Raw genomic sequence first — 72,089 nt, forward strand, 5'->3', positions numbered from 1 at the left:
CTGGGTGGCTCAGTCAGTTAAGTGTCCGATTTCAGCTGAGGTCATGATCTCAAGATTCGTGGGTTTGAGCCTGGCATTGTGCTCTGTGCTGACAGCTCAGAGCCTGGAGCCTGCTTCGGATTCTGTGTCTCCCTCTCTTTCTGCCTTTGCCCGCTCATACTCTATTTCTCTCTCTCTCAAAAATAAATAAACATTAAAAAAATTAATGAAAGTTTACCAATAAACGTTGGGCCTAGTACGGGAAAAAGTGAGATCAATAATTAAATCTTTTTTATTAAAAAAATTTTTAATGCTTATTTATTTTTGAATGGCAGAGAAAAAGCATCAGTGGGGGAGGGCAGAGAGAGGGAGACCCAGAATCCGAAGCAGGTTCCAGGCTGTGAGCTGTTAGCACATAGCCCAATGCGGGGCTAGCCCTCATGAACCATGAGAACATGACCTCAGCTGAAGTTGGACCTTCAACCAGCTTAGCCACCCAGGCACCCCAATAATTTAATTATTTAAACCATTTGATTGAGGTAAAGTTGACTTGCAAAAAGCTGTATTTAATGTATACAACTTGATGAGTTTGGAGATACACGCCCATAAAACTATCACCAGAATCAATGCCATAAACATACTCATCACAGTAAAAAAGGTTCTGATAAATCGTGTAGTAAATGCACCAGTTTAATCTCTTCTCCAAAGTTATAAGCACAAGATTTCTCTAAACAGTTGGATCACAGAAGTATTTAAAAAATACATGTATATATATGTATATAAGTTGGGTATTTCATGAAACAACTTGAGGAATTTTGAATTAGTGAGTCAGAAGTGTGTACAAATACCTGTGAAATCCTTGAGACGTTAAAACCCCAGAGTTCTGAAAAATCTCTGAGTTATGGACAAGAGTAATTAAAAAGCAAGGATAGGATCGCTTCATGATATCATTACCTACCTTTTGAAAAGAGAGAGTTTGTAATTAAATCACTTACCTTTTAACATTAATCTACGTATAACAGTTTGGAGGGAAATTTATTACTGATTAAAAGACCGTTTGGGGGGGCGCCTGGGTGGCGCAGTCGGTTAAGCGTCCTACTTCAGCCAGGTCACGATCTCGCGGTCCGTGAGTTCGAGCCCCGCGTCAGGCTCTGGGCTGATGGCTCAGAGCCTGGAGCCTGTTTCCGATTCTGTGTCTCCCTCTCTCTCTGCCCCTCCCCCGTTCATGCTCTGTCTCTCTCTGTCCCAAAAATAAATAAACGTTGAAAAAAAAAAAAAGGCATTAAAAGACCGTTTGGGAATATTCTATGAATTTCACTTCTTCACTTTGTATCTATTTTCCAGTCAGCTGGGAAATAATCTGTAAAATACAGAATATGAGGGTGGGTGGGGGGAAGAATTCTGAGACAAATGACAAGAAATGTGTAAAAGACTGGAGGTGTTTTCATTCAAACTGGACTTCAGTTATGAGTACATTGGTATGTAGAACATTCACATACTTTGGTTACATTTGAGCATAAAAAGTGTGGGGATGTAACTCTTGGGAACAGATGAAAAACATGGCTATTGAGTAGTAAAAATAGCAGGTCTACCTCTTTCTGTATTTATCCACACTCTGTAGTAGACTCTAGGTCCTAAGACTCTAATTCTTATTAATATATTTGCCAAGAGGCACTGGTTATCAATGGCCTATTGTGGCTCTAGAATGCTCTAGAATAGAAGCTGATGGAACTATATTGGTTATTCTTATATAAATATCTAAATGTACACACAAATACACAATTCCCTTCTCTGTTTCTTATCTTCCTCTAATGCTATTGAATTTTAACTTATGCTCTTTTTTTTTTTTTAATTTTTTTTTTCCAACGTTTATTTATTTTTAAGACAGAGAGAGACAGAGCATGAACGGGGGAGGGGCAGAGAGAGAGGGAGACACAGAATCGTAAACAGGCTCCAGGCTCTGAGCCATCAGCCCAGAGCCCGACGCGGGGCTCGAACTCCCGGACCGCGAGATCGTGACCTGGCTGAAGTCGGACGCTTAACCGACTGCGCCACCCAGGCGCCCCTAACTTATGCTCTTTTTAAAAGTCCTATGATCTTGCTATTGGAGGTGATTATTTGTCTGACATAGTTGCATTTTTCGGAGTTGAATTTCATTTTCTTCTGTTGATTACTATATTCATAGTCTGTGTGGTTCGATTTATTTCTCTGTTTATTCTCCTCTTTAGTACACCTGCCAGTTTATTATCGTTCACACCTCCCACAAATGTGCAGTTTGCTTCCCTTTTTACCTCATTAATTTAATACTAAAGAACATTACAACTTAAGCCAGCCCTTCTAGGCATTCTCTCGACACTCACCACATCCCAATTCAATGACAGGTGTGATTACCCTCTCTTTATAAATTTAGAGCCCTTTGTCAGTCTACATAATTGTTCTTCTCCAAACCCATTCAAGCTAATTTTGCAAATATTATTTTAAGACGTGATGTCAAATAATTCATAAACAGATAGGATTTTACAGGATAATACACACAATATCTTGTATATGTCATTCATTGTCTCAGGAGATAATCTACAAATCTGTATTTTTAAGTTGCTGACCATTACATCAATTTTGAAACCTCAAATAGGGATATAATTGGTTCCTTATAAATTCAGTCAGTGTTATCATATCAATCTATATTTATCTGTCTATCCATCTATCAATGCATGTATCTCCATAAGCAAATAGAGACACACACTCACATACACACACACTTACTTTAAGTTCTTTTATTTAATTTCTCACTTGAAATGTAGTATTAAACATAATTAGTTTGGGGGCTCCTGGGTGACTCAGTTGGTTAAGTGTTGGACTCTTGATGTTGGCTCAGATCAGGATCTCACGGTTAGTGAGTTCAAGCTCTGCATCAGGCACCATGCTGACAGCGTGGAGCCTTCTTAGGATTCTCTTTCTCCTTCTCTCTCTGCCCCCCCCCTCAAAATAAATAAATAAACATTAAAAATAATTAGTTAGATTCCCTTTGCCGCCCCAAAGTTGTCCTCAGTCAGAAAGAATACAGTTGAGTCCATTCTTGGTTTTTCAGATTGTAGTTGTGGCCAGTATACATTTGCCAGTTCCTTTCGGTTCACTTATATTCTGTAAAGCACCCTTCATAATGATTTTTTAATAGCTTCTACCATAAATACTGTATCTCCACAAAACATGTGGTTAGCATAGTAACTGTTAGCGCTCGTTTTGGTAAATAAACCAAGTCTGTGTATTAGCACAAGTGTGAACAAGTTAGGTTGGTGAATAATCTCAACCTTTTATCCATTTGGTATGTATTTTATTTAGCACCAATTACTTTTTCATGCAGTCTTGTGGACTCTGAAGATATCATAGAAAACATCATTTTAAAAAACAAAATTTTAAGGATATGATAGTCTGCCTGAAAAATATTTCTGGGCACTCAGGATGAGAGCAAATGGGAACCACATAAATGTACATTGTAACTTCGTTATGCTAGTTTTGTTTTCATAGTACACTTCAGTCATTTTTCTGACATTCAATTAGGGTAGGTCATGGTCATATATATATATATATATATATATATATATATATATATATATTTAAATACTGTAATTAGCAAAACTGTGAGAAATCATATGGGTATTTTCATTGCCTGGAAATAATTCTATTTTATCACTTTAGTCTTCATTTTATTTATCTTTTAATTCATTTTCTGAAGCCATATATTGTTTGGTATTTTTAAATTTATGACTTAAGCCATATATTTTTTCCCTAACAGTGGGAATTTGCCTCTATCTGCCTTTTTCTATTCAATTCTTACTAAAGGTAGAATCTTCCTAGTCTATATAAAATCCTTCTCCACTGGAATATAAAATCTATATTTTTTTTTAGGAAATCACAAGATTTCTCATTTTCCATTGGCCAACCACAGCAAATTTTTTTTGAGGTAACTATCCTGAGATTATTTATTATTAGAAATTCAGATATTTCCCTGATGACTGTTTAAATCCATAGCAATTTCTGGTTTTCTGTGTCACACTTATGCTTCCAGTTTTCTTTTTTTTCTCCTGCCCTCATATGCCATACAGGAAATAAGTGGATTTCAATTCACTCCATTTTACCACTTCTTATTACTTCTAGGGAGGGAGGTACTTTGAAGACAGATATTTTTGTTAAAATCAAGTTTTGGTATAACTTCTAAGTAGCCTCCAGTTTCAATTTTTTTTCTATTAAAATAGAAATTATTTCAAAGAAAAAGCTTTTTGGGGCACCTGGGTGGCTCAGTCGGTTGAGCTTCTGACTTCGGCTCAGGTCATGATCTCAGGGTTTGTGAGTTCAGGCCCCACGTGGGGCTCTGTGCTGACAGCTTAGAGCCTGGAGCCTGCTTCGGATTCTGTGTCTCTCTCTCTCTCCTCCCCTGCTCGTGCTTTGTCTCTCTCTTTCTCTCTCAAAAATAAACATTAAAAATTTAAAAAAAAAGCTTTTCCTATTGAACTGGGGGCCAACTTTTCCTTTAACTACAGTGCTGGGGGGCTCATTACTTTTAGGGACCCACAAAAATGCTTTGACTTAGTTTAAAATCACAAGAAAAGAATGAGCTCTTAGGTCAAATAATACATATTGAATATAATATTAATATATTCATGTTTATATTCATGTACTTACAAAACAGAACTTTGAATATTTTTGTGTGTGTTTTCATGCAGAAGGGACAAAGGAAGGCAAAATTGCCTACGACCCACAGAAGTCATAATACAATCCTAGTTGATCCTGTTTCTCTTTATTGAAACATGGGAAGCTGTGGAATTATTGATAAATCTAATCAATGAATATATGTGGAAGATTCTGCTATATACATGCATCCATGCATGCTATTATGTGTATAGTTAATGAGTAAAAGCCATTTACAAGAATTTTGTATACTCTTCTAATTCTCACTAGTTCCTTACATTAAAGAATTAATTGTGGGGGCACCTGGGTGGCTGTCGGTTGAGCGTCCGACTTCGGCTCAGGTCATGATCTCACAGTCTGTGAGTTCGAGCCCTGCATTGGGTTCTGTGCTGATGGCTCAGAGCCTGGAGCCTGCTTCTGATTCTGTGTCTCCCTCTCTCTCTGCCCCTTCCCTGCTCATGCTCTGTTTCTCTCTGTCTCAAAAATAAATTTAAAAAATTAAGAAAAAAAATTAATTGTGAGGGAAATGCAGTTGAAGGGGCAAGTTGATTTTGTGTAGAGAACTCCAAGTGAACCCTAAAGCATGCAACTTTAGTATTAAAATTAACCAAATATATAGATTAATTTCATAATCAATATTCTCTCTGGTAGTGGGAGTCTCACATTTTTATAAAGTCTTGCTCTGAATTGTCTTCTTTGTAGTTTGGAGATAATTAAGTACAGAGGTCTTTCAAAACTAACTCAGAAATCACTAGTAAGTGCCCTGATTGGTCTTTAAAGTTAAAAAAGAAAAAAAAAATAGGAAGAAAATTGCTTCTAATTGTTTTGTTTTGTTTTGTTTTGTTGGTGGAATACTTAGGGTTTTCTATGTATAGTATCTTGTCTGCAAATAGTGACAGTTTAATTTCTTCTTTACCAATATTTAGATGCCTTTTATTTATTTTTCTTGTCTGATTGCTCTGGCTAGGACTTCCAGGACCATGTTGAATAAGAGTAGCAAGAGTGGACATCCTTGTCTTGTTCCTAATAATAGAGGGAAATCTCTGTTTTTCACCATTCAGTATGATGTTAGCTGTGGGGCTTTCTTTCATATGTGGCCTTTATTTTGTTGAGGTATGCTCCCTCTAAATCCACTTTGCTGAGACTTTTTATCATAAACAGATTTTTTGATCAAATGCATACTTTGCATTTATTGACATGGTCCTATGATTTTTATCCTTAGATGTGTTGATATGGTATGTCACATTGATTTGCGAATAGTGAGCCATGGTTGCATTCATGGAATAAATCCCATTTGATTGTGGTGAATGATCCTTTTTAATTTATATTGAATGCAGTTTTCTAATAATTTTTGAGAATTTTTCTTCAGGGATATTGACCTATAGTTTTCTTTTTTTGTGATGTCTTTGTTTTAGTTTAATATCAGGATGATGCTGGACTCTAAGGATGTATTTACATTCCATACTAAACAAATAATAATAATCAGATTAAAAATGATTATGGGACCTGAATAGATTTTTTTCCACGGAAGACCTACAGCTGGCCAATAGATACATGAAAAGATCCTCAATATCACTCATCATCAGAGAAATGGAAATCAAAACCACAGTGAGATATCACCTTAAACCTGTCAGAGTAGCTAAAATCTAAAATATAAGAAATAACAAGTGTTGGAGAAGAAGCGGAGAAAAAGGAACCCTTGTCCACTCTTTGTAGGAGTGGAAATTGTGGAAAACAGTATTAAGGTTCCTCAACATATTAAAAAGAGAAACACAGTATGATCCAGTGTTCCATTATTGAGTATTAAAAAAAAAAATCAAATAATGTCATTACTCTGATCAAACTCTCCAAAGGCACTTCAACCCTTTATGACAAAATCTTTGTGACAAAATCTTTTTAAAGAAAAACAAAAATGCTAATTTGAAAAGATAAATGTACCTCTTGGTTTAATGCAACATTTTTACAGTAGTGAAGATATGGAAGCACCCTAAGTGACCATTGACAGGCAAATAGATAAAGAAGATCTCGTGTGTGTGTGTGTGTGTGTGTGTGTATGTGCGTATGTGATAGAATATTCCTCAGCCATAAGAACAGATGCGCTCATGCCATTCATAACACCATGGAAAGACCTAGAGGTTCTTATGCTAAGTGAAATGAATCAGGTTGAAAGACAAATACTATATGACTTCACTTACATATGGAATCTAAGAAACAAATAAAGGAAAAAGCAGAGTCAGACCTATAAAACAGAGAACGAGTTGATGGTTGTCAAATGGATGGGCTTGTGGGGAGGAGCCAAAGGGTGCAGGGAAGTGGTACAGGCTTCCAGGTGAAAAGTGAACAAATCAGGGAAATTTGCCTTTTAGGTATAGGTGATATAGTCCGCGTTATTAATAGCACTGTTAATACATTGTTACCAATAGCAGCCTAGAGTCGCGGATGGTACCTACACTTGAAGTGAGTATAACAATATTTAAAGAAGTTGAATCACTATGTTGTATACCTGAAACTAATGTAACATTGCATGACAGTTATACTCAATAAATAAATTAATTAATAAATTAATTAATTAATAAAATTGCTAATTACTATATAATAATGCAAAGATCACTGTACTGTAATTTACATCACTGTCTCATTGTTTGTATTGTTGTTTATGTGTGACCATCATTATTAAAAATATCTTCATTAATTAATAATGTGGCCTCCTGTTCTTATTCTTAATTCCGTTATTAATCTTTCCTTCAGATTTAGTTTTAAGAATACTTATATGCAAAATATAATTAAACTGTCTAATTGAAATGCATACAGTTTAATCTCACTGAAGATGATGTGGAAGCATTCATACCCATGTTGCTTTTGTAATTTTCTGAATCTAGGAAGCAAAAATATATCAGAAATTGAATTTTAGGTTTTAAAGTTTGTATATTTCTCTACTATCAAAAAAATGTATAATTGTCTTGTTATGTGGTATTAATTTACTTAAACTGTGATTTTTGGGGGCGCCTGGGTAGCTCAGTCGGTTAAGTGTCCGACTTCAGCTCAGGTCATGATCTGTTGGTTTGTGAGTTGAAGCCCCGCATTGGGCTCTGTGCTGACAGCTCAGAGCCTGGAGCCTGCTTCAGATCCTGTGTCTCCTTCTCTCTCTTCCCTCCTCTGTTTTCACTCTGTCTCACTCTCTCAAAAATAAATAAACATAAGAAAAAAAAATTAAACTGTGATTTTCGGGTGGGGGGCATTCTAGGCAAGATTAAAATTCATTAGGATGATCACATTAACTTTTATTAAAAACATTTCAAAGATGTTCACTACTAAAATAATACCATGGAAAATAAATGGATATTATTTAATGATCTGGTTAATTTCATCATTTCGGGCAATCAACATGTGTTATTTTTTTAAATTAGTTTCTTTTTTTAATTTTTTTTAACGTTTATTTATTTTTGAGACAGAGAGAGACAGAGCATGAACGGGGGAGGAGCAGAGAGAGAGGGAGACACAGTATCAGAAGCAGGCTCCAGGCTCTGAGCCATCAGCCCAGAGCCCCATGCGGGGCTCAAACTCACGGACCGCGAGATTGTGACCTGAGCTGAAGTCGGATGCTTAACCGACTGAGCCACCCAGGCACCCCTAAATTAGTTTCTTTAGATGATATACAATGTCACATTAATTTCAGATGTACAACATAGTGATTCAACATGTTTATACATTATGTTATACTCACCATAGGTTATTTGATCCCTACCTTGTACACAGAAAGAAGACACTGGGACTGAGGTATATATAAAGTAATTTTCCCAATACATTTGTCCTGTATTTGTTTGCCAAGCTGCCCGGACTCGGTTTTGCCCAGTAAATCTTTTGTCAGATCTGTCACAAGGTTTCTGGGAAAATGTTTCTTCCTGAATAAAAAGAGTATGTCTAAAGAGGGGCACTCTTTCTGCTGTATTCCTTTGATTATCTTTTTTCCCTATGGTGGATGTAATCTTTAGGGCATTGGCATATATAGGACATATGTAGGACAACATTTAAGAATAAAACGCATGTATATTGCAAATAGAGCAGAAAGGCAGAGTGCTGGATCCTTGATCTTTTTGATGAGCTGTACCAAACCCAAAAAAACCTACTTCTACATCAAAGTGTTGTCTTATAAACCACTCTTTTCTTTTTTAAGTGTATTTATTTATTTTGAGAGAGAGAGAGAGAGAGAGAGCGAGCGCTAGTACATGCATGTGTGCATGGTGTGGGAGAGGAGCAGAGACCGAGGGGCAGACAGAGAATTCCAAGTAGGCTCTGCGCTGTCAGCATGGAGTCCAACCTGATGCCAGGAAATCATGACTTGAGCCGAAATCAAGAGTCGGACACCTAACTGACAGAGACACCTAGGCATCCCCTTATAAACAGTTCTTATTTGTGCCTCCATTTTATCACAGCCTAAGGAATAAAATAATTTCTGTTAAACTCATTCTATAACTTCTTATTTATATTCCTTTCTTGGAGTACCTTTGGAAGCAATCTTCCACTTACTTGATTGGCATATTTAGCTACTATGAAAATAATTAAGAATTTTGTTGTTGCACAGGTATGCTCAGACTTGGATTTATGTAAGTTTTCATAGTTTTGATATTGCTACAGTTATTTATTCATGCCAAACTAATGGTGATGAGAGGTTTAATTTGCAGTTCCCTGATTACCAATGTGATGAAACTTCCCTTCATATGTGTGTTGGCCTATTGTGTTTCTTTTCCAGTGAATTGCCCTTCATATTCTTTGCTCATTTTTTATTTACTTGTTATTTTGTTCTCACAGATTTCTTTGTATTCTTTACAGTTTATAAATACATACATCAAACTTGTTAATATTTTACTCTTAAAATGCCCTTGCTTTTTGGTGCCTCATCAATAAAAATCTTTCTTCATTAACATGATTAAAATATTTTCTTCTTTTGGGAAAACATGGATGGAACTTGAAGGCATTGTGTTATGAAATAAGTCAGACAAGAAAGACAAATACTGTATGATCTTAAGACACACACACACACACAGCCAAACTCATAGAAACAGAGAGTTTCTAGGGTTGGGGGTGTGTGGTGAGTGGGGTAGAGGTATGAGATGGGTAGAGGCAGAGAGAGAAGGAGACAGAGACTCTGAAGCAGGCTCCTCACTGTCAGAACAAAGCTTGAAGTGGGGCTTAAACACGAACTGTGAGATCATGACCTGAGCTGAGGTCGGATGCTCAACTGACTGAGCCACCCAGGTGACCTGACAATATTATATTTTATACTTGACAAAAGAGTAGATCTTGAATGTTCTCACCCCACCAAAACATTTTTTCATGGCAGGTGATGGATGTGCTAAGTTTTTGAGATAATCATTTTGCAATGTGTGTGTATATCAAATCATCCTATTGTATATCTTAAAGTTACACAGTGTTATATGTCCGTTATATGTCACCAAAGCTGGAAAAGATGAAGATCATATGGTCGCTATTGGATCCTCTTTCCTTCATGTTGAACTTATTTGGTACAACTAAATGTCATATTGCAGAGACATAATGAATAGTTTCGGTGATGATGGAAATAAGACACAAATATGGCAGAATGAATTTATCCCACGTGGGAAAAGATTCAGGTAATATATTACAGATTGAAAACTTAAATCCATGCCATTGTTAAAAGTAAACTGGAGGAATAATGGAAGTAGAAAATTTTTCACAAGAAAGACTAATTACTATTGCTTGCTTGATTGATTTGGAAAAATGTTATTTTGTCGCATCAAATATTAGCAAGCAGGTCATTTGACTATACTTTAACGAGATGTTCTTTATAAATTTGGACATATGATATTTCTCTTTGGGACTTTGACATTGCCAATAGCTCCTGCTTACACAGGGTTCTTTTATCATCTCTCTTGTTCTCGGGTTTCAGTATGAGACACTGTGCAATGGTTTCGCCATGTGGCTGATCATGTTGCATACCAATTCACAGCTTTTTAAAGGCAGATAAACTTCAGCAATGATTACTAGTTTATTTCATTGCTCGGATTACTTGAAGGATCTGGTTTGTTGTCCTTTTAAAGATCAAATATTCTGTCTAAATCCCAATGGCATTAGTGACTTATTTTCTAAATGTTACATACTGTGTTGTGTATAAATACAACTTCACTTTAAAAGCCATTAACCTGAATTTTAAAATTCCTACTGTAGGACAGGAATAAAGCACCAGTATAAAGTAGAATGTGTTTTCAGGTAGCTTGTTTCTCTACAGCCATCTCATTTTATTGCCTATAATTATTCCATGCTCATTGAAACCCACTGTTGGGTTTTTTCCATGCTTTTAACATGAGACCACAGCCCAGCCCTGGATATTTAGCATCAGATACTATAAGAGCACATGCACATAAACTCCATTCATACAAAATAGCTTATCTCTGAATATCCTTGTCTTTCTCTTCTCAATCATGGTAGTAGAACTCGGCCTCTAAAGCCACTTACTTTTGGACAGAGTTTTTCTTTGTTGAAGTAGAATGTGTTTATATTTTGTCTATATTTGCAACATGTGTTTGCTATGTAGTCAAACACTAATATTAGCTGTTAAATTATAAAAGGAATCCATGAAGAGACATGGGATAGCGTAATTCCACTTGACCCTCAAACAACAAAAGGGTTGGAATATCAATCCCCTGCACAGTTGAAAATCTGTGTCTAACTTTTGACTCCCCCCAAATTTCACTACTAATAACCTGTTGACCAGAAATCTTGCCAGTAACATAAACAGTCAATTAACACATATTTTATGTAAGTATTATATACTGTGTTCTTATAAGATTGTAAGCAAGAGCAAAGAAAATGTTAAGAAGTCATAAGGAAGAGAAAATGCATTTATAGTACTCTACTGTATTTATTGGAAAATAATCCACGTGTCATTGGACCCTCATTTCAAACCTATGTTGTTCAAGGGTCAACTGTAATAGTATATGTGACTGTGGATTTGCAAAAATATGAAAAGCATTCTTGAAATAGATATTTTCTAAAGTGTCAAGGGCATAAATATATTTATTTATATAAATATATTTGTATAGTATTTAATAATAAATATATTTATTTATTTATTTATATACTTTTATTTATAAAAATCATACTTTTAGGGATATTATTTCACAAGGATCAAAGAATAAATCATGCAGGTATTTGGTTTTCTTTTTACTTAACTGTGGAATTTTTAGAGTTGAAAGGTGCGCTTCTACAAACAAGTTGTCTCCAAACTTGGAATCTCTTCTAAATCTCTTATGAGACTGCAGATAAATAGATTTTTGTTGTTTTCCAAAAGATTATGATTTTATATGTCTAGGATATAGGAATTCATATTTTTGCTTTTCCTTTTTACTATTATTATTATTTTTAATTTAGAGAGAGAGTGAGAGTGTGAACAGTGAAGAGGGGCAGAGGGAGAAAGAGAAAGAGAGAGAGAGAGAGAGAGAGAGAGAGAGAGAGTAATTGTTAAGCAGTCTCCATGTTGAGCATGGAGCCCAAGGCAGGGCTTGATTCCACAACCGTGGGGTCATGACCTGAGCTGAAATCAAGAGCTTGGAGGCTCACTGACTGAGCCACCCAGGTGCCCCAAGAGTTCATATTTTTAATAAGCTTTCATTTGCAAACACCACTTTAGATTCCTTCTTTATCTCTCTCTAATACAAAAGTCTAAAGTGAGCTTTCAGAAAGCATTAAATTACAGCCATTTGATATGGAGGCAGAACACAGGAGTGACTCTTTCTGATGAAGGCTGTCATTTATTTTTTCCTTCAGAGAGAAGCTTTATACACTGAGTTTTTGGACATGTATTCATTGCAGCTTTGTAGTAAAGTAACAAAAAGGATGAAAAATCACCCCTTGATCAGGAATGTAATAAGAGTTGATAACAGCAGTCTGTTGCCTAGGTTATAAATGAATATCACTGTACCCATTATAGAAAATAGATATTACATGATAATTATCTTCTAGTTCCCACTCTACCCCTGAATTCAGAAAGGTTTGGCTAGCTTGGTAATGATAGACAGTATAAGATAATAAAAAAGAACTGAACTCAAATAATATATAATAATAATAAGATTAATGATATTAACTAATAATAATAGTTATTACTCTTATGGTACAATTGATGCTAGTTTGTCCTAAGAATTGACAGCATGGATAAGAATGAGGTGTTTTGTTGATTACATACTGGTATGTGATATTTAAACATGAAAGATGGAGGGACTGCTGTAAATGCCAAAATGTAATACTATTTATTATGTGTTGTTTTCTCAGTGATAGAATATATATCCATCAGAAATAGAATCATTGGACCTAACACATGCTTGCTTCTTCTGAAAGATCTTTTGAGAAACATGCATTCTGAGAAACATTTTTTAGAGAAATATATTCCAACAGTTCCCACAGGTAAAGTTGGCCTCAAGTTTTAAGGTATCAAGGAAATTAACAGATCTGTAGTATAAAAGTCTTCAGTATACATATTTTTTTTCATGAGAGTTGACCACACTCTGAGTTCATAGTTCATCTTGTTTCATGTTAAGTGTCAGTCAAGGTTAAAATAAATGGCAAATTTGAGGCTAAGATACTATCTAGTTTTTTTCTGTATTATTATTTGAGATTTGTATTAAGATATTTCCAAGTAAATAGAGTTAAAGAATCCCAGTAACTATCTCAGTAAATATAGTTAAAGTTAAAGAATCCAAGGAAGATCTACAATATGTAAAGTGTTTGTAGCGGTAAATGTTTACTGACCTTCTAAGGTAAAAGCAGCTCTGATCTGTAGCATCTGCCAATTTGAGTGGTGTAAATACACTAACAGTGGCTGATGTCAACTTACTAGTTTTATGCCACTGAACCTGAGGTTGGGAAGGGATACAGGATTAGCTCCACAACAGGTATCTTCCCAACTTCAGGAGTGGTGGTTATTACGGTGTTCCTTCTTGCATCTATCTCTTGGTGATAGAATGGAGATGGTAGTAGTAAGAAGCAGATGTCCCCTCCTCTTGCTTGACTGACTGTACCAAATTTGCTGAGCTCTTTCAGTTTGTTGTCATTTCTTCCCCATTTAGTGTTAACTAGAAGGTGGTTTCTTGTGGCAGCAGTCACTGAAGTGTTGATTCTTTTGAGATTATTTGTTTGTTCTTCTGGAACCTTCCTTGTTGCCAGAGATCTGTCTAACCTTTCTTCAAAGCTCTTCAAGTCACCTTACTACCTCTGTCCTTTGCTACTGGTGATCCTTTGCATAAGCTGACTTTTGCTCTATAACAAACCACTCTAAAAGTTAGTGACCTTATTGTTGTTTATAGTTATTGTTATGTGGTTCTTCTCTATGGACAAATTTATCTAATCTCTGCTTGGCTAACTCTTGTATCTGTAGTCACCTGGCCAATGAGATAATCTGAAACAACATTGCTCATGAGTTTTGATGTTGATTAGTGAAGAACCAGAGATCTTATCCATGTGTTGTTGTTATTGTTTCATTTTCCAGAAAGTTAGATCAGGCTTGTTCACATGGTCATTTAAATTTTTCAAGAACTGTATGTACAAGAACTTTCCAGACTAATGCTTCTTTAGGAAGATGCTACTTAGATATCTCATACTTCTTTCCATATAAGTAAGCTCAAGAGAGGCATTTTTGGCAATGCAAAGGAACAGATAATGTTCTAGTTCTTACAATTTGGTAGTTTCTTCTGTGTTCACTCTTCCTCTTTAAATTCCTTAAATTTGTTGTATAATTTGTTGTATATATGTTATTTTGTTGTCGTAGACTCTAAGTCTAAAATTCTCTTTTGGCCAGCAAAAGAGTGGGATGCAGGATTAAAATGTGAGAGATGGTTAATGTCTGGGAAAAGACAAGAGCCCTGAATAAGGGTTTTTGCCCCGTATTTATTAAGATCAGAAGGCTCACAAATGTGATGGGTGTGCACAAAGAGACAAAGAAACTGGGAACATTAACTTGGGGACTTGAGGGCAAAGGGGGTTTTGAAGACATATGGTGTTTGGGGTTTGGGTCAGTATAAAACAAAATCCTGGCACCGGGCAGATGGGTAGATGGTTGTTAATGGCAGACAGGAGGCGCCTTGTCTGTTTATCTTAGATAAACTAGAGGATAAGGCAATAGGGGAAATAGCCTCAGGGTTAACAAGGCACCTTTTCTTTTGTTAATCATCTCCACTCTGGGCTCCTTCACCTGCAGTGCAGGGGTCTATAGCCCAATTTACCTGTTTACCTAACTTGGTCTATCCTGTGAAAGCAGCTTTCTGCTATAATACTAAATTGGGGGACACTTTTGCCCTGAATACCTAATCTTGTTTATTTCATATACCTATGTATTGAGTGCCTTTGCACCCCTCTCTATTCTGGGGTGCCTTATCTTGTTTACCCAAACTCAGGTGGGAGCATCCTATGGCTTTGTAATTCTTTATGTCTTGTTAACCCATTGGTGTAAGCCCAGGAAATTGCTAAGCTTATTCCCCACATTTTGTAAGATATATTTTAATATACACATTTTTTAAAAACATTGGTAACAGAAGAATTTTGCAGACCTATAAATTAAACAGACCGACTCATTTGGCACCTAGCACTCGTTAACGTTAGCAGTATGAGAATTAATCAGTTACTCACTGAAAAATAATTGAAGACAAATAAGAGTGAAACAATAGATATAAGAAAGTTGGACTCCTTTACAGAGAAAGTGCATGACTAAAATTAAAGCTAGTAATATTTACCTTCCCAAATTCCTATTTTGTGTCTGATTGAATGAAATTAAACTGGAAATATACAAAAGAAAGATATCTAGGAAATTTCCCCCCAATTTAAAATGAAATGGTACACTTATGAATTGCATATGGGTCCACAAGTATAGAGCAAATGTTTTGAATCAAATCCATAGAATGTCCTTATTAGAAATATTAATCCTTTGTGTGGTTGCAAATAACTTTCTATTCAGGGCTTGTATTTTCACTGTGTGATATTTTTAATTTTAGTATAGTCTTCTCAGTCCTCTCACTTATGATCTGTGCTTTTGTGTCTTGATTAAACTATTTCCCTTTGTCCTAAAGTTTAGTAGACACTTCTAACCCAATTTTTAAAAATTTATTTATTTATTTATTTATTTATTTATTTATTTATTTATTTATTTTGAGAGAAAAGCATGGAAGAGGGGCGGAGATAGGAAAAGAGAGCGAACCCCAAGCAGGCTCCATGCTGTCAGCGCAGAGCCCAACGTGGGCCTCAAACTCATGAACCATGAGATCATGACTTGAGCCAAAACTAAGAGTCGGATGCTTAATTGACTGGGCCACCCAGGCACCCCAAAGCCAAAGAATTTCTTATATTATTTCTAAGCCTCCTCCTTCTATATTACTCTCCATCTCAAATGATAGAAATGCTATCCTTTTAGTTGGTCAACCTCCAAATTGTGGATTTATCTATGGCAACTCTCTTCCACTCACATTTCCCACTCAACGTATCAGGAAATCCAGTCAACCTTCTCTCCAAAATATTTCCCAAGTTTGACATCTGTTATCTCCACTGTCATAACCTTGGTCTTGTTATCACACTGAGACTAATACTATACCATCTCAACTTTTCTCCTGCTTCTCATCCCATTTATGTCAATATCTTCTCAACATAGCACACAGGGTGATAATTTAAATGCAAGTCACTCGTGTCACTCTTTTTTTTTTTAAACTGTGTCTCCGGTTTTCACTGTTGAAAAATTTTAACTATGTATTAAATTCTTTAAAATCTCCTGGGTAAATTCATTTTTTAAAACTATTCTTGGCATAAAAACAGAGAGATCAAATGGAACTGAATGAGGAGCCCAGAAATAAACCCACACATATATGGTCAATTAATTTATGACAGGGAAGCCAAGAATAGTCAGTGGGGAAAGGACAGTCTCTTCAATAAATGGTGCTGGGAAAACTGGATAACTAAATGCAAAAGAATAAAATTGGACCACTACTTACAGTATAGACAAAATGAACTCAAAATTGATTAAAGACTTGAAACTATAAAACTACTAGAAGAAAATGTAGGCTGTTCCCACTTTGGCACAGGTCTTGGCAATGACTTTTTTGGATCTGACGGCAAAAGCAAAGGTAACAAAAGCAAAAACAAACAATTGGGAATATATTAAACTACAATGCTTTTTACAGGAAAGAAAACAATTTTAAAAATGAGAAATTAACCTATGGAATGGGAGAAAATATTTGTAATCCATTCATTTGAGAGTGGATTAATATCCAAAATATGTAAGGAACTCATACAGCTCAATTGCACAAAACCAGACAGCTCAATTAAAACTGGGCAAAGGACATGAAAAGTCATTTTTTCAAAGGCATACAGATGGCCAGCATACATATGAAAAGCTGCCCAGCATCAATCATCATTAGGGAAATGCAAATCAAAACCACAATGAGATAGCACTTCATACCTATTAGGGTGTCTGTTATCAAAAAACCAAGAAATAACAAATATGTTGAAGATATGCACTGTTGATGGGAATGTTAATTGGTTCAGCCACGATGGAAAACAGTATGAAATTTCCTTAAGAATTTAAAAATACAACTATCATGTGATCCAGACATCACACTTCCTGGTATATTTCCAAAGGAAACAAAATGATCTTGAAGAGATATATGCATTCCTATGTTTATTACAGTGTTATTCACAATAGCCAAGGTAGAGAAACAAACTGAATGTCCATTGTTCACTGACAGATGAATGGATAAAGAAAATGTGGTATATGTATTTGCATTTATATATTTAAAACATGTACTCAGTGGAGTATTATTCATTTGTACAAAATAAGGAAATTGTGTCATTTGATACTGCATGGATGAATTTGGAAGGCATTATGCTAAGTGAAATAAGCCAGACAGAGAAAGACAAATACTGCATGGTATGAAATATTTGTGAAATCTTAAAAAAAAAAAAAAAAAAAAAAAAAAAAGGTCAAACTCACAAACAGAGAGCAGAGAATTAGAGAAATAGTTTGCCAGTGGGTAGAATAAATAGAGAAGTTAGTAACAAGAGAAAGTCATTATTTTTCAGTCCTATTGATAATTTTTCAAGGTATTTCTCCATTTGCATAGATTATAAGTTTAGTGGCATAAAAATTTCTATAATATTCATTATGATCATTTCATTGCCTGTGGCACTTGTGAAAATTACTGTTACCTTCTTTTTTTGTGATCAATTATAAGACAGGTTTTTAAAAATATGTATTATTTTTTAATAGAAATAATTTGTTTTGTTCATACTCTATGTTGCATTAATTTCTCTGTTATTTTTGCTGTCCTTTTTCTATTTTCTATTTTAGCTTTTAATTTTTTCCTTTGTTATTCCAATAGAAGCATTGGAATCTTTGATTTTTCCTTTAAAACACTCTTTTAATGGCATTCCACAACTTTTATTGTGTCATATTGTTGTTAAAATTAAGTCCCAAATACTGTCTTACTATGTTAGTAATTTTCTTTTGGCCCAATAATTGTTTATAAATAGACTTATTAATTTACAGAAACACAGGAATGTTCTAGTTATATTTTAGCTGTTAATTTTTTTAATTAATTGCACTGTAGGCACAGGAAATTTTCTGTAACTTCTGTATTTGAAATTTATCGAGATTTGGTATGAATCAGTATACAGTATTTATAAATGTTTCATGAAGGCTTTAAAAAATGTGTGTGTGGCATAAGTCTAGAGTATAGTGTTCTGTACATTTCTATTAAGATGTTTGTTAATTACAGTCTTCAATACTTGTATATACTTAATGCACGTGGCCTTTTTATTTTGTAAGTTACTGAGAGATGTATTAAACATCTCCCAGTATAATTGTTGATTTTTTTATATATTTATGTAATTTGTTTTCTTTTCTATATTTCATTTCTGGGTTATAGACAATTTTTATATTTTTGGTAACTATATGTGTCTATTTATGAGACACTCATTTATATCTCAAACTTTTATCTAAAATCTGTTGTATCTATAGTAATATAGCTACATCAACTCTTTTTAATCAATTTGCATACCATATCATTACTATCTTTCCACCTTTTATATTTCTATATTCTTTTTATTCTTTGTTTGTTTGTTTGTTTGTTTGAAGTAAGCTTTAAGGCCAATGTGGGGCTTGAACTCATGACCTTGAAATCAAAAGTGACATCCTCTACTGATTGAGCCAGCTGGACATCCCTATGTTTTACACTCTTTTCTTGATATTTGATGTATTCTTCATGAATCAGTGATATTAATGTGTGCATTCATTTAATTAGCTCTGTAACCTGTCTCATTGTTCTATTTGCCTGCTTTTTGCCAAGCTCTCACTCTTACATTTGTAAGTCTTTAAATTTGGCAGCTGTTATGTCCTCCAGTAGTGTTATTTTTCTTCAAGATTGACTTAGCAGAGCTTCTCCTCTGCCTGGGATGTAGAAAGCTGAAAAAGAAACTCACTCAGTTTTAATGAATGAGTAAAAGTTGGATGGTCTACAAAACCATAACTTTTATTGAGTCCATCAAAGTTGAAGGCAATCAAGGGAACTGAATTCCAAAAAATGACATAATCCTGTGAAGAAAGACAAGACATGAACCATTTCACCTTTGACAAATTATGGAAGGAAAAATTGGCTGCCATAGTTAGAGGGAAGAATAAATGATCTCAAACTTCAATAAATTTCTAAAATTGAGTTTGGGCTACGACATCAGTTTAGAACAACTGGGCTTCCAGATACAAGGGTAGCTTGTAGACACACGTGCTTTTCTGCAAAGACCTCCAGTAATTGTTCCAGAAAGAAAAATCTCTTGTTCCTGGGACCTTGTATCAATATAAAGAAGAGAGTTGGTACAGATGTGGGCAGAGAAAGGAAATTTATTCCTGCCCAATCCACTAGGCTTGAAAAACACAGAATGGTGGTCATGTACTAGAAAGGATTAGGAATGCTGGGACATTCCTCCCACCAACCACCACCACCATTCCCAAGTGCAGAGAACTTCCTAAGACTATGATCTGACAAAGAAACTGGGAATATTCTTTTGGCTTAAACAGAGTTATCCATGAATAGTACACAACTGCAATTTGCTACTGGGGGATGGGCGAGAAGATTGTGAAGGCAGGAGCTCTCTGTAATGCAGGCAAGCTTGCAAAATATGCTGGAAGAAAATAAAGAAAAGTTAAATAAATCATGTGGATGGATGAAAAAGGTCAATTTTGTTAAGATGCAATTGTCCTAAACATTTACAGGCCCAACAAATGACATCAAATTATATAAAGTAGTAACTGAAAGAACTGAAAGGAAAAACTGACCCACAGTTATACCTGAAATATAAGTATAAGGTACAGAGTGCTCCTCTCTCTGTAACTGACAGAGCACATAGACAAAAAATTAATAAGGATGTATGGGACATGAACAACAAAATGAAATAATTTTACCTTTTTAGCTTTTAGCGGACTACCCAGCAATTCAAGGGCACCCGCTGTTTTTAAGTAAACCTGGACATTGACAAGGATCATATTACTGAGGTTATTGAAATATACAATGTATATTTTCTGACCCCAGTAGAATTGAACTATAAATCAACAGCAAAAAAATACCTGGAAAATCTCCTTTAATTTAAATACACAGTACATGGATTCAAAAAAATTACAAATGATATTAGCAAATATTTATATTGAATGAAAAGGGAAACACAAAACACTTGAAAGATGCAGTGAAAGCAATGCTTAGGAGGAAATGCATAGCATTATATTCTTACAGTAGAAAATTAGAGCTATCCCAAATGTCTACCTTACATAGAAAGAAAGAGCGAATGTAATGCAAAGCAAGAAGAAAGGTGATGATGAAGAGCAGAAAACAGTGAAATACACACAAACATACTCCTGCCAACACAAAAAATACATACTCAAACACACACAAAGACATACACACACAGAAAATCAAGAAAACCAAAAGCTGATTCTTTCTAAAAAATTAATAAAAGTGATAAAACTCTAGCAAGATTAATAGATAAAATTAAAACAATGTCATGAATGAAGGGGGAAGCATACATTTTACAGTAAAATTATAATAAGTAAACAGCTTGAACAACTTTATACCAAAATTTTGATGATGTAAATAACACAGAAAAATTCCTTTGGGCTAAAACTAACAACTTATTCAAGAAGAAGTAGATACTTTGTATAATCTTAGCCATTATATAAATTGGGTTCATTGTTAAATATCATCCTATAAAGAAAACTCCTGGTCCACATAAATTTGTTACTGAATTCTACCCAACATTTAAGCAAACAAATACAATTTATACACAAACTTTTCCCATAAATAAGAGGGAACATGTCTGAATTTATTTTATAAAGACAGCATTTATAAGGACCCTGATACAAAACCAGTCAAAAGCATTATAAGAAATGTATCTATAGACCATTATCCCTCATGAATAAAGACACAATATTTTAAAAATTATAGAAAATAGAATTCAACAATATATAAAAATGACAATATATTATGACCAAATTTTTCAGAAATGGAAGTTTGTGCCAGTGTGCCAGTGTTTAAAAACCAATCAATATAATGCGCTATATCACAGTACTGTGATGAAGTAAAATGATTATCTCAATACATGGAGAAAGAGCATTAGTCAAACTTTAATTCATGATTTAAAAGAAATTTCTGGTGAGTGTAGATAGAAGGAATCTATGGTCCTCCATCGAACACAAAACATCCACTAGGAAACTGATCCTGAAATATTAAGTACTTTCCCAACACTCCCTTCCCTATGAAGACCACAAAGAAAGGATATCTACTCTTACAAGATTTTTTTCAACATTTGATTGGCAGACCTAATCAGGACCAGAAAAGAAAAAAATATAAAAAGCACAGAGATTGTAAAGAAAGAAACTGTCTTTATTCATTTAGGACATATTTTCCTATGTAGAAAATCCCGAAGAAACTACAATAAAGGTAGTACAACAAATAAGTGAGCTGAGTAGTGTTAGAAAATACAAGAGCAAAATACAAAAATAGATTATATATCTCTACAATGACCAGGAAGAGTTGGAAATTGAGATTATGATAATGGCATATATTTTAATAACATGAAAGTATGAAATACTTAGGGATTAATAAAACAAAATATATACAAGATTTGTATGCTTAAATAAATAAAACATTGATGAAAGAAACTAAGAATTCAGTATATGAAGTAATACACTGTTCATGCAGTTACTCAATATTATTAAGATGTCAGCAGTCTCCCAAATTTCACTGTACATTACATGTGCTCTCAATCAAAATCGTAGATTTTTTTTAGAAGTTGACAATCTAACTTGAAAATTTATAATGAAAAGCAAAGAAAGCCAAAATAGTTTTAAAAATATTAAAGTCGTTGGACTCTACTGTCTGATTCCAAGACTTACCCTAAAACTAAGATAATCAAGACAGTATGGTATTGGAATAAAAATAAACATATGAATCATTGGGACAGAATAGAGTCTAGGAATAGACCCTCATATTCATAGTGCCAAGGTAATATAATAAAAAGAGTAATTTCAACAAATAATGCTGGAATACTTCAAAGATAATGAAAACAAATAAACCTTGTCCCTTCTTACAGCCATATACAAAAATCAAATTAAATGTGGTCAAAGATCTAAATGCAAAGAGAATACTTATGATAGAAAAAATAGAAGAAAATTAGTGACCTTGATGGACAAAAATCAAAATCATGAATGATAATTATATATTGAACATCCTTCACATTAAAAGTTTTTTGCTTTTTGCAAATTACTATACCAAAATACAAAATCAAGCCAATACTTTGAGAAAATATTTGTATACACATATCTAACAAATGACTGGAGTCCAAGTTATCTGCAAAACTCTCATAAATAAGACAATGTAATAAAAATGGGCAAAAATATGAGCACTTAACCAAAGAATATTTTTGAATGAAAATGTGTACATGGCAAGATATTCAATGTCATTAGTCATTAAGGAAATGACAGTTAAAACTAAAGCCAATACCACGAGTACATCTTCACAGGAATGACTAAATGAAAAACAGAAAGGCAGTTAGTAGGGTGGGCTCAATTGTGGACCAAGTAGAATTCTCATACTTGGTGGTGGAATGCATAGCACCTGAAAAGGTGTTAGCTCTTGGAGAGATTTTTCCAACTCGTTGGCCATAGTTTTTCCAGAAATACAAGAATCCTAGAATAATAATTTACTACCGTACGCATACTTTCCACTCTCATAGACCTCACAAAGCATAATTTACATATTCATTATACATATTTTTTAAAATAATGAGATTGGTACCATTACGTTATTACTTCTAAGTCAATTATAAAAATTAGGAAGCAAATTATCTACTTATATTCTAGAGAAAGATTATCATTTGCTCATAAAAATTTGTCATGAAACCAGACTGGAGTGAATACTGCATAGGCAAGTATATTTGCATCCATTCAAATTTTCATTTTTAAATTACATATTTGTTCTACAGGTTTTGTTAGATAAGTTGAACCATGTACAGAAATGGTGAAGAAAAGGGTACTTGTGCTATTGTGTGAACCCAACTTGGTGAATATCATACCCACAGGTTTAACCAAGGATTCTTTTCAGTCATACTCGGTCCCTGGAGAATATTGACCCATATGCTTTGCTTCATTTCATTATATTTGCTGTGGCCTTTCAGTATTCCCGTACTTTGTAAGGGTCTAAGAGAGATTGGTGGTGACCATCCATCTACCCTTTCACCCGGTTGGTTTTATGTGAATACTATTAGCTTCTTTCTCCTGTTTATTGAAAGAAAGATGTACAAAGAGTAGGAGAATACCTGTTACACACTTATTGAATTTACATGCTCTTGTACAAGGGTGAGATTATGCTCATTAATATTGCAATTTCCTGGCTATTTCATGTCATGTTTTCTAAAAATCTTTTCTTTTTTTTTTCTTGTTGTTCCTTTAAGTCACAAAGTATTTGAAGACTGGAAAACTTTGTAATAATTTCTGGGCACTTGGATAAAATTTACAACAATGCTGCGTTATACGTGCCAAAACAGTTCGTTTCACTCAATGACAAAAGAAAAATCTGTATAAGCATGGGATCCCTTTATAAACATGTTTTAAATGAGTAAATTATGAAACTTTCTATTTGCCTCTATAAAGCAATTTGTCAGCCTATGTGCTTGGCATGGTTATGAAATATTTGTCCATAATGTTTATAAGAACGAGACATTCTGCTTCAGCTCTCACAACTGTGGAGGCAAGATAATTGTCTCCATAATTGATAGCAGTTTTGTCTGACTAATCATCAAACTTTGTAGACTGTGCAGAAGCAACCCTTGCTGCTTTGGATAATTACATCTTGATATTCATCAGTGTCTTCATAGGGCATCAAGTGAGTGGGTAAAAGTTCTAAGTGATTCTATTCAAATTATCAACACTTTATTTTAAGGTCACTTCAGATGTGCTGCTCAGATATGATGTAGATGATGGTTAATGTACAATTAATATTAAAAGAGTTAAAATTTACATACAGATGACTCTTTAAATTTTTTTTTCAACGTTTATTTATTTTTATTTTTGGGACAGAGAGAGACAGAGCATGAACGGGGGAGGGGCAGAGAGAGAGGGAGACACAGAATCGGAAACAGGCTCCAGGCTCTGAGCCATCAGCCCAGAGCCTGACGTGGGGCTCGAACTCACGGACCGCGAGATCGTGACCTGGCTGAAGTCGACGCTTAACCGACTGCGCCACCCAGGCGCCCCGAGATGACTCTTTAGAGCATAAAATAAGTCCATGTAAGGAAGCAAAATAGTTTACTAATTTAAAGCATTTCTAATTTAAAGATCTGTGGTAAATAATTTCTAGAAGCATGAGGTATTTCAAATTTCTCAAGAGATTTAATATGTACCCAGAACAAGGCATTGCTATGAGAGGATGCAGGGCATTGTCAATTTACAAAACATGTTTTACTGCCCAAGATTCACATTTACTACCATGAAGTCAGATGTAATTCATGGATGCAGAATTAAAATATTCTAGAAATCTCTACAGCCCGAACTCAAGGCTGTGTAACTTCAAACTCCCGTGATTTTTTGCCCTGTTCCACTGCAGTCTAGAGCCTCTGTATTAAGGAACTCAGCTCTACTGAGGATCCCTGACATATATGCTTTTTGCTTGAGAGAAATGTGTAAACCAGGAGCGCCTGGGTGGCTCAGCCAGTTAAGCGTCTGACTCTTAATTTTGGCTCAGGTCATGATCTCATGGTTCATTAGATCAAGTCCCAGGTCAGTCTCTGTGCTGACTGCGCAGAACCTGCTTGGGATTCTCTCTCTCCCTCTCTCTCTCTCTGCCCGTCCCCTGCTCATGTTCACTCACTTTCTAAATAAATAAACTTAAAAACAGAGAAATATATAAACCAGTAGTGGTTGCAATCATCTGGCACATTCTTGACTTTCTGTGTATCACATTCTGCTGTTTCTTTCGTTGGGGTCTGACAGCTAGGTAATTGTAAAAGCATCAACTTCCGTGCAGTCTAAAATTGAGGGTGCATAAAATTCTGCATTTCAGAGAGTGGAGACTTCTGTGGCATGGACCCCTGACTGCAGGAAAGTGTGAAATAATAAATATGGATTGTTTTAAGTCACCAAGTTTGTGATAATTGGTGACACAGCAATCCAATAGTAGTACAGTAACTGCTCAACAAATATTTGTTAAACATTTTATTTCAAAATGTTAACTGAACCCTGGACACTGGCCTTTGCCTTGATTGTCGATCCACCGTTAAGCCAGCAGGCATAATTTAACTTCGATCATGAATGATAACAAGCAGTGGGATGTTTCTGGTGTATATCACGTGAACACAATCTTACACATAAAGCTTTTCTGACATCTAGATTGATGTGCATTTAGCAAGATAGTTTTGAAAGTCTAATGTTTTTGATTCTGTACGTTGATAGTGTGATCAATAAGCACTTTTGCTTGCTTAATTTCCTGTCAGTTGTTTGTTGATTATTTAAGAGTTTTGCAGTGATGTGCTTCCAAGGTAGAGTCTGGTATTCAACTGTGAGCTTTGGTTTGGCAGGAAATGTATGTAATTAAGCGTTGCGTGCTCACCACCTCGCTCCCAAGAGATAATTTGACTTATAAATATTTATTTTTGTTTGTGTTTATTATGAATAATTTTTTTCCTCAGTGTTATATTTTTTTCTTATTTTCCCAAATTGTCTACTCTTTGTCATAGTTACCCTGTTTAACATTATTGTACTTTGACATTTTCACGTATCCTATTTTGTTTGAGCTTTTTAGTTATATTTGCTAACTTTAAACTGCAATTAAAGAGATGTTATTCTCTAATGGTTAAAGCGTTCTTTACCTAGCTAATTGAAATAATCTCGGAACATAATTTTTCCTAATATATTTAAGTCCATTAAAATGTTTTAATAGCATGCTAAAAATCTTAGCAGATTGTTAATAGTTATAGTTTACATCCTGAGTATTTTGAGAGGTGCTTTGTAAGCTCATAGTAACTTTAACAAATTAATGCCATGAAACTGACTCATGTTTACTGTGTAAAAGTCTCAACTGACTTTTGAGACATTCTCTGTGCCGTTCAAAATTGTGTTGAAAACCCTTGTTTTGATTGCAGAGTTCCCCTAGAAATTATAATCATTATTTTTTTTTCAACGTTTATTTATTTTTGGGACAGAGAGAGACAGAGCATGAACGGGGGAGGGGCAGAGAGAGAGGGAGACACAGAATCGGAAACAGGCTCCAGGCTCCGAGCCATCAGCCCAGAGCCTGACGCGGGGCTCGAACTCACGGACCGCGAGATCGTGACCCAGCTGAAGTCGACGCTTAACCGACTGTGCCACCCAGGCGCCCCTATAATCATTATTATCCCAAGTATCTGCCATACATTTTACCTGGTCCAAATATAGAGTAGATCATTGTGTTTATGAATATTTATAGAGAAGAACAATCTTAAAGTCATTTGCAGCTTATGAAATGATGCTCTAATGGGTTTCCTTTAACTTTATATTAACGTTTATAAGAAAGTGGTCTAGAAAAAGTATTTTAATCTTTCTATTCTTCTTTTATTGAAGTGTTATTACCTATACTCTGATAAGTTATAAAATATCAGACTAACTCTGACTGTTCTAGTTTGCCTTCTTTGTTTTCTCTCTTTGTTTTTTGGCTTATGACTTACTGTCTCTGCTAAAAATATCAAGAATATCAATTTCAAATTTCTCTAAAAAATGCTAAACTAACATTGAAAAATTAAGCTAGTAACTAAAATCTAGTTTTTCTGGCATATGTCTTCAGTAACTTTTGTGTAAAAATTAAAGAGTTGCAATCACAAGTAATGTTTATGTGTTTAGAGATAGTAATTCTCATGTTGTTTGGTATAGACTGAATTGTGTTCCTCCCAAATTCATATGCTGAACCCAACTCCCCAAATGACTGTATTTGAGATAAGGTGTTTAGGAAGTAATTTAGGTAAGCCAAGGTCATAAGGGTAGTATCTTATTCCTACAGGATGTGTGGCCTTACCACATGAGGAAGAGAGAGGCTCCTGGGTGTCTGAGTCAGTTAGGTGTCTGATTCTTGATTTCAGCTCAGGTCATTATCTCAAGGTCATGAGATCAAGCTTTGAGTCAGGGTCTGCGCTGGTGTGGAGCCTGCTTAAGATTTTCTCTCTTTTCCTCTGCCCCTCCCCTGCCCTTGTGCACCAGCATGGGCTCTTTCTCTGAAAAAATAAAAAATAAAGGAAATTTTAAAAATTGAAAAAGAAGAAGAGAGAGTGATGACTCTCCACTCTCATGCACCAAGGAAAGGCTATGTGAGCACACAGTGAGAAGACTGCCATCTGCAAGCCAGGAAAAGAGATCTCATCAGAACATGACCATATTAGCACTGTGATCTCAGACTTTAAGGCTCCAAAACTCTTAAGAAATTAAGTTTCTATTGTTGAAGCCACCTGGTCTATGGTATTTTGTTATGGCAACAAATATAGTGCTTTAAAGTTTAGTTCTGTGTAGATTTTAATTAAATGGCTTAAAATTGTGAAGCCTTATTCCCCAATCTGGTTCTTCGAGGAATGATTTCACAAAATTTTCCTGGAGGAAAGCTTCTGGGATTAAATAAATTGGGCCAGGCTGCATAATGTAGGACCCTCTTGGAAATTCACAGTATGCATTCATGCATCATACGTGGGCTGCTGTCATCCCACTGTTTACTGCTGTGTAGCCCAGATAAAGCTAAAATTTCTTCAGATAAAATTTTTAATTCAAATTTCATCTCAGCATAAAGAAATAAGTAAATAAAACCCATTCAAAACATTGAAAAGCAGTATGTTCTTTCCCTGAAAATTTATTGAAGACATGGAAGAGAGGAGTCACAGAAGTCATTACACAGTAACACTGACTAAAATTCTGGTTAGCAATGTAGCACTCAAAATTCCACACCAACTGTAGTCAACACCTCTTTCACCTTTCCCTCTAAAAAGTTCCTTGAAAAGTCCTATTTCCATGCCTGTTTTGATTTTCTTCTCTTCTTCCATATTTAGATCTCCCAATGGTGAGTTTACTTCCTTAATATACAGAGATTTATTTTATTTATTTTATTTTATTTTATTTTATTTTATTTTATTTCATTTCATTTCATTTCATTTCATTTCATTTATTTACACAGGACATTTTAGACCTGCTCTCACTTCTCTCATGTATTCCCATAGTTTTTGATAAGTAACAAAGATCTCTGCTTATAAGACCATGTTTTGACATTTTGTTGTTTCACACAGTTGCTTACTCTCTACTCCATACACTTTATGTTATAACACACCTATCAATATCATAAGGAATGAGTATTTTATTGGATGCAAACTAGGAATATGTGTTATGAGCATAGTTTTGTGTCCACATGGGTTGAAACTTCAGTTATTCCTACCACTGTACCTTCCAAATAGCAGGTGGATAATAAATGCACATTTAAAAAGTAATTGAATGTTGACATGTCAGCATTAAAAGAAGCACACCAAGCTTAAATGTTCACTTCTGGGGCAAAATATAATCACATTGAGATTCTGATGGCCTACAAATACTTAACTAGTGTGGGAAAAATGAAACAGAGTCAAAACCAATTCCCCTTTTCTAGATTTATTAATAATCCTGGTCCTTTTTAACAGTGTGCACGTGGGGTGGTAATCTTATGCATGCACATGTCTGAAACATAGTGAAGTACCTTCTTTAATATCCTAATTATAATCCATTTCGAAGCAATTACAATACCAGTTTTCCGAAGAGCTTAATGTCCCTTTCTGCAAGGCGTCATAGTTCATAGCCAGAAATTTTAGTTTAAAATACACAGCACAGTTCTACTCATGAAGGATTGACTGCCAAAAAAACCAGTTCTCTCTCGGTAAACAACTAGAAAACTGAAAGAAGACATAAAACAAGTTTTTACACACTGGATAACAGGCCCCATAAGTCAGATCCCTGAGAAAAGAATTTCACCAGCTTGCTACCCGGAGAGTTTCCAGGCCATATCCAAGGAAGATGAGAGTGAATGATCTCAGTGAGTTAAGTTGGTGTATTTGAAGGGCAGGGAGGTCAAGAAACCAAAAATTTGTGAAGATTATCAGAGAGCTACAAAGAGAACAAGCTTTGGTGATGGGTATAGCCTGTGGCTGAACGCCAATCTATGCATCAGTGAGAGAAAAACTCCCTGAGGCTGTTAGGGAGCACCATGAGAAATCAGTAGGCTGAAAAATTCCCAAGGCTCACACAAGCCTAGGAGTAGTTAATTCCCATCAGCCATAGATAAGAGATGTCACATTACTTGCAGCATTGAATGGATTCCCCAGAAAGGTGTAACCTTTGTAGTGGTGAAAAATTAGTTCCAACAAAAAGGCTGCTTGGGGTTCACCATGGCAAAGCTTAATAAAGTAATCACTAATGGGCCAAATTGGTTTAAAATTTATTTGACTACACATCTCTTGCTAAAACCAAAGACAGAATTTTAAAAGCAGCAAGAGGAAATAAGTCTTCACATCCAAGGAAATCCCCTTTAGGCTATCAGATTTCTCAGGAGAGCCACAAATGTCTGCAGCCATACCACCCTGAATGCACCCAATCTCAGAAGCTAAACAGTGTCTGGCCTGGTTAGAACTTGGATGGGAGATTTCTCAGGAGAAATCTTGCTGGCCAGCAAAGAGTGGGGGGATATATTTAAAGTGCCAAAAGGAAAAAAAAAAAAAGCCAATCAAGGACACTTTACCTGGAAAGGTGCCTTTCAGATTGAAGGAGAAATAAAGATATTCTCAGACAAAAAAAAAAAAAAGAAAGAAAGAAAGAAAAAAAGCTGAAGATGTTCATCACATCACCTTTAGACCTGTATTATAGGAAAGAAATGCTAAAGGGAGTTTTAAGGACTGTAACTAATAATATGAAATTCCATGAAAGTATATAACTCACTGGTAAAGTTAAGTGGTAAGTATGCAGTCAAGTTCAGAATGCCCTAACACTAGAATGTGGCAGTGTGCTATTACTTAAGTCTAGTAGAAAGGTTAAAAGACAAAAGTATTACAAATGACTATAGCTACAATAATTTATTAATAGATGCACAGACAAAAAGAGGTAAATTATAACATGAAAACATAAAATGTAAAGAGGGAGGTGAAAGAGGGGTGTGTGTGTGTGTGTGTGTGTGTGTGTGTGTGTGTTTTAATGTTTATTTTTGAGACAGAGTATGAGTAGGGGAGAGGCAGAGAGCAAAGGGGACAGAGGACCCAAAGCGGGCTCTGTGCTGATAGCAGAGAGCCCTATGCAGGGCTCGATCTAATGAACCGTGAGATCATGACCTGAGCCAATGTCAGACCCTTAACTGACTGAGTCACCCAGGCACCTCAAGAGTAGCAGTTTTTTATATAACTTTATCATATTAAAGAATTTATAACTCTAGACTGTTACAACTATATGATATTTTATGTATGCTTCATGATAACCATAAAGCTTAAAAAACTACACTAAATATGCAAAAGATGAAGATAGGGAATCAAAGAGTGGCTCTACGGAAAATTATAAATTCTCAAGGGAAAACAGTAAGAGAGTAGGAAAGAACAGAACTATAAACCAGCAAAGAAACAGCAAGATGGTATTGGTAAGTCCTTACAGATTACTCTAAATAGATTAAATTTTCTAATCAAAACACATAGAATGAATGACTGAATGGATTTAAAAAAAAAAAAACAAAAAACAAAAACAAAAAGACCAAACTGTATAATGCCTATAAGAGACATACTTTAGCTTAAGGATGTACATCGGATTGAAGTAGGGGTACAGGGAAAAAAATTTCCATGCAAATGAAAGCTAAAATAAATAATGATATTTATCCTTATAATAGACAAAACAGACTCAGTAAAAATAATTGTAACAAGAGGTTAAAAAAATCATTATATAATAATAAAAGGGTCAGTTAATCAAAAGGACATAACAAGCTATGCACCCAGTATCAGAGCACGTAAATGTATTAAACAAACACTGACAGCTATTTCATTGATCTAAGCAAAGAAGTGAGAGATTGGTACCCTGAAACCTAGAAGACACCGATGAAAGAAATTGAGGAAAATATGAAAAATGGAAGGGTATCTTGTGCTCATGGATTGAAAGAACGAATATTGTTAATAAGTTCACAACACCCAAAGCTATTTTCAACTTTAAAAGGACTCCTATCAAAACTTGTTTGGCATTTTCTAAAGAAAGAGAACAAGCAATGCTAAAATTGTATGGAATAACAAAAAACCCTGAATATCCAAAGCAATCTTGAGAAGTAAGAATGAACCTGGAGACATCACAGTTCTCGAGGTCAGACTACATTGTGTAGCTGTGGTAGTGGTGACAGTGTGGTGTTGGCATAAAAACAAACACATGGATCACTGCAGCAGAATACAGAGCCCAGAAATAAACCCACGCATATAGGGTCACTCATCTTTAACAAGGGTGCCGAAGACACACAGGAAAGAAAGAGAATCTCTTCAATAAATGGTGCTGGAAAAACTGGATTTGCACATGCAAAATCACGAAACTGGATCCTTACAGCATTCATGAAAATTAACTCAAAATGGATTAAAGACTTAATTAAGTGTAAGAGCTGAAATTATAAAATACCTAGAAGAAAATATAAGGAAACAGCTTTTTGACATTGGTCTTGAATGCACCCATGTAACCACACCCAAAAAAACTCATCCACCTCAAACCTGTTTTATTTGATAATATCATGGACTTCAAGCCTGAAACAAGTATTGTCATAGATGTAGGAAGTTTTTGAGGATGCATATGTTTTGAATGTGAAGGAATATGCCTCACTCAGGTCAGGGGGATAATTGTCACAGCTGGTCTTCAAGGCTGCTACCAAGAGAATCTTACTTCTTGGCCTTAAAACCCGATTACATATAACCCTTTCCACGTTGACTCTGGGCTACCTTTGCATAACTGATAGAGTGTGGCCAAAGTGAAAAAGTGAAACTTCCTCAGGTCATAAGAAAACTTAGTTTCCACCTTGGTCACTGGTTTTGGATAGAGTGAGCTTGCATGGATGTTTACTCAGAGACTACTGCCGGGGCATGAGAAACATCAAACTAGCCACATAGAGAGGTCACGTGTAGAAACCTCCCCTGAGATGGTCAACCTGTTCCAGATTTGTAGGCATCCCTGCTGAAATAACAGATGTAGAAGTAAATAAGCCATCTTAGACTGAGTCATAAGGTACCATGATTCCAGTCCACTGCTTACTCCAACTTTATGAGGCATACCCAAGTATGAACTGTCTGCATAAGTTCATAAGTATGAGCTGTCAGTCAATCCATAGAGCTTGAAAGATAACAAATTATTATTTAAGGCACATAATTTTGGCATGGGTTATTAGGTAGAAATAACTAAAGACCACCTTAAAAAAACATGATAGTGGGCATTATGGATCATTTTTAATTCCATATGTATGTTAGAAGCAACTTGTTAGTTACTTCAAAATGCCTCCTGTATTTCTTACATGAATTCCATTGAAGCCAAAGGTTGGATGTAATAGTTGTGAGTGTTTCTACCCATGAACAATGCATCTCTGATTTCATTTAGGTCTTACTTCATTTATCTTAGAAGTGTTTTAGAATTTCAGTGGTAAGAGCTCTTGTATGGGTTTTGCTCAATTTATTCTGAAACATGTTGTATGTATGATGCTATTGTAAATTACACTTTTTTGAAAAAGTTTGATTTTCTGATTGCTTATGGTTTGTATACAGAAATAAGATTAATTTTTTTAAAAAACTGGTGTTCTTAAACTTCCAACCCAGGTAAATTCACTTTTTAGTCCTAGTAGATTGTTTCCCTTTTAAACCCAGGAGATTTTTATAGAGTCAAGAATTTTCTATATAAATCATGTCATCTGAGAAAAAAAATATTTCCTTCCTTCTACTTTTTATCCATTTCTTTTTCCTCTTTATACTAGCGAAAGTTTCCATTGAAATGCTAGATAAAAATTATGAGAACAATTGTACTTGCCCTCTTGATTTTATGAGAAAAATACTTAACCTTTCCATATTATGTATATTATGTTATTTTGTAGATTTTATTGTAAGACTCAGGTGATTTCCTTCTATTCCTGCTTTACTGTGAATACTTACCATGAATGGCTTTTTCATATACTAAAGACAATTTTTCATGATTTAAAAAATTTATCTATATAAGTTTTAATGACTGCATATGCTCTATAGTATGTCTGTACCTAACTTTTAGCAAAACCCCAGTTATTTAGAGTTAGAATTCTTATGCTCTTTTGTATACATTGCATTAAATAATTCATAGGAGAGATTTGCTAGACAAAATGGTGTGCATTGTTTAGAATTTTGATATATTTGGCATGAGGTTAGTTTTGACTAAAAATAAAAACCCTGAAACTTGGAAAGCTTACCAAAAATAGGGAATAAAACAAAATCTTTTGAAAATGAGAATATCTAAAAAGTTTTTCCTGTACTTTACTAAATAAGATGAAACATAATGTATGAGAGAGAAAAATACAGTTTTTCATTATTTACACAGACATCTGCACCTTAAAAATCACTTTTCTGTGAAATGTGTCCTCAAGTGTCAGCTATATTTTGGCCCAATATATAAAAACCTTTATGTAGTTATGCACATCTATTCGTATTTTTTTCATTTTTAATGAGATATAATCTGATTTTGAACATGAAACTGAATAGTCTGAAATTCAGTTGTTTTTATATAATGAAATTAATGAGTACATTAGTTGTTAATCAAATTACCTTTACTTTTTTTGAATTTAAAAAATTTGTGCTAAACTCAAATATAGGGGTGCATGGGTGGCTCACTTGCTTAGGCACCCAACTCTTGGTTTCAGCTCTGGTCATGATCTCACGGTTTTGTGAGTTCAAGCCCCTCATCGGGCTCTCTACTGGCAATGTGGAGTCTGCTCAGAATTCTCTCTCTCTCCCTCTTTCTCTGCCTCCATCCCCCACTTGCACTATTTCTGTCTGTCTCAAAATAAATAAGTCACCTTTGAAATAAATAAACTCAAATATATATATATATATATATATATATATATATATATTGTAATTGGTAGATTTAACAATTTAGCAAGTACAGTGAAACCTTGGTTTGTGAGCATACTTGTTCTGAAAACATGCTTGTCATCTAAAGCATTTATATATCAAAGCGAATTTCCCCGTAAGAAGTAATGGAAACTCAGAAGATACGTTCCACAACCCAAAAATATTCACATTAAAATTATTACAATACTGTAATATAATATAAAACAATATAGAGAATACAAAATATAAAGAAAAATAATCATATTAACCTGCACTTACCTTTGAAAACCTTAGAGGCTGGTGTGAGGGAGACAAGAAAGTAGAGGGTTATTGTGGAGGACAACTTTCGCTGTCGCTAACCGATGTTGACTATAGTACAGTTTTGATGAACTCTGATCATCTCGTGCATTGAATGTAACTGGCAATAAGGCAGCAGAGGAAAGGGTCTCTATCTGCAGGCGGCCTGACCTGGAATGAAACAAAGCATTTCTAAGCTTACTTACCATGGAAAAGCAAAAGACTGTCCATAGTGCTTTGAGGTGACAAAAAAAATACTTTCGTGCCAGTCGTGGGTACTTTCCAACGTTCTGAAAAATCACTGATTTCTGCCAAACACTGTGGCCTGAGACCAAGCATATGAGCATGGGAGACAGTCACTCACAATCCACAGAGAGAGAGAGAGAAGAAACAGTGGCTCAGTTGTGATCATGTGACCTTTGACATCAGGTAGTACTCGCATTGCAAGATATTGCTCACTTATCAATTTAAAATGTATTAGCAATGTTTGCTGATCTGGGGGAACATTCGCAGAACAAGTTGCTCGCAATCCAAGATTCCGTGTATCTCCCTAGGATTTTTTCTTTTTCAAAAAACTAATTAGATACAGCCTGTAAACTAAAAAGTAGAAAGCTAAGCATTAATTGGATTCTTTTTTGTTAATTAAAAAATATTCCTTAATGTGGTATTTTTATTACTATTGGTATGTCTTAACCTTGTATAAAGTCAAATATACTAAGAGCCACTGTCAGCATTTCTGTCAATAAATTAAGTCCCCTTTCTAGGCCTTCTAAAATGGTATTCACATTTTTTCTTTTGCTACTGGAGTGTAACTTATGTGAAGAATAGAACTGTTCCTTTGGTTGAATGATGCTTCTCACTCAGGTATTCTGGAACATAGTAGGTGCCCAATATGTGTTTCTTAACAAAATAAATAATATGTACACATTTTAATTGAAATATCCATTGCAGAAATGTCACATCTTAAATACCAACTTAATGATATAAGAAAATGGAGGCTTAAGAAATTCAAGTTACCTTCTATGTGTATACTTTTAATATGGTATTTCAATTACAATGTCGATTTCCATTAAGAAATTTAAGACAGTCCACCAACAGTGCACTTCTCACTTTTCAACTTTATTTTTCTCTTCTAGTAAACATATTTGGTTGGGTCAGAAAGGTCATGTCATATCTCAGAAAGGAAAATCATGAGAAGAGATAAGTTTTAATTTCAGGTCTCAGAAATTCTGGTATGAAATCAACTCCTCCCTTCCCCAGTAAGGGAGACGGCTTATTTTAATAGTATTTTGTGAATAATGTTAGGTGGGAAACTGGTATTTGTTACATGGTTAATAATTGCCAGTTAGTTCAAAAATTGTAGGTTGAGCTTAAGAAATTAATTATCTGAAACATTCACACAAATTGGATTTCTAAAAAGAGTATCCCAGAGGAACGAACGAATAGCTAAATTTTTCTCAAACCAGAGTACTTTTAATTTAGACAACTTGATTTTTAGTACATAAAAAGTGATGTATTAAGAGTACTCTAATACATTTTAATATTTCCAAAGGCACACAGTGTCAGCCTTTTGAAATGTTTGGATACTTCTGAGGTTCTTAGACATGCTTTATGACAAGGTGAAATGTATTCCACAGGTATAATGGGACTTAAGTTTTAATTTGCCTTTTTATATTGTCTTCTGATAAATTGCTTTTAGCAAATGTAAAATTAATAAACAGTGATTTCTGAGCTTTTTATTAATTCCTCTGTGTAGCAGATTATTTATAAATTTATAGTAGCTTACATTACTTCTAGATAAATTATTAATGAACTGTGAGAGTTTAAAGCCTTACAAATCTCTTACATGCTCAACTATTGTTTTAGTAGGAAAATTTGGTTTAATAATTATTAGATTTAATAAGATCGTATTCAATTACCTTATCTATAGTTGCATTGTTCTCACAGATTATCTCTTGGGATTCTTTTTTTTTTTTTTTTAGAGAAAGAGAATAAAGTTAGAAGTTAGCAAAAAAAAAAAAAAAAGAAAAGAAACAACATTTCATGGTCAAATAAGTGTGAGCAACTCATGTGTGTTGTTAATGTTTTTTTATCATTTAAATTTTTTAACAGTTACTTATTTTTGAGAATGAGACAGAGTGCCTGCAGGAGAGGGTCCGAGAGAGAGGGAGACACAGAATCCTAAGTAGACTCAAGGCTCAAGGCTCAAGGCTCTGAGCTGTCAGCGCAAAGCCCAACCCAGGGCTCAAACCTGCGAACCGTGAGATCATGACCTGAGCTGAAGTCGGCTGTTCAACTGACTGAGCCACCCAGGCACCTCTGTTTTCTTTATCATTTAACATAACGTATACTCAAAGTAGTTCTTCAATAAATTGTTAAATTATATTAACTGCATTTATATCTAGTAAAGTAGGAGCTCAATACATCTGCCCTGTCAATGTCCAGCAATTTACATGAGAAGTTTCTAATCCCAAATTGCACACAGAATTCTAATGTCAATCCTGACCCAAAGTGAGTACCTTGAATGATTAAGTCTTCAATGCTACCCTCAAATAAAATACTGTTTCACATATGACTTGGTGATTTACCCCATATAGTAATATATCTGATAGTATTGCCTCTAAAGTATCACCCTCAGCTTATTGAGTGTAACATGAATAATGTATTTTTTTATTTTAATGTTTATTTGTTTTGTAATTAAAATTTTTATTTTGAGATAATTACAGATTTACCTGCAGTTGTAGAAAATAATATAGAGATACCACATTATCCTTTACCTAGTTTCCACCAATGGCAATATCTTGCAAAACTGTAATACACTATCACGGCCAGGATATTGACATTGATACAGTGAAGAGAAGGGACATTTTCATTACCATAATAATCCCTCATATTGCTCTTGTGTAGACAGCACATATTTGGATTATGTCTTGTAGTCCCATCCTGCCATTCCCTGTCTTTAATTAGCGTTTTCATATGATTTACATATGATTTAGTTATTGAAATGTTAAGGATTAAATCTGGCTTTTTTTTTTTTTTGGTTTCTATTCTCTCCGTTTTTCATGGCTTTGTTTTCTTTTCCCTGCCTTCCTTGAGGTTACTCGAACATTTTTTTTAGAATTCCAGTTAGATTTATCTATAGGATTTTTGAAGTGATTTCATTGTGTAAGTTCATTAATGGTTGCTGTAGGTATTATACATACAAAACTTGTCACTGTCTATTGGTAGTATAATTTTATCAGTTCAGATGAAATAGGAGAGTCTTGCTTCCCTTTATGTACATTGGCCTTCCGCCATTTATAATCTATTCATATTTAATATTCACTTGAATAATATATTCAAGATATATCCAATTCAATATAATTAATTATAAGATATATATTATACATATAATATATATTATATATAATATAATGTATTAGTTTGAATATAACCACATTAAATAGTATTATAATTTTTGTCTGATTAAGCATAATTTGGAAACCTCAAGATGAGAAAGAAGGAAAGCCTGTTATATATACCCATTTTTTGCTGATCATGTTCTCTCTTCCTTCCTGATGTTCTAAGTTTCTTTCTTTTGTTATTCTCTTTCTATTTACAAAACTTGTTTTAATTACTCCTTTAGGGTAGATCTGTTGGTAATAGTCTCAATTTCCTTCATCTTAGGATGTCCTGATTCTTCATACCCTCAAAATATTTTCTTTGCATAAAGTATTTCAGATTAACAACTGTATTCTTTTAGCACCTCAAAAATATTATGCTCCTTCTTTTTGGGGTCCTTTGTGCCTTATGAGAAAACGGGTTTCATTCTATTTGTTTTTCCCTGTAGGTAAAATGCTGCTTCCTCTGGCTACTTCAAGATGCTCGTCTTTAGTTTTCAGAAGCTTAGTTATGTTGTGTCTTGCCATGTATTCTTTGGGATTGTCGTATGTGGGGTTTAAAAAACCTGTAGCACTGTGTCTTTTGACCAGTTTGGGAAGTTTCAGTGACAATTTCTTTATACACTTTTCCAGTGTTGCCCTCTTCCTCTCTCTTTCCAGGATTCTGATAACATCTTGGATGTTTTGTTACCATTCCATAAGTTCCCTCAGGCTCTACCCATTTTTTCCCAGATTACTCTGTTTTGTTCAGATTTAGTCACTTCTATTGTTCTGTCTTCAAGTTCATGGATACTTTTCTTTGTCCTTACCAGTCTACTACTGTTCTTGTCTGATGAGCTTTTTATTTGCATGGCTGTATTTTTTAGTTGTAAAATTTTCGTTTGATTCTTACTTATGTCTCATATTTGTTTGCTAGTACTTTGTGTCTTTGGAGAGATTTTGTATTTTTACACCTGTGTCAGGAGTGTTCATCTTGACAGTGTTTTGGTTTTGTTTTTGTTTTTATGGTCGCTTTATCTATTTCTTTGTCTAATAATTCTAACATCTGTGTCCTTTTGGTTGTTGTCTTTTGCTGCTCATTTTTTCCATGCATTTTTAGGTCTTTCTGTTCCTTGGCATAACAAGTAATTTTCTGTTGCAATGTGGATGTGTTAAGTATTATATTACACAACTCTGGATCTTATTTAAACCTTCTCTTTGGCTTGGTTTCCTATGATGCTAGTCTGGTAGGGGAAATGGAGGCACTACCTCATTACTGCCAATAGGGGTAAAAATCCAGTTTCTGTACTCAGCCTCCATTGATACTTGATGGGGAGAGCTTCTAGTTACTGTTGGGCCAGTCTACGAGTGTCATTTCCTCATTAGGCCTCTACTCATACCTCTCTGGTTGAGAGGCATAAAGGTGTGTCACTATTACTCCCTATGTGACTTCCACTGATGTCGTGGGGAAAGTATGGTAGCCTTGTTCACATTGGGTGAAGATAAAAGTCCTGACCATCCTATGGCAGGGTGTAGGATGCCTCATTACTACTGGGGAGAGGGTAAAAACACAGTCTTTCCTTGTGGTCTTTACTCACTCCTGAGGTAAAAAGGGGCATCATTACTTTGTAGCCAGGGATGAAAGTCCACATCCCTATTCAGCCTTCTTTGATGCTATCCCGATGGGAATTTGGGTGCCTTGTTATAGCCACGCAAGGGTAGAAGTCTAGTCTGTCTTCTCAGCCTTTGGTAGGGATGGATGGGGTTTTTTCTATGCTGTTCTTTGGAATAGCAGAATTGTGGTTTAAAAGTTTTCTGTATTGTCACATTTCTCTGCTCCTGGCTCCCTGCTGAAGTGACCAGTCTTTTATTCTGGCTTTTCATTTGTCTATACCAGTTGGTATTTTCAGGTTGATGGTTTCTTCTGCTCTAAGCCTGGGATATGTGAGGCAAAAGAAAAGCCAGTGAACTCACCTCAGTGTCGTTCCTGGGGATTTAAAGTTTCTAGCCAATCTGCCACTTTTTCTACCTCTCAGAACCTCCTTCTATTGAGAAGCATCTTCCTAGAAGCTGAAGAAGTCTCTGGGCCATTATAAAGGCTTACAGTCAAAAGTGTAAAGAGGCTAGCTAGTGAATGTATGTTATGTATCCCTTGAGAAGCTTTTGATTGATTTACTGTGTTGGTTATGAGGACAAAAAAAAAAGAGAACAGTTTTGAAATTTTATTGCACAGATAAAATGTTTATTTCACTTTCTGAATTAAAATAGCTCTGTGTCTGTGTCAGGATACGTGCTTCGGAAACTTGGGTCTTGACACCTGATCATAAACGGATAGTTAAAAGCACTAAAGAAGTTCCTTGCCCTCAAAGAAGTAACGCTATTAATGTCAAGGGAAGGAAGTAGGAGTCTTTTGGAGGAATGAGACAGAAGTGAAGTAAGAGGTCATTTGGATACATTCTTGCTTCACCCTCTGTACCAACTCAAATTCAAGGGTAAACCCAATACAGGGAGAAATAGTGCCCTGGTTGTTTTTTGGGGCTAGAATGGAGACCACCTGATAGAAAGTTTGACACCAATCGCAGTATCAACTGCAAAGTTGATACACACAGAACTAGAAGTGGCTCTAATGTGCTTTAGTAAAAGTTCACAAATCTCTTTTCCTCCCCTTTGGGAGGCTAAATGAAAGTTAATAGACAGTGAGCTTGGAATGGGGCAGTAGTAGCAAGGGGGAAGTGATGAGGCAGTGTTGTGACACAGGTCTGGAATTGATAGCTACTCCACAGGCCAGATGGAGAATGTGAATGAGACTTCGAGGCTCTGCAGGGTGAGCCACAGTGGAGGTGGAGATAAGTCAGGGACAGAAAGCAGTATATTTGACTCCTAGTGTGCGGAGGGATTACACCATGGGTTCTGTTAGCTTTGGACTTGAGGAGTGAAATGCAGGAGCACATCCAGTCTCTGTGACAAAATTTCATGTCCATGAAGGTCAGTGAGAGATCAGAGGAACAGCAAAGAAAACGCTCAGCTTGGGTTTCCTGTGGCATCTCCTTATACCCCAACTTCCGTGTGGAGAAGGAAAATTATAGAGATGTATGTGTGTGACAAGAAAATTAGTCCTTAAGTAGAATTTATAACTTAAAATCTTATTAAAACTTACCCAAACAAGGATGAAATAAACCAACCTAAGTAAGAAGACTGATAGACTTTTAAAATAAATGGCAAGTGTGTGTGTGTGTGTGTGTGTGTGTGTGTGTACAAAGGTCAGGATTAGAATGTTGTAATAGTTATGCATTATGTTGTATATTTTTGGACACTCTTCTCTCTTTGTTCACATCAAACTAATATGTCTGTAAAAGCCACTTATTTAACATAAATGCTTTACCTGGGCCGGATGGGAAAAAATAGTTCTAAGCTACTAATATTGGCTCTTAGTATGCAAGTGCCTACTTAGATTGCCTTGTAAAATACTGTTCAGATACTGCAAACAGCCCCTCCACCCTGCAAATATCTGTTGTGGCACTCCTAAATTTTTTGGTAAAGATCTCTCTTCTCCACAAGGCAGAATGAGCCATCTTTGAACCAGTTAGAAGGTTTAGAGAGTCACTCGCTGATACACAGCCTAAAATTATCTCCTCATTACCTCTATAAATGGTCTCGAGTTACCTCTGCGGGTCTATTCTTTCATTTAAAAATCTTTTATATTGAAAATGAATGTCTTACACCCCAGTAATTTATTATAGAGCTTGTTTTGGCTTTCCTTACTGCTGTCATTATTGTACCCTGAATGAGTTCCATTTTGTACGTTCCATCGGAATTGTGGTAATTAGGATTAAATGCCGTATTTCTGGTAGAACCTGGCCAGCTCCAAATGCACTGCAGGCGACTGTTTCTAGAAAACACTGAACCGCTTGACTTGCAATCTGTATCTGATGGTCTTTCCTTTCTTTATTTCACTTATTTATTTTCCTTTTCCATTATAGTAGTAATGTACTTCATAGAACATTATATGTTTTTTTTTTTCCTGCACACAGTGTTACACTTTTCTTAAAAATAAAAATTATCTAAAAACGTTCTTTGGCATCCTGACGAGAAGGTCAAACTCCCAATTAGTCACACCTGCCGTAGTAAAATTGTAATTTGGGGACGACTCATCAACAAGCGAAAGCAATGAAACAGATGAGGCTGGATGCTGAGAGGGTTTCAAAACGTGATGTCAATCACGGACAATCATTGGTGTTAACAATTGATGTCAATCTCTTTCAGGAAGAGATTATAGGAACAGGAAATACGTTGCTTACATAGGTAAACAATGGGAGAGTTATCATCAGATACCAGCTCGAGTTTGGGTCTCCCAGGAATTTGGAGATAACTAAGCAATCCCTAAAGCCCAGGTTGTGATTAAAAAAAAAAAAAAAAAAGTCCTAGATACTAGAGGGAGCATGTGCCTGAATGAATGCCATCAATAAGCTGCAAACCTGGTGTTCCACTTTGCAGTTTTGGGCTCAAAGATAGAAGATCCATATTCTGGTTTACTCTATGTTTCAGCTGGCTAATCTCATAAAAATGTGACGTAACCAACCACCTAGACTTTAGTGGCTTAAATCTGAATATTGTATTCTCTTCCGCTATGGGTCCCCCAAGAGTCCCGTGATGTAGGCTTTGCTCAGCTGGACAACTCTGCCAGCGGAGGCGGCAGCTGGTGAGCACCTGTTTCTCATTGCAAATCTATGATTGAGCTCGCTGGCTCCAGGTGCTTCTCATGCTCAAGGAACCAGTGGGCTAGCTTGGAGCACACGGGTCTCGTGGCAGAACAGAGATAAAAGAGTGTCTCCTGAGTCTTGTAAGGTCTTGGTTTGGAACTGACCCTGCGTTCTTTCCGCGTCGCCAGAGGGCAAAGGAAATCGTCTGATGTAAAGCCCCAAAGCAAGACACGCAGAAGTGTTACCCACCCACAGCGAGGCTTCGGCAAATGTAAGATTAATAAGGGGTGTCCCTTCTTCTGCCCTACTCTGTGTTAAGACCAGAAATTGACGACAAACACTGAACAGTAGTGACCGCGGGGATGGTGAGTGGTGCGGGGAGAGCCCCAGGTGCCGGTGCAGACCCGCCGCCCCGCCTTCAAAACAAACAAGCAAACAAACAAAAACCAGAACACTGTAGTTTCTCTGCTCCGTCTCAAGCTGACCAGTCTGAAGGTCTTAATTTTTGCACCTGATGTAAAATAAACTTAGATCCAGAAACTTGAGCCCCTGTGAATAGTAAGATTCAAAACCTAGAAATGGAGGGGGGGAAATGAGAATTCCACACACTTTTCTTTGTGAATCTTGATTTTTCTCTGATCCTGAATTCAATTTTCCTTTACATTGCAATTCAATTCATTCTGCCTTCTCTTTCTGAATTCATTATGCTTAAATTTTTATTTATGTTCAAGATAAATAGAATATTACTCCATTTGATTTCTGCAGTAAAATAATAGATTTTTGAGTAAGCCTCTCAGAAAACACACGATGTTGTAATCGTGTTTCAAGTGTCTCATTTTTTTGCCATAAGACGTCACTGAATTTTTGAGAAATTTTTTTGGGTCCACCATGTTGGAGGGCATTGAGAATGAGCCATCTTGCAACCAGGTACAAGGTTTAGAGAGTGACTTGCGATACACAGCTTAAAATTATCTCTTTGTAACCTCTATAAATGGTCTAGAGTTGCCTCTCAGGGTCTGTTCTTTCAGTCACAAATCTTTTACATTGAAAATGACCTTGAGAGTAAAAGAATATAAAAATCACATTTGCCTGAGTTTTGATGATGAGCCTTTTTTTTCTCTTTTAATGTTTGTTGGCTTGTTTTGAGAGTGGGGGGAAGGGAGAGAGAGGGAATCCTAAACAGACTCTGTGCTATCAAGGCAGAGCTCCACTGGAGGCTCAATCCCATAAACAAAGAGATCATGCCCTGAACCAAAGTCAAGAGTCTGACACTTAACCGACTGGGCCACCCAGGCATCCCGAAAATAGAGGGCTTTAAGAACTTCTTGACTCATTGCTTTCATCCTGATAAAGCAATGTCTCTCACCTGTGCAAGGAAATGCCAAGAGACTGTTTCAAACTTCTTCTTAGATGGAGAGTTGAAATAAACTTGGAATTTATGCAGAAATGTTCGCAAGGATACCAATATGTGATGATTTTTAAAAAGGGGCTTAAATATAATATTCTAAAATTCTTTCCAAAATCTTACAGTCACCCTCAACCTGAACACAGCTTTACTTGTAATTTTTAAACAGGTACGGTATATGCACATAATATACTTTCTAGTATCTATTATAATGTTCCATGAAACTGATACTCAAAATGAGGATAAATGTTAACTTCCAGTTACTATATTTTTTATTTATGCCACGATGTTTCTATAAAAAAACAGCTTATCTTAAAATCTGTCCTATAAGTAAACTACCAGAAACTAGCTAAGCAAGCGCTTTTGTAACCCATGAGGTCAGTACAATGAAACACCAGTAATATAAATTGCAAAGATCAAGGTGAAAGCAAACATTATTTTAAACCTTTAAGCAAATTGAGTGGATATCTGTATGTGGACATAGAATACTTTGTTGTGGTGCCTGGGTGGCGTAGTCAGTTAAACGTCAGACTTCAGCTTAGGTCATGATCTCAGGGTACTTAGGTTTTAGCCTGGTATTGGGCTCTGTGTTAACAGCTCAGAGCCTGGAGCCTGCTTCGGATTCTGTGTCTCCCTCTCTCTGTCTGCTCCTTCCCGCCCATGCTTTGTCTCTGTCTCTCAAATAAACAAGCAAGCAAACATTAAAAGAAAAAAAAAAGGATACTTTGTCAAAGTGGTTAGCTTGTTGACACTTAATAACTTGTTTCCAGGTCTGATCTTTACCTCTGGGGTTTAGACCTGAGGTACCCTCAATCATCTGATGAATCCAGATACTGAGATAACAAAAGAAAAATTGTGATTCCAGGGAAAACCTTAAACTGATGGTTTCCATTTCACATAGTGCTATCTGCCAGTGCTTGTGAGTACAGGGCTGGAGAATGGGTGCTCTACAACACTTCAAACAGAGTTGTCTTCGCATTCAGCCAATGCTTATATCCCAAAATGCCAGTCTTGGTGTCCTGTCATTTGGACAGCAGCCTGACAGCACCCCTACTTTCTATTGAGCAGGATAGCTTTTGGGTACCTGCAGCCTGAGTAAATTCTAGACACGCTGCACCCTGACTCTTGATGCCGACTTCTCTTTTCTTAAAGCATTTACGTTAGAAAACTTGGAATTGTACGTTCTTCCTCTGCCTCTTTGAGAGACAAATCTCCTAGACTTTTGCCAGTTTTACAACCCAGAAATAGCTTTCTCAAGGACTGGGAGCCATCCCTTTGAAATGTAATCATGGAGAAATAGAGTGTCTCCATCTCCTAGTCTGTGTGGGAAGGTAGAAGACTCCATTCAGTTAGTAAATTAGTGTTACTTAGCAAACACCAATTAGTGTTACTTAGCAAGCACCTTGGCCAATGTGCCTTTGTCTACCTCCCAGTACTTTTTCTGCTAGCTCACTCCACCCTCTGTTTCATTGGAGTTGAATTTAATCTCTTTTCAGTGGAATCGTTTTGAATTAAGTCTTGGCTGTTTCACATCACCGTTCAGTGCAGTTTTTCTTGGACATAGATACAGAGAGGTATAGCTCTGTCCTGTATATCCATCAAGGTATATCTCTTGTTCTATTTGTGGGAGGGACCTTGAGAAATGTGTACCCAGAGTGGATGTGGCAGCTTGTGATAGCAACAAGAGTTCAATTTGAAACCTGTCTTAAAGAACCATTCCACTATAATTCATGTTTAGTCTTTAAAGTCTCATTTTTGTATTTTAGAGACCACAATTGCTATGGAAATCGTGAAGTTACCTCTTTGAATAGTCAATGGCATTGCAGTGCAAAAACAGGAAAACTGTTCACAGGCAGAGGAAGGACTCTGAGTCTGGAGCTTTTGACAGTAGGGCTAACATGACTATTCAATCATTTTTGGCCTCGTGTGACTCCTCTATTTCTTTGGGCTCTACTTACCCCCACCCCCCCCAATGTTTATTTATTTTTGAGAGAGAGAGAAAGAAGCACGGGGTAGGGGCAGAGAGAGAGGGAGACAGAGGATCCAAACGGGGTTCCTCGCTGACAACAGCGAGCTTGACATGGGTTCAGACCATGAGCCCCCAAATCACGACTTGAGCAGAGTCTGAGCTACCCAGACCCCCCTGGGCTCTACTTCAAATAGAAGGATTGGAGAAGAGCTGTAGGAAGGCAATGGAATAAGGGACAATGTAGGATCCTTCTCTTGAGGAATAAAAAGGAAGTGACTAAAGGTAAGGCATGAATTAGAAAGTTGACACTATGACCAGTCATACCTGAGCATTTAGACTCAGATTACATATTCATCATCTCTGTTTTGAAGTGGACAAAACTTGGGGTGCCTGAGTGGCCCTGTCAGGCATCCAACTCTTGGTTTCAGCTCAGGTCATGATTTCACGGTCCCTGAGTCCGAGCCCCATACAGGGCTCTGTGCTGACAGCGCAGAGCCTGCTTGGGATTCTCTCTCTCCCTATCTGTGCCCCTCCCCTGCTTGTGCTCTTTCTCTCAAGTAAACTTTAAAAAGATAAAAAAATGCATTAAAAATAGGATAAAACTTAGATTTCTATGGGTAAGATTTCTACCTACCTTGGTGAGTAAAGCTATATGAAATTCTGATAAATAGGGTGCCTTGATTAAAGATGCCTTATTTCATCATTTTCATGAAGGCTTATGTTGACCTGAAAATCTTAAGTACAAAAGACCATCTTTTTCTATTGAAAGATTGTACAAGCCATTTCTCAGGGCTCCTGGCTGGCTTAGTCCGAAGAGTATGATTCCTGATCTTGGGTTGTGAGTCCTCATCCTATAGAATCAATAAAGGAATAAGTTACATATTTCATACATGTAATCTAAAAATACAAGTATCCCAGAATGCTAAACCAATATATTAACAAAATAATTAACATTGACTTATTCTCAAACATGGAGCTATTTCAAATACTTCAGTTTTTTCACAAAATAGTCTAATGCTACCAATTTTTAAAAAAAATTTTTTTTAACATTTATTTATTTTTGAGACAGAGAGAGGGCATGAACAGGGGAGGGTCAGAGAAAGAGGGAGACACAGAATCTGAAACAGGCTCCAGGCTCTGAGCTGTCAGCACAGAGCCCGACGCAGAGCTCGAACCCACGGACCGTGAGATCATGACCTGAGCCGAAGTCAGACGCTTAACCGACTGAGCCACCCAGGCGCCCCAAATGCTCCCAATTTTTAAGAAGGTTGTGAGAAAGAAAAGTCCTAACCTACCTCTGATGGATATAAAAATAAGATTTCTCGGAAAAAGTAGGAAAACCGTGGCAACATTTTTTTGATGATAAACATGAATATATTCCATACAACAGCCGTTCAATTTATGCACATTCAAAGTGTTAATGTGCATTTGTTCACAATTAAACATGTGGGAGCATTTTTGTCTCCATTTGTAAAAGTCAAAATTTGGAAACAAACAAAATAGCCAACTACGGAGAAATGCATGAACAAAACCCAGTGTCTTACCCAAAGTCAAAATGGATAAACCCGGTCTGTATCTGTCCATATAGCCCAGTCTTGACAGTCATAGGTGTCTGTATGCTGAGAGGGAAAAAGTGAAAGCAAGTTAGAAGAATGAATGCAGGAAGAAGAGAGTCTTACATACAGTGAACAAACTGAAGGTTGCTGGTGGGGTCTTGGGTGGGGGTGACAGGCTAAATGGGTGATGGGTATTAGGGACGGGTTTGTTGGTATGAGTACTGGGTGTTATATGTAAGTGATGAATCACTAAGTTCTATGCCTGAAACCATTATTACACTGTATGTTAACTAACTTGGATTTAAATAAAATTTTAAAAAATTAACTAAAAGAAAAAAAAAAGAAATGGAATAGAACACAATTATGGCTATGAAAAATAAGATACTGCAGTATTGTCCATGGATTCACATAAAGTTTTAAATTTCTTTAAAAGATGCATTAGAAGAAGCTGCATTGAGTTGAGGAAGGAGAGCGAGGACAGTTAAAAGAGCAGTGAAACTTCAGCTTACTTTCAGTACTTAATTTCTTAAAGTCTGAAATCTGCAAATATGTTCAAGTTATTTATTTCACTTAAAAATAGAGCTTGACAAACATGAAAAAAGTAAGAATTTTAAGTTTAAATCAACTGATAAATAGTATCACAACCGTTTTAGCATTTTTTATGTAATCAGGTGGCCAAGTAAACAAGTTTTTATATTTTACTATAAAAATATTTAAGTTTGGTGGATTAGAAATCTAAAAAAAATCCATACTGTGTACTGACTCAGTGGAATATGAAGCAAAAATATATCTAATGCTGGAATGTGATGAGAACAATATGTAATGCTTAGAAGGAAAAAATGGAATTGTACGTTTTTGTGGTTTTTTTTTTTTCTTTTAAGACTTCAGGTAATCTTTGCATCCAGCATGGGGCTTGAACTCATGACCCCAAGATCAAGAGTTGCATGTGGCACCAACTGAGCCAGCTAGGCACCCCGTGTGTTCTTTTACATGAAATAAAACCACATAACTTCTCAAAGTCTCTTCTCAGCGCAGACATGCTTTCTAAATTTCAGAATTACTAGTGTTTCTTTTCATTTGAATTTGGGGCCAAAAACAAATCACGTATTTTCTTTTTGTTTGTTTGTTGGGGTTTGTTTTTTGTTGTTTTTGTTTTTGACTTGTATGATCTTCCGAAAACTCTTGGGGTTAAAACCAATTGAATAGATGCTATCTGAAGCAATTGGAGATCTTCTGTCATTCTTCCTGTTTCTGACAGATGAATAGCCTCATTGTTTGGATTATCTGTATTCTCAGTCCTTGTTCCTGATCTTGGCGGGCCACACCCTTGTGGCCCAAATTATTCCCCACTCATTTTCCATCAGTCTTCCTTCACTGACATGGTCATAATCTTACTGTCATTCAAACGGGTTATATATCCTCCTAACTGTACCTTATTTGTTTCTTCACATGTCTGTCACCTAATCCCATTTTTTTTCTCTAAAACATGAAATTCCATAACCCCCTGCATTGAAGTAGATTTGGATCTAAAGCTATAACCATGTTGTATGGTTTACAGTTGGTGAAATATACTTTAAACATCTTCATTTTATAATGTGAAAGCTTTTGCATAGTTGTAAACATTACATTAATCTTAATCATTAGCTACCTGCCACAAGAATATGTCTTACTGAGTAAGACTAATTAGATATCCTTTTTTACCATAGTTTGATCTTGAACACATATGCCATCTGTTCATATTACTCAAAGAATAACTTAAAGGAATTTGTCTCCCTAATTGAAATACTAATGAGTTCTGAGCTGTAGTTTATTTATGCAAAAGTGTACCATCTGAAGACAGGAGCCTGGTACGTGGATTAAAAGATCAGACCAGCTTTGGGGTCCCTGGGTGGCTCAGTCAGTTGAGCTCCTGGGTCTTACTTATTTTTAGCTCAGATCATGATCCCCGGCTTGTGAGATCAAGCCCCATGTCAGGCTCCACAGTGAACATGGAGCCTGTTTAGGATTTTGTCTCTCTTTCCTTTCACCCCTTTCCCCAGCTCATGCTCTTTCCCTCTCTTAAAAAAAAAAACAAAAAAAAAAAACAAAAAACCAACAGCTTTGACCAAGATTTTCTATTTTGCATATTAAATCATTTTCTTAATGAGTCTTGTTGGAAACGATAAATATTCTTCAGATTCATTTTATTGACCAAACGTTTTAAAATTCCATATTGTGCACCGAAGCTCCAAATACGCTGTTTTCCCACATTAACTAAATGTACCGTGGGGTTACGTTTCACCTATGAGGTATCCTCGGGTACTTAAATATGTGAGAACATGTATTGGCAAGTATATGTTTTATGTATAAAACTGACGTTTATGAGTAGTGTCCTAGGTCATATTATGGTTAAATTCCAGATGTAGAATTGTGGCTAATCTAAGTTCCAACAAATAATATTTTAACGCATTCTCCCAGGTTCACAATGACCCAAGGAAGACATACTTTTCCTTTACCTAAATGTTAATATCTATGTTTTTAAGGTTTTCACTTTTTCTATTGACTACTTATTCTATTTATTTTTAATATATAACTTTAATAATTTTTATGATAATGGAATTAATCTTAACATTTGGTTACTCTTTGATAGACTAATTGAAGTCCTTTGTAATCTTCTATGTAGAATGTGGAGATATAAATTTGGGATAATTTAGTAACTTAATTGTCTAAAGATCTTAGCAATTATTGGTTGATCAATAATCAGGAGAAATACTTCGATAATAAAATAGTAAAATATAAAGTCAGGTGCAGTACCAACATTAAAGTTACTTATAGTAAATGAAGAAACAAAAATATGCCTTTTTCTTTGATAGTTTTCTTTGCTCCAAAGTTTACTTTGTCTTATATTATATAGCCATTTTTGCCTTCTTTTAAAGAGTGTTACTAATGATTTTCCCCCATCCTTTTCGTTTCAGCCTACCTATATCATTATAGTTGTAACAAGTTTTTTGTTGATTGCATATAGTTACATCATGTGTTACTTAACCCATTATGATAAATTCTGTCTTTTAATTGATATTTTTATTTACTTTTAAGCAAGAGTGAGAGTGTGATAGAGAGGGAGGAAGAAAGGGAGAGAGAGAGAGAGAGAGAGAGAGAGAGAGAGAGAGAGAGAGAGAATATCTTAATTAGGCTCCACATTCAGCACAGAGCCCAAACCTGGGTTCACTATCATGACCATGAGATCATGACTTGAGCCAAAATCAAGAGGTGGACGCTTAATAGACTGAGCCACCCAGGCACCCTAACTCGTGTCTTTAGATGATTTATTTTAACATAATTGTGTGGCTTTGAGTTTACCATTTCCATTTTATTTTCTGTTGATTTTCTTCTACTTAATGCTTGCTGCTTTCTTGGAGGTTTATGAAAAATTTGTAGTATTCTATTTTAACCTCTATATTGTGACTTTTAATAGATCTCACAGTTTTTAATTGTTAATCTGGGGTTTACAAAATACAAAAAGCTCTGTTGAGAGTCAGTTCTTTCTTTCTTTTTTTTTTTTTTTACTTGAATTGGAATGTAGAAATGTTACCATCATAGGGATTTCTTCACTTTCTTGTTTTAATGCTGCGTTGTCTTAAGTGCTACGTCTCCATATATTTAAGATTTCTTTTAATTTTTTTGATTGTTTCCTTTGTGCAGAAGCATTTTACCTTGATGAAGTCCCAATAGTTGACTTTTGCTTTTGTTTCCTACCTCCAATGACATGTCTGGTAAGATGTTTCTCCAACTGCCTGTGTTCTCTTATAGGATTTTGATGGTTTTCTGTCTCACATTTAGGTCTTTCATCCATTTCAAATTTATGTGTGTAGTGTAAGAAAGTGGTCCAGTTTCATTATTTTACATATTATTGTCCAGCTTTCCCAGCACCATTTATTGAAGAGACTGTCTTTTGTCAACTGGATATTCTTTCCTGCTTTGTCAAACATGACTTGACCATACAGTCATGGGTCCATTTCTGGGTTTTCTTTTCTGTTCCATTGATATCTGTACCTGTTTTTGTGCCAGTACCATAGTGTTTTGATCACTACAGCTTTATAATACAGCTTGAAGACTGAAATTGTGATGCCTCCCACTTTGTTTTTCTTTTTCAAGATTGCTTTGGCTATTCAGGGTCTTTTATGGTTCCACACCAATTTTGAAGTTGTTTGTTCTGGCTCTCTGAAAAATTCTGGTGGTATTTTGATATTCATTGCCTTAAATGTATAGATTTCTTTGGAGAGTATAGACATTTGAACAATATGTGTTCTTCTAATCTCAGAGCATAGAATGTTTTTCCAAAAAGAAAAAAAAATCCTGCTAAGCAATGGTTTAAGTGTTGCAAATGTCAAACCTATTTTGAAGTCTTCAGAGAAGAGTAGCTGATTTACAATTCTCTAGCTTGCTTTCTTATATTCCAAGTTTCCTTCTGAAATCATTTCTTTCTATATTAAGAATTTTCTTTAGCAGTTCTTTAAGGTCATGTCTGTTGGCTACGATTTTCTTCATTTTCTTGATAAGAAAATGTTGTCATTTTAACTTGATTACTTATGGTTATTATCTCTGGATTCAGAATTCTAGTTGACAGAGTTTTTTGTTTAGTATTTTGAAAATATGCCACTTAAGTCAATGGTCATGGAGAACATGATACGAAGTGAAGTAAGCTAGACAGAAAAAGACAAATAGTATGTGATCAGACTTATGTGTAGAATCTAAAAGAGAAAAAAAAAAGGCAAACTCAAGGAAATAGAGTAGAATGGTGGTTCCTGGGGGCTGATGGGCAAAGGAGGTAGAAATGGGGAGATGATAAAAGGGTACAGAGTAAGTGTTGAGTAGGATATGTCTAGATATCTAATATACACACATGATGCCTATATTTAATAATAATGTGTGGAGCCCTGAAAATATGCCAAGAGAATAGATTTGAGGTACAAGTGTCTCATACACTGGGGCGCCTGGGTGGTTCAGTTGGTTAAGGGTCTGATGTGGGGTTTGTAAGTTTGAGCTCCACATCAGGATGTCTGCTGTCAGCGCAGAGCTAATTTTGAATCCTCTGTCTCCCTCTTTGCCCCTCCTACATCTCAAAAATAAACACTTCTTTAAAAAAAGTCTCATACACAAAATAACTAAAGAAATATGTTAGCTTGGTAGTAATTATTTACATATGTGTTGTACCCCTTAAATATATATAATTTTTATTTAAAAATAAATGAAAACAAGATGCCCCTCTTCTACTCTTTGTAGTTTTGCTGAGAAATCTACAGCCCTTTGAATTGTTTGCTATTGTTAATATGGCTTTTTTTTTTTTTTCCTGGCTGCTTCCATATTTTTCTCTGTGTTTTGTTTTCAACAGTTTGATTATGATGGCTCTGGAGAAAGCTCTATTGAGTCTATTACATTTTTAATTCATTGAATTCCTGGAATTTAGAAATTTGTGTTTCACTAAATTAAAGAAGTTTTCAGACAGTATTTCTTGAAATACTTTTTAGTACCACACTCTTTCTTCTTGGCTTTTGGATACCTAGGACCTGAACTTGAGAGTGCTTAGGAATGTCTAACAATGTCTGAAGCTCTATTCATTTTTTTTCCATCCCTTTCCTGTGCTATTTAGATAGATCAACAGAAAATAGTCTCCAGGAGTTCATTGACTCTTTACTCTGTTCCATCCATTCTGCTACTGAGAAACAATCCAGTGAGATTTTGACTTCCCTTATTAAATTTTTCAGTTCTAAAACTGCCATTTCTTTGTTAATCTTCTTCCCTTGACTTTCTAAATGTTTCAATGTTTTAAAAAAAATTTAATGTTTTTATTTATTTTTGAAGGAGAGAGAGAGATAGAGCATGAGCAGGGAAGGGGCAGAGAGAGAGGGAGACACAGAATTGGAAACAGGCTTCAGGCTCTGAGCTGTCAGCACAGCTGGTCTTGAACCCACAAACAGTGAGATCATTACCTGAGCCGAAGTAAGATGCTTAACCCACTGAGCCACCCAGGTGCCCTTAATTTTTCTATTTTTAAGGGAAAAATCACCTGTTGGAGCATTTTTATAATAGTCACTTCAAAGTCTACCATATAGTAGATTCCCTGTGTAATTTTAGTGTGAGTTTAATTTTTTTGTGTTTCTTTGTATTCCAAATAAATATAAATTGTAACCTGGTTATTTTTAGTATTACATGAACAAACTCTGGGTCTTGTCCAGTTTCTACTGAGGATGGGGTCATTTTTGTGCCGCTAAGCAATGAACATGGTGAAGTTCAGGCCACAAGTTCTAACATAATTTTGTTGGCTCCAGTTTCATTGTTAAGTTTATTTTTTCCAAATCTTTGCATTGCTCTTTGAATTGATGCTATATGTGTACTACCCAAGTGATCATCCTAGAACCTGGGTTGTTGTCTATCCATTAATTCAGTTTTCTAGGTTTTTGACTAGCTTATTAAGAACAAATCCAGGGGTCTTGGGTGGCTCACTTGCTTAAGCATCCAACTTCAGCTCAGTCATGATCTCATGATTCAGGAGTTCAAGCCCTGCCTTGGGCTTGGTGCTGACAGCTCAGAGCCTGGAGTCTGCTTCGGATTCTGTGTCTCCCTCTCTCTTTGCCCTTCCCCACTTGCGCTCTGTTTCTCTCCCTCCCTCCCTCCCTCCCTCCTTCCCTCTCTCTCTCTCTCTCCCTGTCCCTCTGTCTCTCTCAAAAGTAAATAAACATTAGAAAATTAAAAAAAAAAAAGGAAAAAAATCCATGCATGTTCAACATGGTGTGAGCCCAGTGTATTAAAAAACAAAACAAAACAAAACAACCCCAAAAAACTGTATAGTGTTTCTTTTCTGAATTTCATTCACTTTGCAGTCTTGCCTGTAACTTCCTCTTTGGTGAGATTACCCTTGTCATTCAGCCAAAAACTTAGAGGAATAATTAACTTGCTTGCTGTACACTTCTGTGATTATGTCTGTGTCTGGCATGGAGTAAAGGAAGAAGGGAAAGTGAGGAAAATAAAACAATGTGGAATGGCCCTGCCCTCTTGGAACTGTGGTTTCACTGAATGAAGAAGAAAGTTTCTATTCCTTAATTTTGAGCCTCGTGTAGTTAACCATTAGCTTCTGCTGCCCCCATGGAGATGGGCTGGTGAGTTGGGCACTGAGAGAACAGAGAAAGGAAAACACACAATAAAAGGTCTCTATCCATCCCTCACTGAGCATTAGGAGTTCCTTTTGTTTCCTCAAGAGAGTATCTCGGAGAGCTATGTATGTGCCGCTGTACCGACTGTGGTTTCTGTTCTCGAGTTCAGGCTACAGAATGTTGGGGGTGCTGAGAACACTGGTAACTCTGTTAACTGCTCAGTGATACTTCAAATTTGGTGTTTTTCCTCAGTCTGCCTGCTACTATTTCTTTTCATAGTCTTCCAACAGCTGTTCTCCGCAGTCCTTTCAGGTTTAATAATTGGATTCACTGGCAGAGAACAGATCGAGTATGGTTACTCAGTATTACCCAGAACCGGAATGGATACACATATATTTATGTTCACAGAAATGTCAAGAATCCATGATTCAGACACTGCAGAGTTAGATTGTGGTATCAAGGAAAGTTGGGTGTTGTTTTTTGTTTTGTTTTGTTTTTAAATAATCTTGTACTATGGTGAAAAATGTTTCTTTGGCATGTGTTCATTCAGTTGGTAAAAACCATCTGTGGTATACTGTTGGCCAAAATGACCTTGATTATTCTTCTCCTTGTATTCACTTTCCATGAAATTAATGTATAGATGGTCTTGCCATGGTATAGAGACTGTTTTTCTATCCCTTCAATTTGTTTGCCCCTGAGATTTTCTTGGATACATAGGGTCTGGCACAAGTGATAATGTGCTCGTGTGAGCCTAAGCGTTAAGACGTCTGTCATGTTTTTGCCTTTTTTGACTGAAAGTATATGCGTGAGTCCAGTTTGAGACCAGCTCGAATTGCTGACCTGAAGAACTAGATCCAAATAAATTGTTGTACTTCTGAGTCTAAATAAGGTAGAATTATAGAGCAATACCATAGTGAACTGTAATAGGTACATACACCTGTAATTATAAAAATTTGGGACTTTCAGACTTGACCCTTTCCCCATCAGGTGACCTATGCTTTGACTAAATAATTGAGTGTTTGGGGAAATGGTATAAGTTGGGACAGTTAGAGTTCCATGTGGTCCCATAAACAAAAATACTTCGTGACATCTTCATATTTGCACATCTTTTTGTCCTACACCAGATTGACTATTCTGCAAAGTAAAATAAATTTCCTTTTCTCCAAGGCTCGGATTGCCAAAAAAAATCTAAAAGTGACTAATTTTACTTGCTTTAATGGATCAATCTTATTATGCTGTGTTGCTTTTCTGCTCAGTTCAGTGGAGTTGCCAATTAAAATAACAGGTTCAAGCAGATGGGCTTTGAGGTGATGAGAGGTCATTTTCCTGTGTCAAGGAATAACAAAAGGAACCACATTAAAGCAGTTTAGTAAGAAGTCATTTCAAAGAGCTCATATTTCAAATTGAAGTGTGTTCTCCAGTGTTACTCATTTATAACTTTTTAGTATATTGCATTAGTTATCAATTAAATTCAACATTCTGTCTCTTGTGGAATTTTATTTCTTTTGGGCACATATAGCTCCAAAAAAATAGACTTGCTTCCTTGAAACACGTGTTTTTACAATTAATGAAATGTTTCTTCATTTTGAAGATTTCTGGGCACAGTTGTTGGACTCTTGGTAACTGGCATAACATTTGACCTCATTCTAATTTGCAGAACATAATTGGAGCTGAGGGATATCCTTATTCATAATACTTTTCTAATTGTATCAAAAAAGAGATAACCTTTGAATCAAGAATGACATTCAAAGAAAACTGGCTCTTCTGTCTCTTAAATGTGGATAAATCAGGACCACTTTTTGCTAATTTTTCTGCTACTAATACTTTATCTATAAAATATGTATATGGTCTCAGTGTTAGTCTTGGGAAAGTATTGACCTACACATGTTGGATGTTTGGTAAAATAGACCCTTCATAAATTTATGAGCTTTTTTTTTCACATTAATGTTCTCATATTGAGTTAAATTTGAAGACTGGAAAAAGAGTGTAAGTTTTTGGCACATGTTATTGCTAAGGTGAATTGCTTTCCTAAAATTTGGTTAAGTTCTTAGACTCATGTCTATTTCTGAGATGAGTCCCTTGAAAACCAATCAAAAAGTGTTTTCAGGACCAGAATTTATTGCAATATATAGCAATAAATTTAGTCTGTACACACACACACACACACACACACACACACACTCTATATGGTACATATATATTATATATAATATATATTATATATATATTATAAAATTTAGTGTGTGTGTGTATATACACACACTACAATTGCCATTTTATTTGTAGCCTTAGAGACTTAATATATTATACTGCGTAATTTAAGAATGTAACCCTTAAAGAAAGAGTGACCTCTCATGAAGTAACCCTTAAAGAAAGAGTGACCTTTCATGAAGCAGGATGCTTAGTTTTGCATTCAACTTATTTAAATTCTGTAGCTCTTAGATTATTATAAATAAAATGAAGATCAATCTGTTTTTCCCAGTTCTGAGATTTTATAACTGATGAACTCTTCTAAGAAAATTACTGATAGATTTATTGCTCTCATTTGTGTCTCTTGTTTGTGAAAGAATTGAAAACACCTAAAAGCTAGCTATTGATCAGAGGTTTATTAAAAATAACAGCTACTGTTTAAGGATTTCTTTCTGTAATAAGTTAGAAAAATGTGCATGTGATTGTATTTAATTATCAGAAAATCAATTTGTGGTCTGAGAGTTGATGTAACTTGTTCTTGGTAAACAGCTAATGTTTGGAAGAACAGGAATTATAATTTGGGCACCTGGGTGGTCAAGTCGGTTAAGCATTCAGCTTCAGCTCAGGTCATCATATCTCGGTTCTTGGGTGTAAGCCGCTCGTTGGGCTCTGAGCTGACAGGCAGAGCCTGGAGACTGCTTCAAATTCTGGTGCTCCCTCTCTGTCTCTGCCCCTATCCCTCTAGTACTCACTCTAACTCTCTGTCTCTCTCTAGTACTCACTCTAACTCTCTGTCTCTCTCAAAAATAAACCTTCAAAAGAAAAAAAGAAATTATCCATGATTATCTTATACCCTGTCTACTGTGCTATTTTTTATTGAGATACAATTAATACACAACATTTGAGTTATAGGTGTACAACATAACGATTCGGACTTTGTGTATAATGCACAATGATCACAATAAGTCTAGTCAATATCTGTTACATTCTCAACTTTAGCATATGCAGTACATATTAAGTGTAGTCAGTGTGTTATATAGTACATCGACATGACTAATCCCTGAAAGTTTCTAGTTTCCAACCCTTTAGTGCATTCCCTACAACCTTTTACTGGTAACCGCCAAACTGTTGTCTGTATCTATGAATTCAGTTTGCCGTTGTTTTTGTTTTGTTTTTAAGATTACACATACAAGCGAGACCTTAAAGTATTGGCTACTTTCTGTCTTTGCTTAATTCCCCTTAGGAAACAGCAGTGGCTGTAAAAGTACTCAAGGTCCATCCTGATGTTGAAAATTCTTTCTCACGGCTGAATAATAGTCTATTGTGCATTTGTCTGTATGTATACATAGTATATAGAGAGACGCACATTTTCTTTTTCCATTGCTTCCTTGATAGAGTTTGTTTGCGTGTCTTGACTATTGTAAATGATGGCAAAATGAACACAGGGGTGCATACATGTTTTTGAGTTGGTGTTTTCATTCTCTTTGGATAAATACCCAGAACTGTAATTGCTGGTTCACATGATCATTTTTCATTTTTTTTTTTTTTTTAATTTTTTTTCAACGTTTATTTATTTTTTTTGGGACAGAGAGAGACAGAGCATGAACGGGGGAGGGGCAGAGAGAGAGGGAGACACAGAATCGGAAGCAGGCTCCAGGCTCCGAGCCATCAGCCCAGAGCCCGACGCGGGGCCCGAACTCCCGGACCGTGAGATCGTGACCTGGCTGAAGTCGGACGCCTAACCGACTGCGCCACCCAGGCGCCCCACATTTTTCATTTTTTGAGCAACCTCCATAGGGTTTGCCATAATGGCGACACCAAATGACATTCACAGCAACAATGCACAAAGGTTTCATTTGCTGTACATCCTCATGAACACTTCTTAGTTTTTCGTCTTTTTGATAATGGCCTTTTTTTTTAAGTTCTATTTATTTAAGTACTCTCTACACTCAACATGGGTCACCTGATAATGGCATCTCTAACAAGTATGAGGGGACCTCTCATTGTAGTTTTGACTTATATTTTCCTGATTATCAGCCGCATTGAGAACCTATCATGCATCTGTTGACCATCTGTATGTCTTCTGTGGAAAATGTGTATTTGGATCCTCTGACCGTCTTTTAACCTGATTTTTTCCCACATATCTGTGGATTTTGGCTTTTTGTTGGATATGATTTGCAATTCCATAAGTTGCCTTTTAATTTTGTCAATGGTTTCCTTTGTTGTACAAGAAGCTTTTTAGTTTGATACAATTTCACTTGTTTGGCTTTTGTTGCTTTTGCATTTGGGGGTCAAATATAGAAAATCTTAAGCAACACAAATGTCAAAGAACTTTCCACCTACGTTTTCTTCCAGGAGGAAGGTTTCAGGTTGTACTTTCAAGCCATTCATCCATTTCGAGTTAATTTTTGTGTGTAAGGTAGAGGTTCGGTTTCATTCTTTTGATGAAGTTTTCCAGTTCTGCCAACACTATATTCAAGATATTGGCCTTTCCCCCTTATATATTTGGCACTCCTTATTTGTTTTTGTTTAAAAAAAATTTTTTAATGTTTGTTTTTGAAGGAGAGAGTGACAGAGCATGAGTGGGGAAAGGGAAGAGAGACAGGGAGACACAGAATCTGAAGTAGGCTCCGGGCTCTGAGCTGTCAGCCCAGAGACTGACTCAGGTCTCAAACTCACAAACCGTGAGATCATGACCTGAGCGGAAGTCAGATGCCCAACCGACTGGGCCACCCAGGCGCCACAATATTTTCCTGTTTTTGATGCTACTATGAATATGAATGTTTTTTTTTCCCTTAGATTTTTCATTGTTAGTGCTCCAAAATGAAACTAATAGGTTTGTTGATTCTGTATCTTGCACTTTTACTGAATTACTTCATTGGTTCTACCAGCTTTTTGGTAGCGTCTTTGGAAATTTCTCTATATAAGATTACATCATAAAATTCGGGTGTTTTTTATTCCCCTTATCCTATTGCTCTGGCTAGGACTTTGCGTACTGTGTTGAATGAGAATAGTGAAAATACGCACCCTTATTTTGTTCTTGATCTCTGAGGAAAAGCTTTTAACACTTTATAGTGAAGTGTGATCCTAGCTGTGGGTTTGTCATATATGTCCTTAATTATGTTGAAGTAGGTCCCTTGCATCCCAAATGTCTAAACTTTTTTATAATAAAAACATGTTGAGTTTTGTTAAATGTGGAGAAAGATGAGATTCAGGATAAAGTAACATGTGAGTTGAAATAAAACAGTTCAAAATTAGCATTATTTTTTCCTTTAAAAAGTGTTTGAAGTGCAGAGATGTTTGGCTGATAATGAAAAATATCCCAGCAAGACTTGGCTAACTCTGTTCCACACATAGCTAAAAATATAATTACCAGAAATATCACATTAAGTTTGGCTTCAACTAGATTTTTTTTTTTTTATTCCTCTTCACAAAGAGATTTCAGAAAAGCTCATTAATTGGGTTAGGAAACAGTATTTTTAGAGCCACACATTCTACGGAGTCGTAAGGATTATGATCACAATTCTTCTCTCCAGAGCTCAGTAGAACATGAAGTATTTCTTAGAAATAGGTTCTATTTGTGCATGTGTTAGGAGATGGCAGGCAAAATGTTGAAGTGTCAGTGTTGTCCTTAACATATCTAATGGTTCCTCTAATAACTGCAACATGTGGATTTTTTTTTTTAATTTTCGGGCATGTCCTTTGCCCTCCAAGTATATAATCAGACTCTTGGCTGGATATCCTAGTAGTCTCAGATTATCTTGGCTGCATTGTCAATTGTAACCGATGAGGTGTTAGGAAATATGGCAGACTTAGCGGAAGACTGAACTGTGTGTATGTGTAGGTGATGTGTCTTTGTTATGTAACACAAAATACCAAGAACTTTGAATTTGGATACCTGCCAGTTCTTGTGGCCAACTTTTCTACAAGCCTTAATAAATAGTGCGAGAGCCATCTTTACCAATGTTCATCCCCCCTACTTGATATAAGTGCTAGGTATGCCCTTGGAAGAATAATGCTATAGTGAATTATTAACTGTATAATAAGAATTGAGGCAGTTGGGTTCCCAAAGAATGACTTTTAAAGCCTGGGGCCCCATAGAAGCTGGGCATTTTGGTCTTTCATAGATGAGTCAGTGACTATGCTGCAGGGATATGGAAAAAAGCATCTGTTCCCTGAAGATTAAAAATAAGGATTCCAAAAATGCATGTACACATTACTGCCTTAAGATTGAGGCAACAGTATTGAGGTGATGACTTTGTAATGGGATGCAAAGCACAGTGTGTATTGGCAGACTATAGTGTAACTACAGAATTGGAGAACAGCCCTAAATAGTGGCTGTTGTTAGAAAGAAACATGGTGGCCAAAGTGAACTACTTTGTGGTTTTGTGTCTGTTAGTGAGGCATAGTGTGGCATGCATCTCCGTGAATCCCATAGTCCAAGAACAAGGAGAATTTGAACAGGCAAACCAAATAGGGCTTGTTGGGGGATGAGGCAAACCATTAAGCACACTGAGTAATGTAAGGACATAACCATATTTGCCCTCTTTATTCTCAAAAACTTCTTCCCTGTCATCCTAAATAGAGGAAGTCATTCTGTGATTAGGAATACATTTAAAGAAAGCTTTATATACAATTTGAGATGGGAGTTTTAAAATAAACTAGACTAGGAAAGTACAATGAAAAGTATTTTAGTAATTTAAAACTAACAGCAACTCAAGAGAATTGTACTGAGAATTCAATGAAGAAGTGATTATCAAAATGGAATCCATGTGTGGAATGGAGGATTTTATTTTATTTTATTTTATTTTATTTTATTTTATTTTATTTTATTTTATTTATGTTTTTTTTTTTGGGAGAGAGACAGAGTATGAGTGAGGGAGGGTCAGAGAGAGAGGGAGACACAGAATTCGAAGTAGGCTCCATGCTCTGAGCTGTCAGCACAGAGCCTGATGTGGGGCTCCAACTCACAAACCGTGAGATCATGACCTGAGCTGAAGTAGGACGCTTAACTGACTGAACCTCCCAGGCACCCCGAGGATACATTTTAAATAGAAATATATAGAGGCACCTGAGTGGCTTAGTTGGGTAAGCATCTGACTCATGATTTCAGCTCAGTTCATGATCTCATAGTAGATTCAGGCTCTGCACTGGATTCTGCATTGACAGCGTGGAACCTACTTGGGATTCTCCCTCTCTTTCTGACCCTCCCCTGCTCATGTTTGTGGTCTCTCAAAATGAACATTAAAAAAATAGAAATATATAAAATCTTGTTTATCCTTAAATGATTTGGAATTCCTTCTCAACTCCATTAATCTAAAATTGTGGATAAATAATAAGGTGCATAGTTAAACCAAATGAGAAAATTTGTTCATGGTATTATGTAAAGTGAGAACAGAGTACTTTACCATGGGTATTAGTAAAACTAAAATTATAAAGTATAAGGAAATTCTTCACATAACATGTTGGTTTAAGAATCAAAGAAAATGAGAAAAAAATTCCAACTGAGTAATAGGAAAATAAACCATATCAACCTGAATTAGTGACAACAAAAGGTTTGTTTAGATGGATGTTGATAGCATTAAATGTTTATAACAGAAAGGAAAAATGAGTTCAAATCACTCCACCAGGCAGCTAGGAATATTACAGTGACACAATGTCCAAGTATGTCCACAAAACTGAAATATTAAAGAAGACAACAAACAAGAAAAATGGGCAAACAATTGAGAAAATAAAGCCCAAGGCTGATTTATTCAAAAGATTAATAAATTGCATAAAATCTAAGCTAAACTGGTCAAGAAAAAAAATCAGGAAAGAAATCAGTAGCAGCAAGAATGAAAGAAGAGATACTAATGCACATCTTACTAACTTAAAAACAGTAATCTGAGAATAGTAGAAAGTGTGCCAACAAAAATTAGAGGTAATGATAAAACTAGCGAAAGACACAAACTTGAGAAGAAGCAAGTAAATTGAGTAGTTCTGTTATCTATTAAGGAAATTGAATTTTCAGGGGTGCCTGGGTGTCCGACTTTGGCTCAGGTCGTGGGTTCGAGCCTGTGCTGAATGCTTGCTCAGAGCCTGGAGCCTGTTTTAGATTCTGTGTCTCCTCTCTCTGTCCATCCTCCACTCATGCTCTGTCTCATTCTGTCTCTCAAAAATAAATAAATGTAAACAAAAAATATTGAATTTTTAGCTTAGAGGTAGTATGGGCTGAATTTGCCCCCCCCTAACATTCACAGGTTCAAATAGTAATCTCCTCAGAGGTCATTTTCCACAGAGGATTTCCTCTCCAAAATGTATTCTATTGTCACTTATATCCCCTGGTGAAAATCCTTTGTCTGAAACAGAACCTGAGGACTCACAGGTTACCCACATACAGTAGAAAACTGTCAAGGTGGCTTCAAAGAAGGCTCCCCGGGTCTCTTTCTTGAAATAAAGCCTAATCTGTTGTTTTGAAGTCTCTGGTAGGGTCAAATTAAAATACCATTTACCCTAGAAAATTTATTACACTGGGAGGAAGGCAACATTTAAATCCATTCTGAGGAAATGGGAACTAAATATGACTCTTAATGGGCATGTTGCTTGCTTTTCAGATAAGGTCACTGGGTTCACTTATTATTCGGGGCGGGGGGTGGGGCATAGGTTTCCTACCTGAAGCACCCTGACCCACCCTGTAATTAAAAGGGATTATTTTCTATTAATTGCTGATGTATGTACATATGTATGTATGTAATTATGAGAAAGAGCACACAGGAGCAAGATGGGGAAGGACAGAGGGAGAGGGAGAGGGAGAGAGAGAATCCGAAGCAGGTTTCACACCCAGTGAAAAGTCCAACACAGGGCTAGATCCCAAGACCATGAGATCATGACCTGAGCTGAAATCAAGAGCCAGACGGTTATCCTACTGAGCTACCCAGGCACACGTGTCGATCTCTGTATTATGTCAGAAGATCAGAAAAGACTTTTGTTTTCCTCCTAACGTTTAGTGGTGGTGGCCACACTGTGTTATACAATAACATGAAAAGCCAGATGCCAGAGTGTTCAAAAATGTATCCAAAGTCGCCACATGGAGACTATAGTATGCAAATTAACATTCAGAGTATCTTTTGCAAATCCTGATAACTAACAATTATTTAGGTTTTTAGCATGTGCTAAAGACTATTCTAAATGAGTTATGTGTACAGTCACATTCCAGGTAGATAAAAATTTTATGTGTATTTTACATAATAAATGGAGGTACAGGAAGGTTGAGAAATTTGATGAAGATCTCACAAAGTGTGGAGGACCCATAATTGAAAACGAAGCCTCTGACAATTCTATCCTCCATTACGGAAATAAAATAAGTGGGAGGTATCTGTTACCTTTATATAATTATTTAGCATAGTCTAACTTTCTATTAGCAATAAATTAACCGGAACCTAATGAAGTCTGAGAATGCCAGTTTCTACAGGAAATGATGCCATGAGTGGTTAGCCACATAGTGAATGTTGTATATCTACTATTCTCTGAAGTGGGGGAGAATATTGGGACTTAGACCCCAACCCAAGCCAAGTAAAATGGGCTTAAATAAAATTTCCTATAGCCCTCATGTCTGGATTCTTCTACCTCTGTTACTGGCTAGACGACTTTCCCTAATACTCCCTTCTCGGTGTCATGAGCCCAGAGTAGCATTTGGTGAGGGAGTTGTCAGGAATACCTGAAAGAGGTTTTGTGGATTTGAGAACACAGGTGAACAAAGAGGCTGGATCCTACTATCTCCCCAACAAACTTTCTGTACCCACAAAAATGAGACAAAAGGATTACACTTTCAGCTCCCATGAAGATATTTTACAGAGAAAATGGTGGAGTACATGAAATCAACTAGTTGGGCCTTACTGTGTCTAATCTTCCTAAATTTCCCCATGGGAATTTACTTCACTGAGTCCCAGTTTCTTAAATACTCCTTTGTGAGAAGTTCACATAACTGTTGTACTAGGTATATTTTCCCAGGGGCAATCAAATGTCTATCCATGCGTTATAAACAAAGTTGAGTGTGTGTCTCAGGGTCACAAAATCTCTCTTGAGGCCTTGGGGAGGAATTCAACTCTATCAGCCTTGAAGCCACTTTGACATATTCTTTCCAAAACTTTAATTTGTGTGCATGTAAATCATGTGATATTTAAAGAGGCGATTAAAAGTGAGTGATTTCATATTATGATTGCTATTCCTATCAGGAAAGCTTTCTAAAAGATACCAGATGTGAATTAAACTCTTCAAGGGATATCAGTGTTGTTTCTTGGTCTGTCACATGATAAAATGTCAAAAGGAAGATAAGGAAACAAATTGGTTAAGGCGTATATTTGGCATGATGGAACATGGAGGTTTTATCTCCGTGAACAGATTAGATCAAATTGGATCTTAAAATTCTGATTTAATTTGACCTGCCTTGCCTGTCTACAGGCAGATTGTTACAAATTGGAATATTCAGTGCCATATAAAAAAGATAGAGCAAAACGTCCTTACTTTGGTTCCAAGGTATGATCAATAATTTTCCTTTAGGCGCTTTCTGCCTTTCAAAACCAAATCCCTCAGCTTGGCATTGTGCCATGGGTACGCCTAATCAAAAAAAAAATTCAGTCAGATAAAATGCTATTACCACTTGTTTTCCTCTGATACTTAGCTTATCAGAAATAACAAGTATTTTTCTCCTGAATACACTATCATCCCACCTGGGAATATCTGGGAAGGTATTTTCATTATTTAAAATTACAGCAGTGCAAATATAATCTCCAAATTGGGACTATCATCTTAGATTCTCTCAATAAAATTTTATTGATATTTTTAAAAAAGAAATAATGATTAAAGATAGAAAGAGGTTTGATTCTTTATGAATTAAAATCTGGCTATCAAATATGTCTGACAAGGAATTTTACACATGTTTAAGTGTGTCTTAAATCAGAAAAACATGATCTCAAGTAATGATAATTGTTTCTGGGAGTCCATTAAAATACAAAGGTGGCCTAGGGTATATACATATATTGATACATGAGAATATTTTTTTATGTTTGTTTATTTTGAGAGAGAAAGAGATTGTGCACACACAAATACATGCACAAGTGGGGGAGGGGCAGACAGAAAGGGAGAGAAAGAAAATCCCAAGCAGGCTCTGCACTGAAAGCACAGAGCCCAATGTGGGGATCTATCTCAGGAACCGTGAGATCATGACTTGAGCCCAAAACTACCAGTCAGATACTTGAACCTACTGAGCCTCCCAGGTGCTCTGACACTTGTGAAGATTTTAAAGAAAAAGATCTTTAGGAAACAAAAGACCTTTATTACACTCAATTTCCTCCCAAATTATATCTCACTGTGATAGCACAGTTCAACAGACTCAGTGTAAATAACTTGTCCATGAGTAGGAATGTGTGGAAGATAAATTGTTTTTGTAATTCTTAAATATGTTTGGAAAGAAGCATTCATTGCTCTAGATGCCATTTGAAATTGGTTGTTCACAGTTTCAATCTATACCCAGGGTTTTGGATATCACAAAGTCAAGAGAGGAAAAACAATTCCCTGTTTATATTTAGAGTTTGGCAATTTTTCTTATACAGAGATACTTGTCTGCATCTCATCTGTATGTTCACCAGGGAAAAAAGGATGTTGCAGACTTTTTTGCTTGGAGCATTTCAAATAATCATCTAAATAGATTAATTGGGGCTCAGTCTGGGTGGCTTAGCCTGCTAATCATCTGACTGTTGATTTTGGCTCAGGTCATGATCTCATGGTTCATGGATGGGATCCAGCCCTGCGTTGGGCTATGTGCTATCAGCACAGAGCCTACTTGAGATTTTCTTTCCCATTCTCTCTCTGTTCCTTCCCTGCATGCATTCTCTCTCTCTCAAAATTCAAATAAATAAATAAATAAATAAATAAATAAATAAATAAATAAAATTAATAAATAATAACAGCAAAAGAAAAAAATGATTTACACTTATATAACTGTGACGTAAATTTCATTTGAGTGGTATATTTTTCTTGAAACACCAAGCAAGGTATATTGTCTGCACTGTCTTGTACTCTGAGGTGACTTAAAGCTTTTCTAGAAACACGTGGTACTTTGGTCTTCGTTGAATAAAGATAATTGTTGAAAACATACAGGATATGTGCTCCCTGTTCATGTAATTCATACATGTACATGGTTTTTGTTTTGCATTAAATTGAAGAGAAATTTCCACTGAATATGATAGCTTGTTTTCATGAGCAAAGTAGAAAGGTAGAATGTGCAGAGAACTTGCCAGAAAAATTCCTTAGATCCAGACCAAGTCACTAAACTGACTCAGAGGTAGGATGACTGAAATGCTGTTTTTGTGTGCTAAATTATTATGTACCTAGTTGTTGTATTAAACATAAGTATTTTTATGAACAGAATTGACAGAATATACATAACAGGTAAATAGGTGAACAGTGGGGAAGGACCTCTGTTTCATGCAATGTTAAGTCAGTCTGATGCTACAATTCCTTAGGGTGAGTAGTTAAAAAGGTCTTACTATTTTCTGTATGTTTGCCAATTAATTGAATACTCTCCTAATGGGTATCCCTTGAGGTAATACTGGTATTTCTTACCATAAAATGTGTGTTGGTTATAATAGGAGATTTCCCTTCTCTGAGTGATTGTATTAATTTGCTGGGGCTGCCTTAACAAAGTCTCATAGACTGGGTGTCTTAAACAACAGACATTTACTTTCTCACAGTTCTGGAAGCCAGAAGTCCAAAGTCAAGGTGTTGGGATTTGGGTTCTTTCTGAGACATTTCCCTGGATTTAGGTTCTTTCTGAGACATTTTCCCAATGTTTTTGCACACGGACATGTCTACGTCCTATTTACTCTTCTTATAAAGACACTGGTCCTAGTGGATTAAGGCCCACTCTGATGATTTCATGTTAAACTAATGACTGCTTTAAAGGCCCTATCTCCAAATAAAGTTCGATTGTGAGGGCCTGGGTCTTAGGACTTCACCATATGTATTTAGGGAAGGATACTGCTCAGCCTATAACAATGACCCTGTGCTTTTTTTTTATGGGCCTGGGTTCTGCCCTCCAGGTGTGTGTTTCAGACCAGGATCACAGACCTTCATGAGATACACTGACTGTGATAAACAGTATATCAGTTGTGATGCCTTATCACCCTTACTCAGGGTTAACCCAGGCCCCTCCATCATTTCTCTGTTCACACCTGACTCTAGCGGGAGTGTGGGAATTTCTTTTTCCCAGTGATGGTGACACTCTAAAAATGCACATCTCCCAGTGCAGCTGTTTTCTGCCACAGGGGGAAAAAAGCAGCTATAGTAGAAGAAAATAAAAACAGCATGCCTGTGTTAGCTGGGATGAGAAGCAGAGAAAGGGAGTCCTGACAGCATTGCAATTAATTTCTGCAGGAGTCCCACACTTGCTTTGCTGTGTATTTTGGTTGTAGGAGCTAGTGAATTGTGCTTGTTGCCTTCTTTGTTTTTGCTAAGTTAATACATAAAATGGAATGACCTTGAATAATCATTCAAGCTATATAAGCCTGTAGGTTTTAACCTTTTTTCTTCTTTGGTATATTGGATCTATATATCTATATCTATATCATCTATATCTGTGTATATACATATCTCTATCTCTATATCTGTATCTCTCTATCTGTATCTATATCTATATATCTATGTCTATTTACATATTGTACTTAATAATCTTTCAGCGTAGCAATGGAAAATAGGGAGACTTCTCTGTTTTAGGTTCAGTTTGAAACCTAATTATTCAAATAAGTACATGTGGGGCAGAAAACACTATGTATCCACCACAATGTCAATCATAAAATGTTAATCTGGAAGCATACAGATGAAATAGATTATTTCAGTACAATAATTTACAGTGTCAGAAAATAAAACTCCTTTAAAACATGAAATGCACCTCTCACATACTCAGTTAATGTACATCTAATGTCAACTTAGAGGTTGTTCTTTTATTCTGTAATCTGTGTACCTGGTAGAGTGAGGAACAGGATGATTGGATTTATTAAGTATGCTTAAAGCCTGAAGCTGCTGCGAATATCACATTATCCCTTAAATTGAATATATTACACTAAGAAATGCCACATGCACATAATTCTCAAGTACTTATTTTCAAATATGAAAACCCACTAAGATAATTTGTGCAAAAATTACATCAAATCTAATTTATATGTTATTTAATTCAGACATCAGTTCAAAATAATTCTAGATTTTTTTTGGATTTTTGTTTAATGTGTTTATTTATTTTTGAGAAGAGAGAGACAGAACATGAGCAGGGAGGGGTAGAGGGAGAGAAGGAGACACAGAATCCAAAGCAGGCTCCAGGCTCTGAGCTGTCAGCCCAGAGCCTGACACAAGGCTCAAACTCACAAGCCATGAGATCGTGACCTGAGCTGAAGCTGGAGACTTAACCGACTGAGCCACCCAGGCGCCCCAATAGTTCTAGACTTTGAACATCATAAAAAGTATTAAATTCATCAGAATACTAGGGAACATTAAAAAACCAGAATTACTTGTTAACAGGTACCTTGTTGCATACCTGTTGTGTATATCTGTAAGATCCAAATACAAAGAGTGGAGAAAAAGTCCATCAGAAGAGAATATAAGAGAGACCTCTGAATTGAAACTACTTCCTGGGTGGCTCAATCAGTTAAGTGTGCACCTCTTAATTTTGGCTCAGGTCATGATATCACAGATCATGATCTCACAGTTCACTTTATGAGATAAAGACCCGAGTCAGGCTCCTTGCTGTCCCTGTAGAGGCTGCTTAGGATTCTCTCTCTGCCCCTCTCCTTGCTTATGTTCTCTTTTCTCATCCTCTCTCAAAATAAATAACTAAGCATTAAGAAAATGCAATAAGCATTAAGAAAATAAGCAATAAGAAATAAGCAATAAGAAAATTTTCTTATTCTGAAAACTTGGAAAATACTTGTCTATTTTAGTAATACTGGTGGCAATAGCTTACTCATCTACCAAGTAATTCTTTATGAATCAGTTAAGCTTTATCGCTAAAACCATATATAAAGGGGGTTACAATAAGCTTTTTGGACTGCGAAGGTAAAACATAAATATGAAAATGTTTATAACAGCACATTAGAAGGGGAAGATGACACCTGGGGCATGGCAGAATTTCTAATATCCTCAAATGTCCACACAGAAAACAGTAAGGTTTGCAAACTTAAAAATAAAATTACAAGACTGATAACAAGGATATATCAAAAAGAACATGAAATAACCTATTTAAGAGGCTAAAGGAAATAAAATGTGTGCCAAGGCCTTTACATGTAGAAAACAAAATTGAATTACAGGTATGAAGGTCACAGGTACACTGTTATTCTGTATAAAAATCTCAGAGAATATTTAGGAAGATTCTCTTCATTGGTTTCTTAAAGCATTTATTTTCAAACCTAGATCTGTGTAGGAATTCCTGGGGATCTTTTGGAAGTGTGGGTTGTGATTGAGTAGGTCTGGGGCAGGGTATGGAAATCAGCATTTCAATAAGCAGCTTCAAGTAGTATAGTGCTGTTGGTCCATGGGCCATATTTGTATAGCGAAGACTTAGGTCCATGAAGTGCATAACCATCCTCCAAAGGGAATCCTTGTCTAAAATCACATTAATTACATTGCAGAAAAATCTTAAAAGCCTTCATACAATAATAATCACCTTCCTGGAAGGTGAATTATCTCCTGCAAATATATATTTTTCCTTTCAGTAGAGAAAATATTTGCTGCGCATATAGACAAAGACTCTCCTCAGCCAACTAAGCCCCATAGACCATGGCTTCATGGTCTGTTCTTGTTGGGCCTCCTGGATCACTAACAGCCAGAATCTAGGGAAGTCATTTTTGCAAGAATGCTCACCCTAGATGTCTGACACCCAATATATCCAAGAACCCAAGAATATTGTAACTGCGCTTATAATCTATTAAGAAGTAAACCAGGAGCATTTTTGCACTGTGAATCTTCACAGTCAAAGCCATCCTGAACAAAGAAAGAAATGTTGAGCTGAGTCATTTCTAAGAAAACTAATACTTGAGGGGCGCCTGGGTGGCGCAGTCGGTTAAGCGTCTGACTTCAGCCAGGTCACGATCTCGCGGTCCGTGAGTTCGAGCCCCGCGTCAGGCTCTGGGCTGATGGCTCAGAGCCTGGAGCCTGTTTCCGATTCTGTGTCTCCCTCTCTCTCTGCCCCTCCCCCGTTCATGTTCTGTCTCTCTCTGTCCCAAAAATAAATAAACGTTGAAAAAAAATTTAAAAAAAAAAAAAAAAGAAAACTAATACTTGAAAATATGCATAAATACTGAAAATGTGCAGTACTAGCAATAAAAGAATATGAATAATTTTTTTTAAAACAGAAAGTAAATAATATATTTGAACACTAAAAAAACAACAGCAACTGAAACAACAGCAACCTTTGAAAACTGTTACTAGTGGGAAATAATTTCGATCGCAAGTAACAAAGACAACCTGACAGGGACCTAAACAAGACAAATTGAATTTTCTCCCAGAACTGAGAGATCTGGAAATAGACTGTCGTAGATTTGGTTAAACTGTTCAAAGATGCCATCAAGGACACAACCTCTCCTTACTTCATATCAGAAGGTATTTCATACACACACACACACATGCGCGCACACACACAGACTATTAACTATAGAGAATAAACCGATGGTTACCAACAGAGATATGGATAGGATGAATGAAATAGGTGAAGGGGTTAAAAGTACACTTACCTTAATAAGCATGGATTGATTTATGGAAATGTGAAAGTAAAATAGCACTGTGTGTTAACTACCCTGGAATGAAAAGAGAAAAAGGGGAAAAGGGAGTTCAGTAGGAACAAAGAAGAATGAGACAACTCTTAGTCTTTTCCTCCTTCTCCTCCTCCTCCTTCTTCTTCAAGCAAGTGAAAACTTTAACACAACCACCTCTTGCCTGGAGAGGTCCTCTTTTGTTTCTTTCTGTCTCTCTCTAGATACACAGGAAACAGGAAATGACCAAAAAAAGAAGCCATGTCTTAAGATCAACACTTACATGTAAGATTAGAGGAAAGTAGCCTAGGATAGTGAGATGCTCCATGGTGTCTCCGTATCCAGATCCTTTCTTCATGGTGCTGGGCTAGATATCGGTGAACAATGGTCTTTGGGCCAATCCA

General features: G+C 36.0%; 1 long non-coding RNA gene across 1 annotated transcript; it reads left to right on the forward strand.

Moving 5' to 3' along the window:
* Positions 1 to 6,615: 6,615 nt before the first annotated feature.
* LOC115502608 lies at positions 6,616 to 32,067 on the forward strand. The gene is made up of 4 exons (XR_003965147.1): positions 6,616 to 6,694; positions 8,443 to 8,453; positions 13,665 to 13,667; positions 32,056 to 32,067. It is a non-coding gene; the product is annotated as an uncharacterized LOC115502608 (long non-coding RNA).
* Positions 32,068 to 72,089: the final 40,022 nt, after the last annotated feature.

Source organism: Lynx canadensis, chromosome A1, assembly GCF_007474595.2.
Source record: "Lynx canadensis isolate LIC74 chromosome A1, mLynCan4.pri.v2, whole genome shotgun sequence".
Taxonomy (NCBI): Eukaryota; Metazoa; Chordata; class Mammalia; order Carnivora; family Felidae; genus Lynx; species Lynx canadensis.